Raw genomic sequence first — 67,156 nt, 5'->3', positions numbered from 1 at the left:
ATCCTGAGCAGCTCTTTGTCAGGTCCTCGATTTGCTGATCGATCCCCGGCCACCACACATAAGCCCTAGCAAGGCTTTTCATTTTCACCCCTCCCAGATGACCTTCGTGAAGCTCATTGAGCACTCTCTCCCTTAACTTGGATGGAATTACCACTCAGGATCCACACATCAAGGGCCCCTGGCATACTGACAGCTGTTCTCTTCACCGTCAAATCATATACCCGAGACAGTGTCGGGTCATTTCGGGTCTCCTTCTCTATACCAGCGTTAGTTACTAGCAAGCATTCAATTATAGTCGAATGAAATATTTCGACAGGATCCACTGCTGGTGCTTCCTCCGCAGTAGGCAGTGGCAGGCGTGATAGCCCATCAGCGTTTCCATGCTGTTTCGTGCCTATACTCTATTTCATATTGGTGCGCCCCTAGAAAAAGGGACCATCTTTGTAGCCGTTGCGCAGTCATCACCGGAACGCCCTTCTTTGGTTTAAAGATGGAGACAAGTGGTTGGTGGTCAGTCAGCAAGGTGAACGTCTGCCCGTGCAGATAGTGATTGAACTTTTTCACTCCCCACACTAGGCTGAGGGCCTCCCTGTCAATCTGGGCATAGTTACGCTCGGCTGAGGTTAGTGACCGAGATGCAAAGGCTACTGGCCGCTCCAAGCCATCCGGGAATTTGTGCGACAGCACCGCTCCAATGCCATAGGGTGATGCATCACACGCCAACCGAATGGGTAGTGCTGGGTTGAAATGAGCCAACACCTCTTTTGATGTGATCAATGCTTTGCTCTTCTGGAAAGCTCGTTTACATTCATCACTCCACTTCCATGGTACCTCTGTTTGCAGTAGGGTGTTCAGTGGGTGTAGTACGGTAGACAAATTCGGCAAGAACTTATGGTAGTAGTTCACCAGCCCGAGGAACGACCTCAGTTGTGACACATTTTCCGGTGCTGGAGCCTTGACTACTGCCTCAATCTTTTCAGGGGACTTATGTAACCCCTCTTTATCAATAACGTGGCCACAATATGAGATCTGCTTCTGGAAAAACTCGCATTTGTGGCGATTAGCTCGGAGCCCATATTCCTTCAATCTAGTGAGCACCTGCTCCAGGTTGGCGAGGTGATCTCTGTCATTTTCGCCCGTGACCAGGATGTCGTCCAAATAACACTGGGTCCCTGGAATCCCTTGCAGGACTTGTTCCATTGCCCTTTGCCAAATAGCCGGAGCTGATGCTACCCCGAACACCAGCCGGTTGTATTGGTAGAGACCTTTATGAGTGTTGATCGTGAGGTACTGTTTCGAAGCTTCTTCTACCTCCATTTGCAGGTACACCTGGGCCAGATCAATCTTAGTGAAGCGTTTCCCTCCAGATAGCGAGGCGAAAATATCTTCAATCCGCGGAAGCGGATATTGTACAGTGTGAAGGACTGGGTTCACTGTCACCTTAAAGTCCCCACAGATGCGAACCTTCTTTGGTTCCCCAGGCGTATTACTCAACGACCTCTTCATTACAGGAATGATGGGTGTAGCCCACTCGCTCCAGTCCACTTTGGACAGTACTCCTGAATGTTCCAAACCTTCCAGCTCTGCTTCGACGGCTGGGCGGATCGCATAAGGTACCGGTCTGGCCTTAAAAAACTTTGTGCTTGCATTTTCCTCTATTTTGATCGTTGCTGTTATGCCTTTTAGTGTTCCGAGTCCCTGCTGGAACACTTCTTGTGCGTCAGTTAGCATTTTTGACAGTCGTCCAGGTGTGACGTCGTCATCCTTTTTGGCATCTACAGTCAGTGCTTGTATGGAATGCCAATCTAGCTGTATCTTCCGGATCCATTCACGTCCTAGTAGTGGTGGTCCTCCATCTGGCAATACATATAGGTCCATTTTTGGTGTTTCCTTGCCGTTATATATAACATTCGCCCTTATTTTTCCTTTGGGGTAGACTTTTTGCCCTGTGTACATCTTCAAGACAATCTTTGTATCTCTCAAGGGTATATGTGAGAATAGCCGCTTGTAGTCCCTTCGGTTTATGACTGTTAGGGCTGATCCTGTGTCCAATTCCATTTTCACTTGGACTCCTGCTATCTTGAGCGTGACCCAGATAGTTTGGTGATCCTCCGTTTTGATCACATTATGTAGTTTCAGACAACCCAGCTCCTTGCTTCCGGAGTCTGTATCACTCTTCTGTTCGTCTGAACTACTCTCCGTCACCTTATGTACCTTCTTGTACTTCTCCTGTGGAGATTTCTTGCTGCTGGTTTTCTTTCCCGACCTGCAGACTCTTGCTATGTGTCCTACTTTTCCACACTGTCTGCACACTTTGTCCTTGAACCAGCAATCATTATGGCCGTGTGTTGTTCTGCCGCAGCGATAGCACTTCACTGCCCCGTATGACATTTCTGTAGTGTATGTACTTTGCAGAAGGAACTATATTCTGCAGCCCCTGTATACTGCAGTACCAGTAGTGACCACCCCTGTATATAAGCCTGTGTTGTAACTTTTGCATAGTAGTTCCAGTTTGTCGCCACTCAGTAAAGACCTGTTATAACCAACTCCTGCAGTCCGTGTCTCAATTACACACGGACATAATACTGGCGACGAGCAGATCCGAACTTACCTACAGTCTGCACCACCTCATGGGGATCCATCCCTGAAGCGAAGTTGTCAGAGGTCGAGGCCAGAAGGAAGAAAGAAGAAAAAAAAAATTAAAACAAACAGAAGAAACGGGCATCGACTGTGGGCAACCACCTCTGATTCATCGGAGTTGAAGATTTGCAGCAGAGGCTGTCGAGAGCGGGGCTTAGTTATCCTTTCGATGGTGTTCCAGCTAATCGGGCTGGTGGCAGGTAGTACACTAATCCTTCCTGGGCTGCGGCGGGCTAGAGCTCGATCGAGTGGCTTTTCAACGGGGCCGAGCAGCGCTGTCAGGAAGAGGAGAGAGAGAGAGAGAGGGTGGAGCACACAGGGCGTGGCCGGTGCTATGAAGCCGGGCAGCGTACAGACCCGAGAAGAGGGAGGGAAGTGTCCCGCAGGGTTGCTCCGACGACGGGGAAATAAAAGGAATTAGAAGCGCAGAAAGCCGCGAGGAGCTGCAGTTTGCCACGGGAACCGCGGAGAGCGGCGTTAGCAGCAGCGCGGGGGGAAGTGCGCGAAGACCATAGGGCATCGCCATCAAGGCATAAAACGCCAGCAACAGTGCTAGCAGCAGCGTGAAAGACGGAAAGCGCGGGAGGCGCCATTTTGTTAAATCAGGGAAGAAGGCAAAGCGCGGGAGGTGCCATCTTAGATTTCCAAGATGCCGAAGACTGGCACTATCACTGCCTTCGATAATGCAATAGAAGACTGGACCACGTATGTGGAAAGAGTCGAAGTATATTGCGAGGCAAACGAAGTAGCCGATGAGAAAAAGGCATCGGTAGTACTAAACTTAATGGGTGCAAGAACGTACGGCTTTTGCGGAACCTGATTACTCCAGCCAAACCGATGGCGAAGAGTTTTAATGAAATTGTTGATATCCTACAGGGACACCTAAATCCTACACCGCTGCTGAAAGCAGAACGATTTAAATTCCACAGGAGAAATCAGCATAAAGATGAGAGCAATGCTGATTACCTTACGGAACTACGCAAGCTATCAAAGCACTGCCAGTTCGGAGCAGGACTGGCAGATACCCTACGGGACAAATTTGTCTGTGGACTCCTGAGTGAAGGAACCCAGAAGAGGTTACTCTCAGAGAAAGAGCTGACGCTAGATAAGGCTTTCAGCGTGGCAGTGTCGTACGAAGCAGCAGCAAGGGGAGCTGCGGAAATACAGCAAAAGCCACAGGAATACGGCACCCATGAAATGACATGGGGATTTGAAAAATGTTATCGCTGCGGCAGAACAACCCATGACCAGAAGGACTGCTGGTCCAAGGACAAAATATGCAGGCAATGCGGAAAGATGGGACACATTGCACGAGTTTGCAGGTCTGGGAAGAAGGCTAACGACAACAAAAAGGCTACTAAGGAACAGTACAGGAAAGTACAAAAGATGACGGACAGTAGTTCCGAAGACCAGTTGAGCGATAATGAATCCGGGAACAAGAGACTAAGCTGTCTCAAACTTCACAACGTAATCGCAAAAGAGGATCACCGAACCATTTGGGTCACCCTCACGATAGCAGGGTCCCAAGTCAAAATGGAATTGGATACAGGATCAGCCCTGACCGTCATGAATCGACGAGACTACGAGCGGCTATTCTCACACATACCCTTGAAAGAGACATCCATTGTCTTGAAGACGTATACAGGGCAAAAAGTATACCCCAGAGGGAAAATAAGGGTGCCTGTCGAATACAACGGGAAGGAAATACAGAAATTGTATCTGTACATACTGCAAGATGGTGGACCACCGTTATTGGGACGTGAATGGATCAGAAAGATAAGTTTAGACTGGCACTCCATTCAGGCACTGACGGTGGCTGGTAAAAAGGATGACGACGTCACACCTGGACGATTGTCAAAAATCTTAGCTAACGCCAAAGAGGTATTTCAACAAGAACTGGGAACTCTTAAAGGCGTAACCGCCTCGATAAAAATAGAAGAGAATGCAATTCCCAAGTTTTTCAAAGCAAGACCGGTACCATATGCAATTCGCCCAGCCGTCGAGGCAGAGCTGGAGAATCTGGAGAATGCAGGCGTGTTATCTAAGGTAGACTGGAGCGAGTGGGCGACACCCATCGTTCCTGTCATCAAGAAAACGTTAAACAATAAGTCTGAGGAGCCAAGGAAGGTTCGCATCTGTGGGGACTTCAAGGTGACGGTGAACCCAGTCCTTCACACAGTACAATATCCTCTCCCGAGGATAGAAGATATTTTCGCCTCACTATCTGGAGGGAAGCGTTTTACAAAAATTGACCTAGCACAAGCATATTTGCAGATGGAGGTTGAAGAATCCTCTAGGAAGTACCTCACGATAAACACTCACAAAGGTCTTTACCAGTATAATCGACTGGTATTCGGAGTAGCATCAGCTCCGGCGATATGGCAAAGAGCGATGGAACAAGTCCTGCAAGGGATTCCGGGGACTCAGTGTTACTTGGACGACATCCTAGTGACAGGTGAAGATGATAGTGAACACCTTGCCAACCTAGAGCAGGTGCTCACTAGACTAAGAGAACATGGGCTACGAGCCAATCGCCCCAAGTGCGAGTTTTTTAAGAAACAAATATCGTATTGTGGCCACGTGATTGATGAAGAGGGGTTACATAAGTCCCCTGACAAAATTGAAGCGGTAGTTAAGGCTCCAGCGCCTGAAAATATGTCGCAACTGAGGTCATTCCTCGGATTGATGAATTACTACCATAAGTTTTTGCCGAATTTGTCCACAATTCTGCACCCACTGAACGCCCTACTACAAACTGGAGTAGCATGGAAATGGAGCGATGAATGTAAGCGGGCCTTTCAGAAGAGTAAAGGCCTAATCACTTCAAGAGAAGTATTGGCTCACTACAACCCATCACTACCGATAAGACTGGCGTGTGATGCGTCTCCCTACGGCATTGGAGCGGTACTGTCACATAAATTCCTTGATGGTTCAGAGAGGCCGATAGCTTTTGCGTCACGCTCGTTAACTTCAGCCGAGCGTAACTACGCCCAGATTGACAGAGAGGCCCTCAGCCTGGTGTGGGGGATGAAGAAGTTCAATCACTACCTGCACGGTCAGAAATTTACTCTACTAACTGATCATCGACCTCTTGTCTCCATTTTCAACCCTCAGAAGGGCGTCCCGATAATGACAGCACAACGGCTACCGAGGTGGTCCCTTTTCCTAGGGGCACACCAATATGACATCGAGTACAAAGGAACTAAATAGCATGGGAATGCTAATGGATTGTCGCGCCTACCGTTGCCAACGGTGGAAGAAGCACCTGCAGTGGATCCAGTGGAGATATTCCACTCGACCATAGTCGAATGTCTACCTGTGACGAATGCAAACATAGAAAAGGAAACACAAAATGACCCGACACTCTCCTGGGTCTATGATTTAACGGTGAAGGGATGGCCAGCACATGGCGAACCACTGTTGCCAGCATTTTCGCCGAGAAGAGAACAGCTGTCAGTGTGCAGAGGAACCTTGATGTGTGGATCCAGAGTAGTAATTCCACCCAAATTGAAGGATAGAGTGCTCAATGAGCTTCATGAGGGTCATCTGGGAGGGGTAAAAATGAAGAACTTAGCCAGAGCGTTTGTGTGGTGGCCGGGAATCGATAGAGAAATCGAAGAGATGACCAAGAGCTGTACAGGATGCCAGAAGGTCCAAAACGCCCCACCACAAACCCCTCTACATCCATGGGAGTGGCCCTCATCTCCATGGCAAAGGGTGCACATTGATTTTGCTGGTCCATTTATGGACTCGATGTTTTTAATTGCGGTGGATGCACATTCAAAGTGGCCAGAGGTAATAAAAATGTCCTCAACCACCACAGAAAAACTATCACAGTCTTACGAACCATATTCGCCAGAAATGGGCTGCCTGAACAGATTTGCTCCGACAATGGACCACAGTTTGTGTCTGAAGAGTTCCGGAGGTTCTTAAAGAACAATGGTGTTAAGCATTACACATCCGCCCCATATCATCCAGCCACCAATGGATTGGCCGAGAGGTTCGTGCAAACATTCAAGAAGGCTATCAAGGCAATGTGTAATGAAGACATGCCCCTACAACACAAGGTGGATAACTTCTTGTTTGCCTACCGGAATGCGACACATGTGGTTACCAACCAAACTCCAGTCATGATGTTCTTCAATCGAAGACTACGATGCCGCTTGGATTTGGTTAAGCCAAACATCAGAAGAGATGTGGAGAACAGGCAGTTTCAGAATATGAATGAAAGGCCGGCCAGGAGTTTTAAGATAGGTCAACCAGTTTTGGCCCGGGACTACCGCACAGAGAAATGGCAGCCAGGAACGATCTGTACATGGCAAGGACCTCTAATGTATACCGTGGACATTGGAGAGAGCATTGTAAGACGCCATGCTGACCAGATTCTAGAGTCACTGGAAAACGTCAACTCCACACCACGATTTGATACACCTGGCGATGAAACCGAAGTACCAATTGCATCTACTGCAGAATCGGTGATATTGGAAGCAGACAAACCAAACAACGACATTGCTCCCGACTCAACCATGCCAGAAGAACCTGATATCCCAAAGAGGCGTTATCCAGACAGAATCAGGAAGCCTCCTCAAAGACTGAACTTATAATTGCTTAACTTCAACCAATGTATCTAGCAACCGTAATTGTAATTAGTTATTATTTCGTTGTTAAATGAATGTTATGTGCTGTTTATCTAAAAGGGGAATTGTTGTGTATGTACCTTTAAGGGAATAACTGGTCTCAGACTGCAGTACCGGCAGTCACCACCCCTGTATAAAAGGCCCTAGCAGGCTTCTGTAGTTTCAGTTTCCAGGTTGTCTCCATTCAGTAAAGACTTGTTATAATCAACTCCTGCAGTCCGTGTCTCAATTATACACGGACATAATACTATCCTTTCGTTTTAAGCAAATATATATATATATATTAAATATTAGAGGAAACTTGTTCCCATTCTAAGAGAAGGGCGTCCCATTTTCTTTGCAGATGTAGTTTTTGCCACGGTGAGTAATCTTGATGCAAAATAAGTCGTTTTACCACATGATTGGCAAAAGAAAAAAGAACAGGAGAAAAGGATTGCCAGGTACATTTCCAATGACAACAATTCTCTCTTTAATTATAACTCTTTCTAAGCGGTCGATTTGAATGTGAGGCGCTGCTAATTGAAAGATGCCAAGAGTGGGAGAAGCCAGAGTGCGCCTTGCCTTCACCGGCAGATGGTGCTGCTTTGAATTACAGCCTAGCTTGGGGTTTTTAAGGTGTTTTATTGAAAGAGACTGTTTACGTCCAGGCGCGCTGGTGAGCAAGATCTCCTTGTTGGAGGCGCCATGGCCGTGTTGTCTCTGCTTTCACTTGTTTTGTTGGGTTGGGTGGTGCACTGCAGCAGCGGCTACGTGATCGTCAACTCGGTGTCCTGGGCAGTCACCAACCAGGAGGAAGCGGTGTCCACCGAGGAGGAGGTGGATGTGCTGCCCAACCGCCTCTTCGAGAGCAGCAGCATCTGGAAAGCGTCCTACCCCGCCGCCGTCTACCAAGAGGAGGATGGAGACGGCAGGACCATGGCCGAGCTGCCGAGTCCGAAAGAGGTCCTCAGCTTCCCCTCCAGGATGTTTTCTTACCGGAGAGAAGGGTTGAGTGTGAAGGGTTCCGAGCAGATCCCCTCTGAGCCGCCTCACCAGGAGAAGGCGCGAATCGCCCGCTGCATGGTCCATTCCACCAACTGGGGCTTCTTGGCCACACTCTCCACTCTGGACAAGGTACTGCAGGCAGCATCCAGGGCTTTGCACCCTTTACTACTGAGGCAGTTTTATTGCTGTATGAATAGGTTTCAAATAGTAAGACCATGCTGCTAGGTGTAGCAGTGACCACGCTGTGTCGAAATGACTGTAATAACTTTTAAGGAATGTTTCCCCCTTTTTATAATGTTGAGTAGTGTGATCAGTACTGTTTGAGTACTGTAACTCAGTACTCAGCTTGCACTGCAACAAAACCAGGTATTGGTTTCCAACAGTGTAAGGTTCCCAGGAGAATTATACACCACACCTTGAAGGAAATATCATTAAAGAAAAACAGTGGTCACTTCTACCAAGTTTTCAAGCTAGGTATTCAGTGATGTGATCCATGGTGGGCCGACATTACCCCAACCAGAAGCAGATATAGAGGCTGATTTTTCTGGCACGTGCCCCAGGTACAAGTATATTGTGGGCGCAACACTGGGGGAGGCGGGGGGGATTTCAGCATGGCGAATTGCACTGTTTTTATGCCTTGGAAAAATATTTGATCTTGCTGATGGTCTGGAGAGTAATTATGCAAGAGTTTTCCTGGGCCAGCTCATTTGTATATCGATTGGAGTAATGATTTGCATAAACCCTGTATAAAACGAGTGTAATCTGCTGGGGTGTATAAAATGAAGAGTGCAGCTTTTAAAAAGCCAGTTCTGGCTGAAGATTGCAAGAGCAGTGTGGGCATGCAGCAGGTAAGTAAACAACAGTGTTTGACTCACTTATTTGACTGTCAGCTAGCTTGACTGCATATCTCATGAATCTTTTTGTGCCACTTTTCAAGAATGTCTAACACAGGATCAGTTGGCACAGAAAGCCAAACAAGGGACCAGGGCATGGCACACAGGCAGAGAAGAAGATGCCACAATTTCACAGTCTGACCTGCAAACACTCCTGAGGAAATTGAGATCAGGAGACACAGACTGCTGGGTGTCTGTGGCAGCAAACCTGCTAGAAATATTGCTTGTGCTGCCTGGACAGAGTTGCCAGTGCCACTGATGCCAACTCTCACTCTCCGGGCTGCAGAATAGTGCTGCAAAAAGTTCAGTGACCTGTCCAGGGCAGGCAATGTAACACACGGCCATTCTCCCTTTTCTTTCTTGAGCACCCTGGGTGCCAGTACACACTTCACCCTCTAAAAGTAACAACTGTACAACTCTTCACAATGAACTCTGGTTAAGGAAGGGGAGGCACTAACTCGTGATCTAACAGTATGGTTACCCATCTCCTCTAACAGCAAATAGTTGCATGCACAACTTTAAAATTCCTTCCTCTCCTTCAAAAGGCTGATGCCACCACATTTCTTACATCAACTCTCCCATGGCACTTGGCACAAATTCCTCAGCTACTAGCCTTCAATTTACTCAATGTTGTTGCAGGAGAAATTGGTGCACAATGCCCGTGACAAGAAGGGTACCAGTGGCGGCATCCCTAAACTTAAATACCTCACGCGCTACGAAGAGAAGGCCATGGAACTCATGCAGAGGCACTCTGCTTTTGCTGTGGGAGATGGTGAGGTCGGGGGTATATTGCTCGTGCCAGGCTAGTAACTGAGCATTTATGCTATCACCCTGGCATCGCTGTGAAGCACTGCACAGACACAAGCTTCCACACCTTCTCTGTTCCCTTAATCCCAAGGGGGTAATTCAATTTTTAGCTTCTATTCTCCTTTCCTGCAGCCGGGGAAGGGGGAGGGGGGCACACAGAAGGAGGAAGATGATCATGAGGAGGAGGAAGAACAGAGACACTACTATCTCCATGTGAACTATGTTGATGAGGAGGGAGATGAAGGAGATGGATTCAGATTCGAGTCCACCCATGAGATCCTACAGAGAGCTCCTGCCCCATGTTCCTCTGCCAAGAGCACTGTATTGTCTGATCATGGTTTATATACTGACTTGTATTCTACAGTTTTGGCTATGTAACATGCTGTTGGCTTTGTTGATTGCATTGGTTGGATATGCTGAACATTGATCCTGCCAGAACTCCTAGGTCTCTTTCAACTTCATCTGTAGATTTTCAACCATTCTGGAGTATGCATGTTGTCTAGTTTTTGTTCCTATGTGTAGCACTTTACATTTGTCTGCGTTAAATTTCATCTGCCATTGTTCTGACCACTTACGTACAGTATCTTAATCCACTCATTCTACAATTTCTGCGCTTCCTCTTCCGATTTCACTGGCCCTCCTTAGTTTGGTATTATGCAAATTTATCCACGTTTCATTGAGTTTCTGAATCCAGGTCATTTATATAAATGATGACCCAGCACCTAGCCCTGGGACACCCAACTCCAACCTTGACCCCTCCCCCTGACATAACTCCTCTAATGAGTACTCATTGTTTCCTACCATTCAACCAGTCCATTCACAGCATGGACCCTGAATCCCCACAGCTTTGAGCTGAACTAGTAGCCTTTTGTGTGGAACTTTATCAAAGTGTTTTTTTAAGTCTTACTACACAACATGGTAAGATTTACCACAGTCCACTTGGGTTGTAACTTCCGCAGAAAGAAATCATGATGTAGATTGTTAAAAGATAAATAACTGCAGTTAGGCATCAATTTGTTTAATGAAAACAAAATAGTGGAAGTACACAGCAGGTTAGTCACCATGGGAAAGGAAAAACAAGGTAAGGTTTTGGCCGAGATCCTTTATCAGAACTTTTATTGTCATTTCTTATCCTGGTTCTAGGCATTCATAAAGTTTATATTTTTCAAAATAAACTTAGTGACTGTTATGAATAAAATATAATTATTTAAAAATTTTTTTAAATGTTTTTAGATTTTTCTATGCTTTGAGCCTCTCCATGTTGTATATATTATCCAACCTACTGAATAAAACAAAAAACTGCCAAGTCTCCAATTATGCTTTATGTCTGGCCACACGGAGGAGCACAAGAGCCCTTTCATGTGTTTTTTCCCTGTCTCTTCATGGGAAAAGTGAATAGCACAGTTGAGCTCACAACATGGAGTAGCACAGGCTCAAACTTATGTTCCATTACTTTGTGATGCAATATGTTGGGACCACAGTGGTGTTCGATAATGGATAATTAAGAAAAATGGGGGGGCGGTGCGCAGATCTAATATGTGCAGATTCCAGCTTCATTATGCACCAGATATTAATCCATAGTCGTGCAATGAGGGAAAATGCATATTTAAACTAGCAGGTAAGCACTAAAATTGTAGAAATATATTTTACAGAAAAAGAAAAATCATGACCTTTTGGCTTACAGTGATATTTGGCTATCTGCTTGTGCTTTCTCCTTGTGGTATTTTGAGTGATTTCTGCACCAATAATTTTCACAAGAGTTTTTGTGAGCATTGCTTACATTTCAGGTTAAATATTACACAAGGATAAGAGCATTGGTATGTCCAGTTATATTTGAATTCTTGCTTCAGTGTTTGTTCAACTCTAGTTGCTATTTATTTTATTGTAACCTTGGGCAACTTATTGCTGTGGCACATGATTCAGGTAACAGTGGGATACAGTGCTGAGACAACACCTACTTGTAGACAACAATCTGGACTCTGTGCAGAGAGCAACAATCCTTTTTTGAACATTTCTCTGTTAAGTGCTGCTTTGTGAAGCATCATAATTATGATGCGCTATCAATTACTCATAAAAGACCGAGAGTTAGAAGAGTAACTAAAGGCTTTTATTAACAACAGAATGGAGGTCTGCCTCGAGTGGTCGACAGGCCCAGGATACAAGGGCTGGGGAGCAGTCACCTTTATACTAGGACCTGTGGGAGGAGTCAGCCGAGGCATGTCCAGGCATGTACACAGTGGAATACAAACAGGACAAACAGGAATACAAACAGTGGTTTACCACATTCACCCCTTGTTTAAAATTGAGTCCGGCGGGGTGAAGTGTATTAAAAGTTAGTGTATTGGAGTCTCTCCGGAGGTCTTGTCTGCCGCTGTGATCGGCGTGGCGACGGCAGGGGTAGTGAAGCTTCCAGCGTCGAGTCCAGCGTAGGCTGTGGCACAGGCGTGTCGTCCTCGTAGATGTCGAGCGGGTCGCGGGGCCCAGGCCTGCCGTCTGCTGGGGCTGGATATCGGATCGTGGGGGGGGGTGGTAGTGGGTAGTGGGTTACTGCGGTCCCCGAGGGTGCAAGGTCTCTTATGGAGACTGTGTCCTCCCGCCCGTCCGGGTATGCGATGTAAGCATACTGGGGGTTGGCGTGGAGGAGGTCGACCCTCTCGACCAGGGGGTCCGTTTTATGGGTCTTCACGTGTCTTCTCAGTAGGACCGGCCCTGGGGACGTCAGCCATGGCGGTAGCGATGTCCCCGATGTGGACTTCCTTGGGAAGACAAACATTTTCTCATGAGGGGTGGCGTTAGTGGCAGTGCAGAGCAGTGACCGAATAGAGTGGAGCGCATCGGGGAGCACATCCTGCCAGCGGGGGGTTGGAAGGCCCCTAGACTTTAAGGCTAGCAGGACGGCCTTCCAAACTGTCGCATTTTCTCTTTCCACCTGTCCGTTCCCCCGGGGGTTGTAACTGGTGGTCCTGCTTGTGGCAATACCCCTAGTTAGCAGGTACTGACGGAGTTCGTCGCTCATAAACGATGAGCCCCGGTCGGTATGGATATAGCTGGGGAAGCCGAACAGGGTGAAGAGGTTGTTCAGACATTTAATGACCGTGGCACTGGTCATGTCCGGGCAGGGGAAGGCGAACGGGAAACGGGAGTACTCATCAATAATATTGAGGAAGTACACATTGCGGTCGGAGGAGGGGAGAGGCCCTTTAAAATCAACGCTCAGGCGCTCGAAGGGGCGAGTGGCTTTTATCAGGTGGGCCCTGTCTGGTCTATAAAAGTGCGGTTTGCACTCAGCGCAGACTTGGCAGTTCCTGGTCATGGTCCTGACCTCCTCAATAGAGTAAGGCAGGTTGCGGGCCTTGATGAGGTGGAAGAACCTGGTGACCCCCGGGTGGCAGAGGTCATTGTGGAGGACCCGTAGTCTATCGATCTGCGCGCTGGCGCAGGTGCCACGCGATAGCGCATCCGGGGGTTCATTTAGCTTCCCGGGCCGGTACAAGATCTCGTAGTTGTAGGTGGAAAGTTCGATTCTCCACCTCAAGATCTTGTCATTTTTGATTTTGCCCCTCTGCTTGTTGTTAAACATAAAAGCAACTGAACGCTGGTCAGTGAGCAGGGTAAATCGTTTTCCGGCCAGGTAGTGCCTCCAATGACGCACAGCCTCCACAATCGCCTGGGCCTCCTTCTCAACAGCGGAGTGTCTGGTCTCCGGGCCTTGGAGGGTTCGTGAAAAGAAGGCCACGGGTCTCCCCGCCTGATTGAGGGTAGCGGCCAGGGCAAAGTCGGACGCGTCGCTTTCCACCTGGAAGGGGATGGATTCGTCCACTGCGTGCATGGTGGCTTTGGCAATGTCCTCCTTGATACGGTGGAAGGCTAAGCGGGCCTCTGCCGTCAAGGGAAAAGAGGTGGACTTGATCAGCGGACGGGCCTTGTCCGCATAGTAGGGGACCCACTGGGCGTAATAGGAGAAAAACCCTAGGCACCTCTTCAGGGCCTTGAGGCAGTGGGGCAGTGGAAGTTCCATAAGGGGACGCATCCGGTCGGGGTCGGGGCCGATGACTCCGTGTTCCACAACACAGCCAAGGATGGCGAGGCGGTTTGTGCGGAATATGCACTTCTCCTTGTTATATGTCAGGTTTAGGAGTTGGGCGGTGCGGAGGAATTTTTCGAGGTTTGCGTCATGGTCCTGCAAGTCACGGCCGCAGATGGTCACATTGTCCAGATATGGGAAAGTGGCCTGCAACGCATTTTGATCTACCATCCGGTCCATCTCCCTTTGGAAGACGGAGACCCCGTTGGTGACGCCAAAGGGAACCCTAAGGAAGTGATAGAGGCGGCCGTTTGCCTCAAAGGCAGTGTACTGGCGGTCCTCAGGGCGGATGGGGAGCTGGTGGTACGCTGATTTCAGGTCAATGGTCGAGAAGACGCGGTACTGCGCGATCTGGTTGACCATATCAGCTATACGGGGGAGTGGGTAGGCGTCCAGCAGGGTGTAGCGATTTATTGTCTGGCTGTAGTCGATGACCAGGCGCTGCTTCTCGCCGGTCTTAACGACCACAACCTGGGCTCGCCAGGGGCTGGTGCTGCCCTCAATAATCCCTTCTTTCAGGAGCCGCTCCACTTCGGTTTTAATGAAAACCCTGTCCCCGGCACTGTATCGCCTGCTCTTTGTGGCGATGGGCTTACAGTCGGGGGTGAGGTTAGCAAACAGTGGTGGGGGGGTGACTCTGAGTGTGGAGAGGTTGCACCTGGTGCGCGGCGGGCAATTTGGAAGCTGCTGGCTGCGGACTGTGAGTGGGGGTAGGGGTCCACCGTACGCCATCGTAACACTTTTAAGGTGGCACTGAAAATCTAACCCCAGCAGGACGGCAGCGCAGAGGTCAGGCAGGACCAGAAGTTTAAAATGATCGTACACGGTCCCGTCTACTACGAGTGTCACCACGCAGTAGCCGCCGATGTCCGCCGACTGGGACTCGGAGGCCATAGAAATCCGCTGTTGTGCAGGCAGGACTGGGAGAGAGCAACGCCGCACCGTGTCGGGGTGGATGAAGCTCTCCGTGCTCCCAGAGTCAAAAAGGCAGATTGTATCGTGACCATTTACCTTAATGTCCATTGTGGAACTGGCCAGTTGGTGCGGTCTCGCTTGGTCCAGTGTAACGGATGCCAGCATAGGGGTCGGTGTGTCGCTGCGGGTATCAGATGAGGCGGTGTCGGGGGCCTGCTGCGTCCCGGCTGTCGTCCAAGATGGCGGCGTCCATGATCCCCATGTGGCTGGAGGCGTCCAAAATGGCTGCTGTACCGGTGATTCGCACATGGCCGGGGAGGTCCAAGATGGCGGCCCGCATGGCCCACACGCGGCGCTGCTGGGGTTCGGGGTGGCTTTGGCCCTGCAGACGCTAGCGTAGTGTCCCTTCTTCCCGCAGCCCGAGCAGATCGCGTTTTTCGCCGGGCAGCGCGCTCTGGGGTGTTTTGCCTGGCCACAGAAGTAGCATTTCTGGCCTTGGGGCACTGCTGTCTGGCCTTGGGACACTGCTGCGGTAGTTGGGCCGTTGTTGGGGTGTGGCTGGGGTGGCACGGCGCTATGAGGCGGTCCTACCGTGTCCCAGGCTGTCATTCCCCACGGCGTCCACGGTGCAGAGGAGTAGGCATCCATGCCCTGGTAGGCTGCATCCAACGATAGTGCGAGTTCAGAGGCCTTGTTGAGGTCGAGGTTACTCTGCTCCAACAGTCGCTGTCGGGTGTAATTGGATCTGTGGCCCGCTACAAAAGCGTCCCGGATAAGTTCCTCTGTGTACACGGCGGCTTTTACATCCTTACAACCACAGGCCCGGCCAAGCACAGACAGTGCCTGAAGGTATTCCACGGTCGATTCCCCAGGTTGTTGTTTACGACTCCCCAGAAGGTGCCTGGCGTACACTTCGTTCACTGGGCGCGTGTACTGGTCCTTGAGGAGCTTGATAGCGTCCGCGTACGAGGTCGCGTCTTGGATGACCGAGTACACTCGGTGGTTCACTTTGGAGGTCAGGACATCCAGTTTGTCCTCGTCCGATTTGATTGCTTCGGAGGCGGTCAGGAATTTTTCGAAACACTTAAGCCAGTGAGTAAACTTGGTGGATGAGTCCGCCTCCCGATGATCTAAGTCCAGGCATGCTGGTGTGAGGATCTTCTCCATTATAAAAATGTTGTTAATAAAATTGATGCGCTATCAATTACTCATAAAAGACCGAGAGTTAGAAGAGTAACTAAAGGCTTTTATTAACAACAGAATGGAGGTCTGCCTCGAGTGGTCGACAGGCCCAGGATACAAGGGCTGGGGAGCAGTCACCTTTATACTAGGACCTGTGGGAGGAGTCAGCCGAGGCATGTACACAGTGGAATACAAACAGGAATACAAACAGTGGTTCACCACAAATTAGTTATGCAAATTATTACCTTTCAGCTCCAGTCTCACATACAACTGACTAATATCCATTTTGAAAACTAGTTTGTCCCCAGTATTTCATAGTTTTCAATGATTGGTAGCAGAAAATAATTGAATTATTAGAGAATAAAACAATATTGCCCAGTTATATTACACAATTGATTATTGTCCTCAAACATAATGGAAATATCGGATAGTACTATCTAATTTGCTTACATTTCTATTAAATTTATGTTTTGCTGGTAAGTTATTAAATATATTTTATGTTGGTCAAAGCCTTGGATACTAAACAAGTCCACATGTAGGAAGGAACACTACCATTAATTACCCACATAGATAATAATGGCATTAACCTGTTTAAAAACAAAATTACATCCTATTGCACAAAAGCATGATGCACAACTAGTTATCACAATAACGTAAAATGAAATGGCTTAAAAGGTCACTGTTGAGCAGAACTGTGTGGTGACTAACTCAGAGTTGCTGAATATCATCTATAACAGGTTCTATCTGTGTAAGAAAATAGGATTGACCCCCCAGTGAATGCAAATAAGGAAATGCTTTTCCGTTCCAAAATCTTTGTCTGTATTCATAGGCTGGCACTGTCAGTACACAGTCCACTTTTGTTCCCTGATTATCATCATATCTCATGCACATTAGTTCTTAATTGTGAATCCAATCCTCATATTCCTATTGTGGATCCCAATTTCAGTGGAACTGACCCATTTGCCTTACAAAATGTTTCTGGGGTGTTTCTACTGATCTACACACTTTCACTTTATCATGTGATCGCACATGATCCATGTTGTCTTTGGAAGGTGGCAGAATAACACTGCGCTAGACTTTGACTTTGCTTTTAACTACGAAGCAAATTTATTAAACACTAACCAAACAAGGGAATAGTGGCAGTAACAATACATATATTTTGCAGTAGTTATTAAAGCCCCGATGTTAACTTGGGAGGACGGTGCAGGGTGAGCAAGAAGCTTGCACAGCCGGTGGCGGCAAGAGGCCCAGGCCATTCTAACCCTCGGGCCTCAACACCATTGTACTCCTGCCCAAAACCGGTGGGAATGATGCCACGGCTACCAGCGGGAGGAAGCAGGAAATTTTGCGGCCGGGGTCCCAAGGAAATGGTCTCTGGCAAGGGAAGTGACGGGGAGAGGTTCCAGGTGATTGCAGGAATGGGAAGGGAAGCCCAGGGCAGGGGAGGCCCAAGAATCCCTGCTCCTCCTGGACCACAAGGAAATCTTTAAAAAATATAAAACATAAGTTATGTGGGCCTCTTCTGGCCCTGGTTTCAATCCGCGGCAGCTTTCCTGGGTATAGACGGCACTGTGATCGCATCATCGGTCCCCGACTTTTGAATATTTATGAAGCCCTGACCGCCATGTAGCGAGATCCGGCAGCAAAAATGGCGGCGAGTTGCCGCAATTTTAGTCCCTCACATATTCCATGTTTGTCGGGTGCAGGGGGGGGGGGTTAAAATTGGGGCTAACTGGCAATGTTCTTACACAGCAGCTCCTTTTTATTGCCATCTACAGAAGCTATCTGGCCTGACGTCCTCTCTTCAGAGGCTTTAGACCGTCTGCAATTTGAGCCAAGCAGGCTTTTTTATATTTGTTCTCAGGATGTTGTTGATGCTGGCATGAATGCATTTATTATCCATCCCTAGTTGCCATGAGAAGGTGGTACTGGGCCCTCTTGAATGACTGCAGTCCTTGTGATGGTGATGGATAAGGAATTCCAAGATATTGACCCAGCGATGATGAATGGTGATATATGTCCAAGTCAGGATGGTGTGTGACTTGGAGTGGACCTTGCAGGTGATGGTGTTCCCAGGACATTGCTGCTCTTATGCTTCTCGGTGGTAGAGGTCACAGGGAAGGGAGGTGCTATTGAAGTAACCTTGGTGAGTTGCTGCAGTGCAACCTGTAGATCATACATACTGCAGCCACGGTGCACTGGTGGTGAATATTGAGTCCAGTGGCAGAGGACAAGCAAACTGCTCTGCCCTTCTTGGGTGTTATTACAGCTGTGCCCATACAGGCTGGTGGTGAGTTTTCTGTGACACTTAGAACTTGAGACTTGCAGATGATGGTCAGTGATGTTCCATCTAATTTTTTTTGTGTGTGTGGCCCATTCAAATTTCCGCGCATGCGCGGTTTGTCCATTGAAAAGCCAGTGACCGGCCAGCGCGGGACCTCCAGACCGCTGCGTGGCTGCACAGCTTAACGGGAATATTGATGGACAGGCTTTGATGGGTCAGGAGGTGAGCCACTCATCATAGAGTACCCAGCCTCTGTCTTGTTATTGTAGTCATGGTGTTGATATGGCTAATCTAATTAAGCTTTTGGCCGATGGTGACCCCCCACCCCCCCGCCTTCTCCCAGGTGTTGATGGTGGAGAACTTGGCAGTGGTGGTGCTGTTGAATGTCAAATGAAGATGCTGGGCTTTCTCCTGATCCAGATGGTTATTACCTGACTCTCGTGCGAATATTGCCTGACACTTGTCAGCCATTGTCATGGGCTGCTTCATTATTGGAGGAGTTGTCAGATAGTCAGTGCCATAGCTGCACAGCTTGGTTAAGGGAGTAGCTAGTTCTGGTGCACAGGTCTTCACTGCTGCCAGGATGTTGTCAAGACGTGTGGCCTTTTCTAGTCCAGTGCACTCGGCTGTTTCTTAATGTCACATGGAGTGAACTGAATTGGCTGGACACTGGTATCTATGATGTAGTGACCTCAGGAGGAGGCTGAGTATGATTGTCCACTTGGCACTTTTAGCCTGAAGACACCAGCAAACACTTCAGACTTGTTTCTTGCACCATGGTTGAGGATGGGAATGTGCATGGAGCCGCCTCCTCATGTAATTGCCTGGTTGTCCACCACCATTCCCGACTGGATTTGGTAGGGCTACAGAGCTTTGCTGTAATATGTTGGTTGTTGGATCGCTTAGCTCTGCCATTAGCCTACTGTTTTTGGCATTTAGAATGCAGGTAGCCTATGTAGTAGCTTCACTAGGTTTGTACCTCATTCTAAGGTGCTGCTCCAAGCACACCCTTGTGCACTTTGCATTGAACCAGGGTTGATCCTGTGGCTTGGTGGTGATCATGGAGTGATGGATATGCTGGGCCTGATGTTCCCTGTAAGCTGTGCAGTCGTGCAGCTCTCTGGACCTCCTGCGCTGCCAGCTCGCCGACTTTTCAATGGGGAAGAACCGTGCATGCGCGGTATTGTGAATGGGCCAGCAGCCCCTTAAAGGGGCCGTGCACACAAAAGAAATTATTGGGAGCATTGGCTGGGCCATAAGGTTCCAGATTGTGGTGGCATATAATTCAGCTGCTCATGATGATGCACAATTCCTAGATGCCTAGTATTAGCCTGCCAGATCTGTCATTAATCTGATCTACTTAGCACATTGGTAATGTCACACAGACTGTCCAATTTCAGCCAGCCATGCTGAGAAATACTTTCCACAAAATTATAGAGGCCAAACAGATCTAAATAACAGTCTGTTAAACCCAAAAGAGGTTACTAATTGAATGGCTTGACCCCCACCCTCGGATGCCTGCTTAAACCAAAGTGTGAGTGAAGCTGGATTTTAATTGTGAAACAATTGAAGCAGCCAATACCATGCTAAATCTTAGATACAAATGCTTCATTTTTATCATAATTGGGAGTTGAATATTTTAATCCTATCTGCAATATTTCCATTTGTTGATATGCGGATTGTGATTCTGGTTTAGCTCATTTACTCAGGCATTGCTGTTTTTATGCAGCTTGCATCTGGACAGACTCGACCATATGCTTTGTCCACCTGTCTGATCTGTGCTTCATAAATTTATACTGACCACCCAAAGCTCTAGTAATAGGAACAGGAAAGGAAATGTTCACTCCCTTCCACTCACAATCTGTTCATAGCTGAAATGTAGAGTTAATTCAAAAATCTTCATTATGACCTGAATATTCTGTTATGCTTCATTAACATTGGCTAGGTCTAGTCAGTTGTCTGAAATGCAATCGCAACACTTCAAGGCCTGGTATTACTATGCTCTTGAGCAGAATGGCACAGTGCCACAGTGCTACTGAAAATGTTCCTTGGCACAATATTTTTCTCTCAATTTTCACCCCTTCTCTTCTCTCCTGAGGTGATGAATTGTGGATCGACAGTTCATGTGTGAGCCTAGACAGTATCAGCAAGATTTTCCACTCGAGGACATCACACCTGCGCCTGATTATATCCTCAATCCACTTTACTCATGTATTTTCCCAACCCAGCCTCAGTCTTCAAATTGATCTTTAATTTTCGTTGTATTCAGACTCTCAAGTTCTCCCACTCCTTTTATTCCCTACTCCCATGCCGTGCGCTATTTCTCAACCTGAAGAATAACCAGATATCTTATTCTGAGGCCTAATACTAATGTTGCTGTGTAATCAGCTGCTAGAAAGTGCAGGTAAACACCTATGCCATGGCTCAGAATTTACTGAAACTAACCCATAAAACTGGCACTGAAACTGGCTACTGCATCGATTTGTTGTACAATTTATTTATTGCTTTTTCCTCCATGGTTTCTACTGACTGCTTTACTAAGACATGGGGCCGCCGGGGGGGCGGATGGGCAATAATTTTAACCCAAGAACGGATGGGTTGGTGGCAGGTGGGGAGTTAAAATAATAGATTTTTTGATTGCGACTCCAACGTGCCCACTTCTGGGTTTAACAAAGGCGCGTTTGGATGCCTGTAATTAACCTACTCGCCAAAGTCAGGGCTTTAATTAGTGCAGGCGGGTAGTTATTGGTGCAATTAGCGTCCTTAGGAGACGTTAATGAGGTGTTTTTAAATTGAATTTAACTTGGACTTAGTTTTAACGTCTCCAGCATGGGCTTCCTGGGGATAAGGAAACTGACCAGTGAAATTGAGCCGCAGTTCAGGTGGGTATTTAAACTTGTGACTGTCCCATCTGAATAAAAGCTCACTTAGTACAGCTGGTGTCTCATTTCCCTCTGGCAAATGTTTGGCAGAGAGTTCTTGTGTTCATACAGTTTTTTCTGAACTTTGGAGGCTTTCAAACTGACAACTTCAGGATGGGAGGCGCATTGGATGTGTTTGACAGCACATCGGAAGAGGAGGACCATCACTATCCACATCAGCGACGATGTGCTGTGGTGAGATCAGCAGATACACTTGAGAGACAGGAGAAAGGTGCACAGCAGGGAAGTGCATAGGAGAGGTGCCGAGGTCGCAGAAGGCACTACCCATGTCACAGGGTTTACAGACAGACGCTCAGCTTCCTTGACCTCTCGGAAGAGCAGCGCTTCCACAGGCTGAGGTTGTCATGTCAGGTGCTGACAGACATCTGTAGCCTCCTAGAGGAGGACCTGCTCCCTGCTGGACGTAGCGGACATGCATTACCAGTGACTGTGAAGGTCACCACCGCCCTCAACTTTTTTACCTCTGGGTCCTTCCAGGGCGCTACCAGAGACATTCCAGTATTTCGCAGTCCACTGCACATAAATGCATAAGGCAGGTGACGGATGGATTGTTTCCTCTCTGGCAAGATTCCACCAGGTACAGATTGCTATCGACAGGACACACATGACAATCTGAGCACCACCACAACAACCAGGAGTTTTTATAAACCACAAGGAATATTCATCCATTGATAAGCAGCTGATGTGCAACCACAAGAAGAGGTTCATGCAGGTCTGCGCCAGATTCCCTAAGAGCTGTCATGATGCATTCATACTGCAGCAGTCCAACATTCCAGACTTTTCATTCCAGGAAGCAGACTTGAGGGCTGGCTCAAAGACAACAGGGGATACCCCCTTCAAACTTGCCTCATGACACCTGTGAGGAACCCCACAATGAGGTGCAGGAGAGCTATGAGAGCTACGTGACCATCAGGTGTGCCATAGAGCAAGCCATTGGCATGTTAAAGATGCGCTTCAGGTACCTAGATAGGTCTGGTGGCGCCCTTCAGTACTTACCAGTGAGGGGGCCCAGAATCATAGTGGTGTGCTGCGTCCTGCACAACATTGCTCAGCAGGGAGGATTGCAGGTGGAGGCGGACGAAGGGGCTCATCTTCGGATGAGGAGAACATAGAGGAGAAGCAGAGGATGGATTGGACACTTATCGCCAGACCTGTCGCTTACATTGCTGCCGGGATGCGCTAATATCATGAAGGTTCACCGAATGTAAAACATAAGAAATGAAATCCTACGGTCTGCGCCGACCATTAGGACCAAATCCCCACCCACTCCTGCACTAAACAGTCCTTCAACCGCTCATCCACCCATTGCAAATCCGCCAATGGATCCTGTCATCTATTGGCATTCATCATGAAACAAATGAAAGGACGAGTTGGCCCTCGAGACGCAATAATGGGCAAGACATGGAAGTGGTGCTAATCAATAAATTGTATGTGACATTATAAAACACCCATGTGCGTACACTTGGTGATTTACAATTTCTTGAACATAAGCTTCCCACTGCTTCTACTTGGTGCATCCTGTGTGGTTTCAGTTGGCTGCTCAGATCCCTGCCCTGCCCTGACTGCTGAGATGCTTTTGGCAAACCCCCTCTGGGTTTCTTAGCCCCTGAGGGACCCACCAAAGACTGCTCCACCTGCACTTATGCAGTGGCAGACTGCAATTGGGAGTTTTTTTTTAATTTGTTTATGGGATGTGGGCATCGCTGGCAAGGTCAGCATTTATTGCCCATCCTTAATTGCCCTTGAGAAGGTGGTGGTAAGCCGCCTTCTTGAACCGCTGCAGTCCGTGTGGTGAAGGTACTCCCACAGTGCTGTTAGGGAGGGAGTTCCAGGATTTTGACCCAGCGATTGTGAAAGAATGTGTGGCATGTAAATTCAGTACCTGGCTAAGTTGCATCTAAGTCAGGATGGTGTGTGACTTGATGGGGAACTTGTAGGTGGTGGTGTTCCCATGTGCCTGCTGCCCTTGTCCTTCTAGGTGATAGAGGTCGCGGGTTTGGGAGGTGCTGCCGAAGACGCCTTGGCGAATTGCTGCAGTGCATCTTGTAGATGGTACACACTGTAGCCACGGTACGCCGGTGGTGGAGGGAGTGAATGTTTAAGGCAGCTTGTTGGGTACTTGCTGAGGGGGAGGCAATGGGTGAGAAGCAGGAGCACTTTGAGTGGAGTTCCCACTTCCATGACCCCTTTCGCCAACATCCCTCTCCTGGGCCAGCACCACATCACCCCTACCATTCTGCTGCACTCCAGCTTGGTGGAGATCAGTGACGCGTTGTAAGGCCACGGTTAAGGTATCTGTCATTCTGTCTAACGCAGCAGACATCTCCTGGTCATGGCCTGCATGGGCTCATTTGACAGCCTTGCTTAAACCTCCAAGAAGGCCGCCAGTCTCTCCATGGCAGACATTCTCGCAATTCCCTGCACCACCAATCCACTGGTGATCGAGTTGGTCTCCTCTATCCTCACCGCATTTGTGGAGAGTGTGTGTGGCACGTAAATTCAGTACCTGGTTAAGTTGCTGATGTACTTCTATCATTCTCCTTCTCAACGACAGCCCCCTGGGGTTCAGCATCTGTGTCCAGATGAGCAGAGCTTGGAGAGGATTACACCCCTCGACGTGGACTCTCCACAGCTGTCCTTGCCACCAGTGTCTGCTCGTGCGCACTTGTGAGGTCTGAATCACCAGGTGAAAACCCAACTAACTGTCTAAGTGGGCCAATCGAAATGCGAGTATCTGCGCTGGTACATGGCTGTACGTCCTGTGATAGTGCACTCTTAGAAGGAATGAGGTCCTCTGAGGAATCCTCATGGATATCCTGCAACATTTGCTGCATGCGTGAAGGCCCTAGAAGACAAAAGAAAGGGATATGATTTAGTTGTGGCAAAGTCACAATCTTGACTATCACCATACTCAGTCTTCGCTTCAGGCTCATTCCAAGCTGCGACAGGAGACATCACCCACATCTCCCAGTCTGCAGTGCACAGCTGCATTAAGCAGGTCACTAAAGCACTCTTAACCAGAGTTTTTGTCAGGGCCGCCTGGCCCAGCTGGCTTTCAGGCACCACACTGGGGATTGGTTGAGGGAGTGGCAAAGGAACATATGTGCTGACATCCTGAGAGAGATCAATATATCCCACTCCCTCTGTGACACTGCCACTCCCATGGGTCTGGGGCTCATCACTTTTCATTAATCTGTGGAAGGACAGTGCAGAAGATGAGTAATTCCTCTATCTACTTGCTCCACCAGTCTGTCCAAGGTCAACGTCTGCCTCTCCAAGGTGGAGCAGAGGTTTGAGCCCAGAGCCTGCATTGCAACCATTTGAGCTTCCACCAAAGCTGAAAAGTGTGCACAAACATGGACTCCTGTTGTAAAGGCCTGGTTCACATGTCCCTGGAGGTGGCCAACTGTCTAAGGTACATTGCAGAATGATGATGCCATGCAAGATGTGGACTGCACAGAATGGCATTAAACAGAGTGCACTTAAACAGAGTGTTGTATGTGGGAATTCGGGGAAGAGGGGGAAGGAGTTGCTGCTTTTTGCCTCCACTACTTGTGCTTTGTGTTACAGGGAGATATTTAATTTCATTTACCCATAACTTAATCTAGATCAAATAAGTAGTCAAGAAACTAAACTGTAAACTAAGTTACTTAAATACACATTTAATTAAATAAAACAAGGTCATATAGTGATAGCAGTGCAGGTGGTGTGCAGCAACTGCAGCATGTGGGAGTTTGTGGAGAGCATTGTGATCCCGGACAACCACGTTTGCAGTAATGCCTGCATCTTGAGGAACTTCAGCTCAGAGTTGTTGGGCTGGAGTCTGAGGTGCAGATATTGCAGGGCATCAGGGAGGGGGAGAGTTACCTGGACACTTTAATCCAGGATGCCTTCACACCCCTTAGGCTAAGTAGTGGTACAGGTCTGGTTAGTGGTCAGGGACAGGAGGGTCTGACTGCAACTCAGGCAGGTAAGGGGACCCCAGGTGCAGTGCTGGAGGAGCCTCAGCCTTTGCCCTTATCCAACAGCTATGAGGTTCTTGCTGCCTGTGTGGATGAGGGAAAAGCCTGCAGGATGGATGAGCAAGCTGACCATGGTGCAGGAGGCCATTCAAGTGGGAGGAGTGAAAGGGAATGTATAGTCAGAGGGATAGATATTGTTCTCTGCGGCTGTGACCGGGAGTTCTGAAGGTTGTGTTGCCTGTGGGGGTTAAAGACATCTTCTCGCGGCTGGAGAGGAACTTGGAGTGGGAAGGGGAAGATCCAGTTGTCGTGGTCCACATAGGAACCAATAGGTAGAAATAGGAATGAGGTTCTGCTGAGAGAGTTTGAGGAGTTGGAGTCCAAATTAAAAAGCAGAACCTCAAAGATAATAATCTCTGGATTGTTACCTGAGTCATGCGCCAGTTGGCATAGGGATAAGCAGATTAGAAGGTTAAATGCGTGGCTCAAAGAGTGGTGTGGGAGGCAGGGGTTTCGCTTCATGGGCCACTGGCACCAGTACTGGGGAAAGAGGGAGCTGTTCTGTTGGGACGGGCTCCACTTAAACCGTGCTAGAACCAGTGTCCTGGCGAATCGAATAACTAGGGCAGTAGACGGGGCTTTAAACTAATGAAGGGTGAGGGGGGGAGGATTCAGGAAAGAGTAAATTTAAAAGCAGCAAGAGAAATGTCAAGGCTCAAGAGCAGAGTTTTTGATAAAAATAAGCAGCATGGGTCAGGAATGGACAGAGAGAGTAACAAAGGTAATAGGACATCAGTGAAAAATAGAAAAAAGTCAAAGTTAAAAGCATTATATCTGAATGCGTGAAGCATTCACAACAAATAGATGAATTAATAGCGCAGATAGAAATTAATAGGTTTGATCCAATAGCCATTACGGAGACGTGGTTGCAAGGTTGGGAACTAAATATTCCAAGATACTTAACTTTTAGACGAGATAGGCAAAATGGGAAAGGAGGAGGGGTGGCCCTGATAATAAAGGATGGGATAAAGACAGTTGAGAGAAAGGATCTTAGCTCTGAAAATCAAGAAGTAGAATCAGTTTGGGTGGAGCTAAGAAACAGCAAGGGGCAGAAAACATTGGTGGCAGAATATAAATCAGGAAATTAGAGGCGTATGTAACAAGGGTAATACAGTAATCATGGGGGGACTTTAACCTACATATAGACTGGGCAAACCAACTTTGCAGTAATAGTGTGGAGGACGAATTCATGGAATGTATATAAGATAGTTTTCTAGATCAGTATGTTGAGGAACCAACGAGGGAACAGGCTATTTTAGATCTAGTATTGTGCAATGGGAAAGGGTTAATTAATAACCTTGTAGTAAAGGGACCTTTAGGGAAGAGTGACCATAATATGATAGAATTTTATATTGAGTTTGAAAGTCATTTAGTTAAGTCTGAAACTAGGGTCTTAAATCTAAACAAAGCAAACTACATAGGTATGAGGGGCAAGTTGGCTACGGTAGATTGGTAAACTGCATTAAAAGATATGACGGTAGACAATCAATGGCTAGCATTTAAAGAATTAATACATAATTTACAACAAATATACATTCCTTTAAGGCACAAAAACCCCACAGGAAAAGTGGTCCAACTGTGGTTAACAAGAGAAGTTAAAGATAGTATTAGATCAAAGGAAGAGGCTTATAATGTTGCCTAAAAGAGTAGTGAGCCTGAGGATTGGGAGGATTTTAGAATTCAGCAAAGGAGGACCAAGAAATTGATAAGGAAAGAGAAAAAAGTATGTGTTAATTTGCAGCACCTAAAGCTCTGATTGGACCCCCTTGATGACAAGTCCTGATTGCCGATTGGTCCCCTTGGAGGATAAGACACACCCAGCAGTTACATAGAAACATAGAAGATAGGAGCAGGAGTAGGCCATTCGGCCCCTCGAGCCTGCTCCGCCATTCAATGCGATCATGGCTGATCATCCAAATTCAGTACCCTGTCCCTGCTTTCTCCCCATATCCTTTGATCCCCTTAGCCTTAAGAAATATATCCAACTCCTTCTTGAATATATTTAATGAATTGGCCTCTACTGCCTTCTGTGGTAGAGAATTCCACAGGTTCACCACTCTCTAGGTGAATAAATTCCTCCTCATTTCTGTCCTAAATGGCTTACCCCTTATCCTTAGACTGTGACCCCTGGTTCTGGACTCCCTGACCATCGGGAACATCCTTCCTGCATCTAGTCTGTCCAGTCCTGTCAGAATTTTATAAATTTCAATGAGATCCCCTCTCATTCTTCTAAACTCCGGCGAGTATAAGCCCAATCGACCCAATCTCTCCTCATACGTCATTCCTGCCATCCCAGGTATCAGCCTGGTGAATCTTCGCTGAACTCCCTCCATGGCAAGAACATCCTGCCTCAGATAAAGCGACCAAAACTGCACACAATACTCAAGATGTGGTCTCACCAAGGCCCTGTACAACTGCAGCAAGACATCCTTGTTCCTGTACTCAAACCCTCTCGCTACGAAGGCCAACATACCATTTGCCTTCTTAACCGCCTGCTGCACCTGCATGCTTACCTTCAGCGACTGGTGCACAAGGACACCCAGGTCTCGTTGCACTTCCCCTTCTCCCAATCTATTGCAATTCAGATAATAATCTGCCTTCCTGTTTTTGACACCAAAGTGGATAACCTCGCAGTTATCCACAATATATTGCATCTGCCATGCTTCTGCCCAATCACCCAACCTGTCCAAATCATCCTGGAGTTTCTCGGCATCTTCCTCACAGCACACACGCCCACCCAGCTTTGTGTCGTCTGCAAACTTGGAGATATTACATCTTGTTCCCTTGTCTAGATCATTAATATATCGTGAATAGCTGGGGTCCAAGGACCGATCCCTGCGGTAGCCCACTAGTCACTGCCTGCCACTCGGAAAAAGAGCCGTTTATTCCAACTCTTTGCTTTCTGTCTGCCAACCAGTTCTCTATCCAAGTCAATACCTTGCCCCCAATCCCATGTGCCTTAACTTTACACACTAAACTCTTATGCTGGACCTTATCGAAAGCCTTTTGAAAGTCCAAATACACCACATCCATTGGTTCTCCCTTATCTATTTTACCAGTTACATCCTCAAAAAATTCCAGTAGATTAGTCAAGCACGATTTACCTTTTGTAAATCTATGTTGACTTTGTCCGATCTTGTCACTGTTTTCCAAGTGCTCTGCTATTACATCTTTTATAGCGGACTCTAGCATTTTCCCCACTACCGATGTCAGGCTTACCGGTCTGTAATTCCCCGTTTTCTCTCTATCACCTTTTTTGAACAGTGGGGTAACATTAGCTATCCTCCAATCCATGGGTACTGTTCCAGATTCCATTGAATGTTGCAAGATGATCAGCAATGCATCTACTATTTCTAGGGTCACTTCCTTAAGTACCCTAGGATGTAGATTATCAGGCCCTGGGGATTTATCGGCCTTCAATCCCGTCAATTTCCCTAACACCATTTCCCTACAAACACTGATTTCTTTCAGTTCCTCCCTTTCATCAGACCCTATGTTCCCTGACATCTCTGGGAGGTTATTTGTGTCCTCCTTTGTGAAGACAGAACCAAAATATGTATTGAATTGGTCTGCCAGTTCTTTGTTCCCCATTATAACTTCCCCTGATTCTGACTGCAAGGGACCTATGCTTGACTTCACCAATCTTTTTCTCTTCACATATCTATAAAAGCGTTTACAGTCAGTTTTTATGTTCCCTGCAAGCTTACTCTCATATTCTATTTTCCCCCTCTTAATTAATCCCTTTGTCCTCCTTTGTTGAATCTTAAACTGCTCCCAATCCTCAGGTTTACTGCTTTTTCTGGCCAATTTATATGTCCTCTCCTTGGATCTTATGCTATCCCTAATTTCCCTTGTTAGCCATGGTTGAGTCACCTTTTTTGTTTTATTTTTATGCCAAACTGGGATGAACAAATTCTGTAGTTCATCCATGTGGTCTTTGAATGTTTGCCATTGCCTATCCACCGTCAACCCTTTGAGTGACATTCCCCAATCAATCCTACCCAACTCGTGCCTCATACCATCGTAGTTTCCTTTATTTAAATTCAGGACCCTAGTCTCTGAGTCAACTACTTCACTCTCCATCTTAATGAAGAATTCTATCATATTATGATTGCTCCGACCCAAGGGGCCTCGTACAACAAGATTGCTAATTAATCCTTTCTCATTACATAATACCCAGTCTAAGATGGCCTGATCTCTAGTTGGTTCCTCAACATATTGGCCCAGGAAACCATCCTGTAAGCATTCCAGGAATTCCTCCTCCACAGTATTGTTACTAATTTGGTTAGCCCAATCTATATGTAGATGAAAGTCACCCATGATGACTGCTGTGCCCTTATTGCATGCTTCTTTAATTTCCCTTTTAATGCCATCCCCAACCTCCGCATTACTGTTTGGAGGTCTATATACCACTCCCACTAACGTTTTCTGCCCCTTGGTATTTCTCAGTTCTACCCATACAGATTCCACATCATCAAAGCTAATATCCGTCCTTACAATTGTGTTAATCCCCTCGTTAACCAGCAATGCTACCCCACCTCCCTTTCCTTTTTGCCTATCTTTCCTGAATATTGAATACCCCTGGATGTTGAGTTCCCAGCCTTGGCCACCCTGGAGCCATGTTTCCGTAATCCCAATCAAATCATATTCGTTTACCTCTATTTGCGCAGCTAATTCATCCACCTTATTACGAATGCTCCTCGCATTAAGACACAAAGCCTTCAGGCTTGTTTTTTTAACGCTCTTAGACCTATTAGAATTATTATTTACTGTGGCCATGTTTGATTTAAACCGTTGATTTCTCTGACTGCCACTTTTGTTCTTCTCCTTCCTATCTTTTGCTTTTATCCTTGTTTCCCTTTCCTCTGTCTCCCTGCTCAGGTTCCCGTCTCCCTGCTTGGGTTTTCAACCCCTGCCATTTTAGTTTAAACCCTCCCCCAGAGCACTAGCAAACACTCCCCCTAGGACATTGGTCCCGGCCCTGCCCAGGTGCAAACCATCCGGTTTGTACTGGTCCTACCTCCCCCAGAACCGGTTCCAATGTCCCAGGAATTTGAATCCCTCCCCCTTGCACCATTCCTCTAGCCACATATTCATCTGAAATATCCTTCTATTTCTACTCTGACTAGCACGTGGCACTGGTAGAAATCCTGAGATTACTACCTTTGAGGTCCTATTTTTTAATTTACCTCCTAACTCCCTATATTCAGCTTTTAGGACCTCATCCCATTTTTAACGATATCGTTGGTACCTATATGCACCACGACAACTGGCTGTTCACCCTCCCCTTCCAAAATGTTCTGCAGCCGCTCGGAGACATCCTTGACCCTTGCACCAGGGGGGCAACACACCATTTTGGAGTCTCGTTTGCGGCCGCAGAAACGCCTATCTATTCCCCTTATAATAGAATCCCCTATTACTGTAGCTCTACCCCTCTTTTTCCTCCCGTCCTGTGCAGCAGAGCCACCCCTGGTGCCAGGAAGTTGGCTGCTGCTGCTTTCCCCTGATAAGGCATCCCCCTCAACAGTATTCAAAGTGGTATATCTGTTTGAGAGGGGGATGTCCACAGGGGACTCCTGCACTACCTGCCTGCGCCTACTACTCTGCCTGTTGGTCACCCATTCCCTTTCTGCCTGTGCAACCTTTGCCTGCGGTGTGACCAGCTGCTTAAACGTGATATCCACGACGTCCTCAGCATCGCGAATGGTCCAGTATGTATCCAATCGCAGCTCCAGCGCCGCAATGCAGTCTGCCAGTAGCTGCAGCTGGATACACTTCCTGCACACATGGTCGTCAGGGATACAGGAAGTGTCCCTGAGTTCCCACATAGCGCAGGAGGAGCATACCACGGGGCCGAGCTCTCCTGTCATGACTTACCCTTTAATTAATTCAAATTAAATTAAATCAAATCAATCCCACCAATTACACTACAATTAAATGATATACTTAAGGGCCCTGGTTTACCAACAGTCCCCGCTACACCACAGAGTGCTTAGAAACTATAAACCACAGAGTTTCAGTTTAAAAAAGAGAGAAATACTCACCAACCAATCACTTACCTGCTTTCTGGTGACATCACACTTTGATTACTTTTTACTTCTCTCCCTCCCTCTGAGCTCGGAGCTTGGAGATTGGTAAGCCTACCTGAGCCTCGCCGCCGCTCTGAGGCCTACCTGAGCCTCGCCGCCGCTCTGAGGCCTACCTGAGCCTCGCCGCCGCTCTGAGGCCTACCTGAGCCTCGCCGCCGCTCTGAGGCCTACCTGAGCCTCGCCGCCGCTTTTAAACCTCACCGCCGCTGCCTTGTTCCTCGCAGGTCCGCCGCCGCTCTGAGGCTTACCTGAGCCTCGCCGCCGCTGCCTCGTTCCTCGCAGGTCCGCCGCCGCCGCTCTGAGTTTCTCTGGAATGTGTAATTAGATCCTCCCTGCCTACGTAATCAGTGACTTTGCAAAGTGTAATTCGAGCCTTTCTGACTGCTGACTGCAGACAGAGCAGAGCTCACTCTCGTGGGTTAAGACCTTCTCCCACTCCCCAAACAAGTTCCTGGCCCCACCCCCCATGGCCCAAGTTCCTGACCTCCTTCCCCCAGCCCAAATTTCTAACCTCCCCCCAAGTCTCTGACATTCTCCCCCCAAGTTCCTGACCCCACCCCCTCCCGCTCAAGTTCCTGACCTCCTGCCCCCAGCCCAGGTTCCTAACCTCCTGCCCTCAGCCCAAGTACCTGCCCTGCTCCCCACCCCACCACGGCCATAGATGGGGCATTGTGTGTGGCTCACAGATTGTTAACAGGTATATTGGGTATGAAGTGAATAGTGACATTATCGTGACTTCTGGATTTTCTCCAGTCAAATGATGTCACTTGCCACACATGCACCGAGCTTTCCGAGAAATCAACCAGGTGTAGGGGGAAGAGAGGGAGAACATGGTGTGGGTGTAATGAGGGTGGGTTGGAAGAACGTGATCCATCTTACCATCTGGATCATGTTCTCGCTCTCATTCCCCCTCCCCCCCCCCCTTTAGACCTGGATCACGTTCTTCCCCCATCCCCATTATGCTCTCTGTGCTCTTTACCCCCCCAAAATGAGTTCCTGACCTCCTTTCTCCCCCCTCCGATTCCCCCTCTCTCTCCCTCCGATCTCCTCTCTCTCGCCCCCCCCTCTCTCTCTCCCATTCTCTCTCTGATCCACTCTCTCTCTCTCTCTCTCCCCCTTTCTCTCCCTCTTTCTCCCCCTTTCTCTCTCTCCCCCTTTCTCTCCCCTCTCCAATTCTCTCTCTCCCCTCTCCCACCTCTCTCCCCTCTCTTTCTCCCCCTCCTCTCTCTCTCTCTCTCTCTCCCTCCTCTCCGATCCTCTCTCCCCCCTCAGTCTCTCTCTCCCCTCAGTCTCTCTCTCCCCCTCTCTCTCTCTCGCCGCCTCGCGCTCTCCGATCCTCTCGCTCTCCCCCTCTCTTTCTCTCCCCCCTCTCTATCCCCTCTCTCTCCCCTCTCCGATTCCTCCTCTCTCTCTCTCCCCCCTCTCTCTCTCTCCCCCCTCACCTCTCTTCCCCTCTCCCTTGTCTCTCTCTCTCTCCCCGTCTCTCCCTCCCTCTCCCCGTCTCTCCCCCTCTCTCTCTCCCCCCTCTCTCCGATCCTCTCGACCTTTCACCCTTCTCTCTCTCTCTCCCCCTCTCTCTGCCCTCATTCTCTCTCCATCTCCCCTCTCTCTCTCCCCTCCCTCTCTCTCCCCCCTCTCTCGCTCCCCTCTCTCTCTCCCCCTCTCTCCGATCCTCTCTCCTCCTCTCCCTCTCTCCCCTCTCGCTCTCCCCATCTCTCTCTCTCACCCCTCTCCCTTCTCTCTCTCTCTCCCTTCTCTCTCCCCTCTCTCTCCTCTCTCTCCTTTCTCTCTCTCTCCCCTCTCTCTCCGATCCTCTCTCTCTCTCTGATCCTCTCCTCTCTCTCCCCTGTCTCTCTCTCTCTCTCTCTCTCTCTGATCCCCTCTCCGATCCTCTCTCTCTCTCTGATCCTCTCTCTCCTCTTTCTCTCCCCCTCCCTCTCTCTCGACCCTCTCTCCCCCACTCTCTCTCCAATCCTCTCTCTCCCCCCTCTCTCACCAATTCTCTCTCTCCCCTCTCTCTTTCTCTCCCCCTCTCTCTCCCCCTCCCCCTCTCTCCCCTCTCTCTATCTCTCCCCCTCCCTCTCACTCCGATCCTCTCTCTCTCTCCGGTCTTCTCTCCAATCCTCTCTCTCCCCCCTCTCTCACCGATCCCCTCTCTCTCTCTCCACTTTCGATCCTCTCTTCTCCCCAAGGAACAAGTGAGGGGCCTTGACCCACAGAGCTGAACAAAGCGTGGCCCATGCTGCACTACAGCCACAACTGTGGGGTACTGCGCATGCGCAGCCGGACCTCGGTGACAGTGCACATGCCAGATGGTGATTGGAGGCACAAAAAAGGGCCGGGCCGACCGCGTGCATGCGCAGAAGGATACAAAAATGTTCGTGCAGATAATCACTTTGAAAAAAGAATATGAGAGTAAATTAGCAAGAGACATAAAAACCGATTGTAAATGTTTCTATAGGTATATAAATAGGAAGAGATTAATGAAAGTAAATGAGGGCCCATTAGAGGCAGAGTCAGGAGAAATTATATTAGGCAATAAGGAAACGGTAGAGACATTAAACAAATACTTTGTATCTGTCTTCACAGTAGAAGACACAAAAAACATTCTGGAAATAATGGGGAACCAAGTGTCTAGAGAGAATGAGGAACTTAAAGAAATCAGTATAAGTAAAGACATAGTACTGGAGAAATTAATGGAACTAAGTGGCAACAAATCCCCTGGACCTGACGACCTGCATCCTAGGGTTTTAAAAGAGGTGGCTGCAGAGATAATGGATGTACTGGTATTAATCTTCCAGAATTCCCTAGATTATAGAATAGTCCCCAAGGATTGGAAGGTAGCAAACAGAACTCCGCTATTTAAGAAAAATGGGGAACTATAGGCCGGTTAGCCTGACATCAGTAGTAGGCAAAATGCTAGAATCTATACCTGCCTTAGAAGGAGTGCAATGAAGGTTCACCAGACTGATTCCTGGGATGAGGGGATTGCCCTATGAGGAGAGATTGAGTAGACTAGGCCTATTTTAGAGTTTAGAAGAATAAGAGGTGATCTAATTGAAACATATAAAATTCTTAAGGGGCTTGACAGGGTTATTGCTGGGAAAATGTTTCCCCTGGCTGGGAATCTAGAACATAGGGTCCACAGTCTCAGAATATGGGGTCGGCCATTTCTTCACTCAAAGGGTTGTGAATCTTTGGAATTCTCTACCCCAGGGAGCTGTGGATGCTCAGTCGTTGAGTATATTCAAGACAGAGGTCGATAAATTTTTGGGAACTAAGGGAATGAAGGGATATGGGGATAGTGCGGGAAGGTGGAGTTGAGGTAGAAGATCTTGTTGAATGGCGGAGCAGGCTCGAAGGGCAAATAGCCTACTCCTGCTCCTATTTCTTATGTTCTTAAGATGACACCACTCAAGCTAGTACCAGACTCCTCCATACTTTCAGCAATGGTGGTGAAACTCCTTAGCAGGCCTCCCAATAGCTCGTACAGCTGCTTGTGCGAGGCATGAGTTTTCTTTTCATTGCTGGGCCTCTGAAGTCCTCATCCCTGTCCTCCTCAGCACTTTGGTGGCAAAAACAGGAAGGCAGATTATTATCTGAACGGCAATAGATTGGGAGAAGGGGAAGTGCAACGAGACCTGGGTGCCCTTGTGCACCAGTCGCTGAAGGTAAGCATGCAGGCGCAGCAGGCGGTTAAGAAGACAAATGGTATGTTGGCCTTCGTAGCAAGAGGGTTCGAGTACAGGAACAAGGATGTCTTGCTGCAGTTGTACAGGGCCTTGGTGAGACCACACCTTGAGTATTGTATGCAGTTTTGGTCGCCTTATCTGAGGAAGGATGTTCTTGCCATGGAGGGAGTGCAGCGAAGATTCACCAGACTGATACCTGGGATGGCAGGAATGACGTATGAGGAGAGATTGGGCCGATTGGGCTTATACTCGCTGGAGTTTAGAAGAATGAGAGGGGATCTCATTGAAACTTATAAAATTCTAACAGGACTAGGCAGACTAGATGCAGGAAGGATGTTCCCGATGGCCGGGGAATCCAGAACCAGGAGTCACAGTCTAAGGATAAGGTGTAAGCCATTTAGGACAGAGATGAGGAGGAATTTCTTCACCCAGAGAGTGGTGAACCTGTGGAATTCTCTACCACAGAAGGCAGTGGAGGCCAATTCATTAAATATATTCAAGAAGGAGTTAGATATATTTCTTAAGGCTAAAGGGATCAAGGGATATGGGGAGAAGGCAGGGACAGGGTACTGAATTTGGATGATCAGCCATGATCTCATTGAATGGCGGAGCAGGCTCGAGGGGCCGAATGGCCTACTCCTGCTCCTATCTTCTATGTTTCTATGGATTGGATGAGGACCTTGACCTCCGGCGATGTGTCTCCTGAGCTATCCCTGCCACCAATACCTGCTCTTACTCACTAGTGCTAGGTGCATTACCACAAGCAGACGCATCTACCTCACTCCTTAACCCAGCCATGGTGCCAATCTCTGTGTTGGAGCTTGGGAGTGATGAAGTGCGTGAGAGTGCCTCCTCAAAAGGACTCTTCTCCCCTGAGGTGTCTTCCTCAGGGAGCCTTTGGCAGATGAGAGGTCCTGGAGGAAAGAGAAAACAGTGAAGAGTTAGAATGGCATTGAGAGGCTACACAGTTGCAGAAGACATGTATCACAATGTAATTTGATGTAGTAAAGCTGGCTGAATGTGCATTCTTCCAGTACTTAATGAAGGAGTAAAAGTAATTGCCAGAGATCCTGTTCAGTGGCGCCCTTAGTCTCGAAGTAGCCAATACACGCAACTCTTGCAGGCCCATAAATTACCATGGCTTGCTGCTCTCAGCAGGAGGCCCTATCCACGCAGGGTATTCAGAGAGCACTGCTACATTCGCATGACCCAAGACCAGTGCATGAGGAGGTTGCGCTTTACCAAGGAGGTCATTACAGAGATCTGTGGCCTCGTTGAAGAAAGTCTCAGACGTGCAGCACAGCCAGGACTGCATCGCCTGTGGCAGTCTCGCTCACGGTCTCGCTCACAGTCTCGCTCACAGTAGCACTTAACTTTTATGCTACTGGAACCTTCCAGGCTGCCACAGGTGATACATGTCACATCACACAATCTGCATAAGGGAGGTATCTGCGTCTATACACTCTGAGGAATGGCTATATATCATTCCCTATTTCCAGAGAAGACCAGAGGCAGAGAGCACTAGGATTCGACAGGATTGCGGGATTCCCCATAGTCCAGGGAGCCATTGACTGTGCACATGTGACCATGTGAGCTCCTCATTTAAACTCGCAGGTGTTCAGGAACAGGAAGGGATTCCATTCCCTCAATGTACAGCTTGTCTGTGACTACCGGCAGCGGATCACGCACGTTAATGCCTGCCGTCCAGGGAGCTACCACGATGCATTTATAATGAGACAGTCACCTGTCCCACAGATCTTTGAGCCACAATGCAATATGCACAGCTGGCTAGGGATACCCTCTGATGCCATGACTCATGACTCCCCTGGGAAACCCCCAGACACCAGCTGAGCACTTATACAATGAGAGCCACTCAGCCACTAAGAATATCATTGAGCAGACCATTGGGGTCCTCAAGCAGAGGTTTACATACCTTGACCAGTCAGGAGGAGCGCAGCAGTACTCGGCTGAGAAGGTGTCCACATTCGTGGTGCACAAACTGGTGGTCTTGAAAGACCAGTCGTTACCACCAGAGGGTCAAGCTCAGGAGCCACAAGAGGAGGAGGAAGAGGAGGAGGAGGACTAGAGGGGCTTCCAGGTAGACGGGTCTCACCTGGGAGGGACGCTCGCTGCCATCTAATTGAACAGCGCTTTTGAGAGACATGCTCCACCATCAGACTCTGGAGCACTGCTGCCACATGATGTATCTTCCACGACTTAGGATCCATCAGGCAGTCCATCATCTGCACTCAGTCCTTTCAACCCCTTCCCCATGAAGATCACAATAAAAAAGACCACCTATTCCACCACTATCCAGTTACCATAATCACTGTTTATATACATCAAAAACAAAGACCTAGAAATTCATCTCGGATGGTGGCACAAAACGTGCGGTAACGGATCGGCTGCCCATTGTACGCAGCACCTGATACTCAGTTCCATCGCAGTTCCACGCTGGAGAGGATGGGTTCCAGGCTCTGTGTCCAGTCACGGACCAAGGTGGACATGGACTCACCATCCCCCTAACATGACCCATAGGCTTTCAGGCAGTCTCTCCTTTGCACCAAGCATTTGGTTTGTCGCACCCATTAGCCTTCTTCTGAAGCTTGGCTCTACGAGGCCCTCATCTGACCCCTCTGCAGTAGAACTAGTATGTGACCTTGCCCCCCCGGAAAGGTGGCACCCGTGGTTCCCATTCCACCCTGCATGGCTGCTGCCAGGTAGTGCCCGGTGCGCCCACTGTGAGGATCCCTCCTCTATGCTAGTGTCTAAGTTGCGCGTGGTGCCGGTCTCTGAGCTGGTGCCTGCGGCAGTGGTAGCCATTGACGCAGTGCATTCGTCCTCGCTCTCCTCCTCCTCCTCCTGTTCCTCCGGAGGGCGAGGTGGCTGCTGCTGATCCTGAACCTGCTCCACGGGGCGAGGTGGATCTTGCTCCTGGGAGCCTGCAATGATAACGCTGGAAGGATTAGGGTGCAGCATGTGTGGCCACTATAGGAGGATGTGTGTGATGAGGCCATATAGAGCTTGGGAGTGAGGATAGCTTTGGATGATTAGGGATCAGGAATAGTTATGCATCTGCAAGGAAGCTGCAGTGGCCACATACCCCTAGGCAAGATGCCTCCTGCTCTGCCTCTGGTGATGGCATCTCCCACTCCGCTCCTGATCATGGTCAGCACTGCCTCCTCAAGGGGAGTGATATCATGAAGTCGTGCTTCCCCTCCCCTGGTCAGGTCCTGCTACTGCCTGTTATGTGCTATTTTTTCCTGGAAGAGAAAGAGTGGTGATTGTGAATGAGTGTATTGGCAGGTGTATTTATGTGTGTGTGTGTGTGTGATGTCTCACATGATTGAAGAGCTGTGAGATGCGAGTAGTGCCTGTGAATGTAGTAGTGTGGGGTGTGTGAATGTCAGCGTGTAGTTAGATGGCGGATGCAGAGTGTTGAGGTTGTGATGCTGCTGGTGGTGGTGGTGCCTTTTGTATTTCCTCCGTTCACACCATTATTGGCAGCTGTGCTATCAGCTGTTTATACCCCATGCTCTGGAATTTCCTCCCTAAACACCTCTGCCTCTCCACATCGCTCTCCTCCGTTGATCTGACGTTTTGATCAAGCTACCTAATATATCCTCTTTTAGCTTCCATTTTTTTCCTTACAACTCTGTAAAGTGCTTTGGGACTTGTTTCTACATTAAAGGTACTACATGAATGCAAGTTATTGTTGGTCATTGTTGTTGATAATGACCAATACTGATGAAGATCAGTCTTGGGATACCTCTTGCACTAGACACTAGGCTATCCAAAAAAATGGTTACAGCGGTTTTCATTTAAACTTGAATCTTTTCTATGAATTTAACATGGATGTAAACTTGTTTCTAGATCAAAGGTATGCCATTCGGAAACATTTTTTCAATCAGTGATGGCCTCCTGGACAACAGTACTGGTATTCCATTCTTCTATGTCACTCCAATGGACAGCACAGTTGCAGATCTGATGAACAACCCCAGTGCTTCTTTAACGTTGTCAGAGGCTGAGATAGATTACTGCAGGTGAGTTCATCCCAATAGCTTCATACCACACTATGCAATGTCACACACTGACCCCAAGCTAGTTCTCTGTTTTCGTACTGATCTGTTTTCCTCCTCCTTATGAAGTTGCAGTGCATTGCATTGTAGCAGGAAAGAAATCAAACAGATTTTGAGCATCGATGATAAGATCTGTTGCATTAATGTTCAAGATGTGTCAGGAAAAGGACTTGGTGATCATTGCAGAAAAATCCTTGAAACCATCGGCCTACTGTACGGCTGTAGTGAAAAGGTCAAAGTAAGCACTGTATTAACAGAGTACAAGTTAAAATAGACTACTGTTTCTACATAAAGCACTTCTTGTGTGGAGGGTAAACAGATGTGGACTGGTTGGGCTGACTGGCCTGTTTCCATGTAGTAACTTCCATGTTTTCTAGTTGGACCACATCTGGAGTACTGCATGCTGTACTGGTCATTAACATAGGAAGGATAATATTGTCCTGGAGAAGGAGCAGCAAAAATGATACCAGATTTTAGGAGTTTCATATATGAGGAAAAGTGGAGGTCACTGGACTTGTTTTCATTAGGAAGGAGTATTTGAAGTAACAAAAAGTTTTCAAAATTATGAAGAGGGTTGATACAAGTTGATAACAGACAAATTATTCACACTGACAAAGGGATCAAAGACTAAGGGACAAAATTTAAAAATTAGTTCAGGAGTAAATAGGAAATTTGGGCTGAATTATTTCACATAATTGGCCATAGACAAATGGATTGAGTTACCAAAGCAAGCCATTCAAGCAAATAATGTAATTGGGTTCAAGAGACAGCCTGATGGAGGTGAAATTCCTCATGTCAGAATGTTTTCACATAGTAGAACAACACCCTAAACTGCAGAGATACAAGAGTTGATATGTTTATTTGTTGGGGTTAGAGGTCACAAGTTTCCAACACCTGTCTCCAATATCAAACAGGTTGGTTAACTAGTTGGAGAAAAACTACAATTAAACTCATTAACTATGGACACGTTACAATTACCAAATATTTAAGAATCCTGCAGACCTGTTCTGGGTGATATTAAACTGCTGGCTGACTGTTTCTCACCTGAAAAACAGGCAGCTAGCAGTTGAAAGTTGGGGGAGGGGGCACCTTGCTTGCCCCATTGATGCACAAGGACAGCCTTTGCAATTTTCAGGCGGGCCTGTAAATGGACAATCTGCATGCCTGCCTGTTTTATCTAGGAGGTTGCTTAAAACAGAGACAAGATGGAATTTCTTCTCTCAGAGGGTCCTGAATCTTTGGAATTGTCTACCCCAGAGACCTATGGAGGTGCAGTCATTGAATGTATTCAAGGCAGAGATAGACAGATATTTGAGCTACAGGCGAGTCAAGGGTTATGGGGAGCAGGTGGGAAAGTGGAGTTGAGGCCAAGATCAGATCAGCCATGATCTTACTGAATGGCGGAGCAGGCTCGAGGGGCCAAATGGCCTACTCCTGCTCCTATTTCTTATGTTCTTATGTTATGTTCTTTTAAATATGCAAGTCAGGATCCTGTGCAATTGTAGGACCCCATTTGCAATTTTCAGGTAAAATTGGGTGGGGTGTGCGCCGCACACATTCACCCATTTGTACCAGGCAGTGAGCGGCCTAACCAGTGGTCTTTGAAGGCCCAGAAATCTTTGGGAGGAGAATTTTTTGTGGGGCCAGGAGCAATGTTCCCTCTAATTTTTATTTTAGGTACACGGTCCCTTTAAATTTGTGGCCGCGCATGTGTGATATCTTTTCCAGCCCTACAGCTGGTGAGCGGCCTGCGCGGGACCTCCCGGTCGCTGCGCGGCCACGCAGCTTATTGGGAACGTTGGCCAGGAGTAACAGGATTGCTCCTTCTGGTTCCACAAAAATACTGTGGCCCACTGCCAGCTTGTGCTTGACCTTCTCTAGGATTGGCTCCCTCTCCTGGCCCAACCTGCCAGCCAGCTCAGCGTGAGAGTTTGCTGGCAGGCGATGCGTCTGCTCCGCCAGCTTTGTGCCTGTTTCGGGCAAAGTCCAAAATCACCCCCCTCCCTCCCCGCGCTGCAATGCTGGACTTTATCTTGTGACTGCTGCTGTCGCTCTTCAAATTGCAGAGTGGGGAACAGACAGTTCAGGAAAATCTGATTGCCACCAATTTCATTTAACTGGAATCTTCCATAGTGGGAGAATATACTGATTTGGCAAATACCAGGTCACGCATATTCACCCCATCAAAACAACACATAGGAAATATTCCATAAACCTGCACATTAGAATTAAAGGATACAATACATCAGCAACAATAACTTGCATTTTTATAGTTCCTTTAACATAGAAAAACACCTCAAGCCACTTCACAACGCGAGTAGGAGGTTGATCAAAGACATGTGTTTTAAGGATGGTCTTAAAGGAAGAGGTGGAGAGGAGATCCCAGAGAATAGGACCTAGTCAGCTGAAGATACAGCCTCTAAAAGGTAAAAGGATGGGGTGCACAAGAGGCTGAGTCAGAGGAACGGATAGTTCAGGAGAGAAGGGATTGTAGGGCTGGAGGAGGTTACAGAAATAAGGAGGGATGATGCAACGGAGGGATTTAAACACAAGAACAAGACTTTTAAATGTAAGATGTTGGACTGTGAAACAAAGTGGATGGACGTGATATGCAAGTGTCATTTGGTGCAGGAAAGATACATAAGCAGGAGGTTTAGATGCAGTTTGTGGAGGATGAGAGACCTTCAAGGAGAGTATTAGAATAATTGAATCTAGATGTAACAAAGGCATATCTGAAGGGTTCAGTGGGAGCTGGCTGAGGTAGGGGTGGAGGCGCACATGTTCTGGAGTTGGAAGTATGTGGTCAATATGATGGAGAGGATGTGGGGTTGGAAACTTAACTCAGAGTCGAACAGAGCAACAAGGTTGTGAACAATCTGAGGCAGTGGCTGAGGAGGGGTTTGGAGTCATTGGTGAGGAAGCTTACTGTTTGGGGCCAAAGGTGATGACTTCGATGTTTAGGTGGAGGAAGTTAAGACTCACCCAAGACTGTATGTTGGATAAACAGTTTTACAGAACAGAGAGGTGGTGGAGAGGTAAAGCTGGATGTCATTGGTATACATGTGGAAGCTGACCCCACATCTGCAGATGATATTGCCAAGGGTCAGCATTTAGGTGAGGAAGAGGAGGAGGCCAAGAATGAATTCTTGGTAGACTCTGGAGGTGAACTGGGGAGTGGGAAGAGAGGTCATTGCTAGAGATGCTGCGGCTATAATTGAATGCATAAACGTGGAATCAAATGAGGGCAGTCCCACATGAGTTGAACAGTAGAGGTGAGACTTTGGAGGAGGATGGGATGGTCAACCAAGTCAAAGGTGTGCAGACAGGTTGATAAGCAGAGATGGGATAATACACCATGGTCCCAGTAACAAAGAATGTCATCTGTGACTTTGGTTCGGGTCATTCTGGTGCTTTTGGCGGGGCGGAAGCTCGATTGGAGGTATTGAAAACGGGAGTTGCGGGAGAGTGGGAACAATGTGTTCAAGGACCTTGGAGTAAAAGGGAAGTTGGAAATGAGGCATTAGTTAATGGGAACACTAGGGTTGAGGGTGGGTTTTTTGAGGAATGTTTTGAAAGGAAGAGGGACCGTGCTTGAGGAGAGGAAACCATTTACAATGCCAGCTAACATGGAGGCCCGAAAGAGAGTTTGGCTGGGCAGGGGTTTAGTGGGAATAGGGTCAAGGGAGTAGGAAGTGGGTATCAGGGACGAGATGATCTCGGAGAGACATGGGTAGAGAGAGAGATAGAGAGAGAAAAGGTTCAGGGCTAGGGTATGGGGAGGATGGAGGGAAGTTTGGCTTAGTGGTCCAAGAATTTAGAGCAGGATGAGAACTGGCAGAACAGATCAAAACTAGTTCAAAGTAGTGAAAAAATCCCAGTTTGCTGTGTTATTTATGTTGCTTAATTCTAATTATTGGACAAATATCTTTTAGGACAAAATTGACTAAATTATCAGGAGTGGACTGTGGGTATAGGTATAGTTTGTGGATTGAGTGAAAATGCTGAAGGGAGAAATGCTGGAAAGCCAATTCATACCAAGCTGGATGTGCCATGAAGATCTCTTCCACCTAGAAGGACAAGGGCAGCAGGCGCATGGGAAGACCACCACCTCCAAGTTCCCCTCCAAGTCACACACCATCCTGACTTAGAAGTATATCGTCGATCCTTCATCATCGCTGGGTCAAAATCCTGGAACTCCCTACCTAACAGCACTGTGGGAGTACCTTCACCACACGGACTGCAGCGGTTCAAGAAGGCGGCTCACCACCACCTTCTCAAGGACAGTTAGGGATGGGCAATAAATGCTGGCTTTGCCAGCGATGCCCACATCCCATAAACTAATGTAAAAAAAAGTGGCATTTGGGCAATGGATGAATTGGTGGAAAAAATTGAAGAAGCCCAAAGTTTACTGGCTTATAATGCAATCTGAATGATAATCTCATGAAGCAAGATGACCTCGTCCCATTGCACGCAGTTTATCTCAGTTAATCAGCTGGTTATTTCAAACTGTGTTTAGTTTGTTGTACATTTACTTTCTGTATTTTGTTTACGTACAGACAAAATCTCATTGACCCTGAAGACCCAAGGTGTGCCAGGCTGACACTTACAGGCCAAATGGTGACTGTGCCCACTGATGAAATTGAATTTGCAAAGCAAGCTATGTTTTCAAGGTTTGTCTTTTTAAGCATACAGACTATAATGATTCAGCTGTAAAATAGTGACTAATTAGCACTTTGCGCAGGTAAAATGCCTGAGAGCCATGACTGTGTACACAGTTAAAGTTATGCCATTATCTTTGTTCAGAGTGCTGCAGTAACATTATGTTGTGGCAGAGCCACCAAGGGTCTCAGAACAATTAGTAATAATCCCTTTAACTACAGTGTAGTGCAGCCGCGGACTGCACCTTTAAACTGCCTGTTAACTGTACTGTATTGTGTTTTCCTGCACTCCACGTGATGACGTCATGACGCCGATCACGTGACCACCAGTGGCGCGAAGAACGCGATGACGTCATGACGTCAGCTTCCAGAATCTTCCAGTAGTCGTCGAGTGCCCAGCAAGCTGATTAGACCTGTGTACCGTTTCTCCTGTAGTTTCCCTGTTAACTTCGTTGTTCATTAAAACCTGTTGATTTGATTCATCGAGTCGAATACCTTATTCAGATAGGAACCTCTGTTCCTACATTGGTGACCCCGATCTCGTCGGACAACTTTCGTCGAGGATGAACACGAACGCCGTCGCCCTAAAACTGCCGCAGTTCTGGGAACAGCAGCCAGCAGCATGGTTTTTCCAGGCAGAAGCACAGTTCGCTCTCCGGGAGGTCACAGCGGATTCGACCCGTTATTATTATGTGGTTGCCGCTCTCGACAGTGCCACGGCCTCGCGGGTCGTCAGCATCCTTGGCAGCCCACCGGAGGAGGGCAAGTACGAAGCGCTTAAAGCCCGTTTGCTACAGGTATTTGATCTTAATAAGTCGGAGCGGGCACGCAAGCTTATTTCCATGCCCGGCCTCGGGGACTCCAAACCGTCAGAGCTGATGAGTCAAATGCTCACGCTGTTGGGCGCGGAACCCCAATGTTTTTTATTCCGTTAGCTTTTCTTCTGCCAGCTACCCGAACCGGTTCAGGCGGCCTTGGCCAACACTGCCATCACAGACGGTGCTGAACTCGCTGCAGAGGCAGACAAGATATTTACTGTTACTCAGCAATGTTGTGCAGCCACGAGGCGCCTTTCCCCCACGCGAGCGAAGCCCAGCCCTCCCCCAGCAGGATGGTGCGCGTACCACGCCCGTTTTGGCGCCAAAGCTCGATGCTGCCGGCCTCCTTGCAGTTTCCCTCAAGAAAAAAAAAACTCCAACAAGCCCGCGTCCTCCCGGACGGACGACAAGGTCTGAAAAGCACGGCAAGTTAGCTATGGCAGCGGGCTCAGCGGGCAAACTCATTTACTTTACGGATTCCGTTACGGGCCGACGATTCCTGTGCGACACTGGTTCACAGTGCAGCATCCTGCCAGCTTCAAAGCTGGACCTACTTTCCGGCGGCCAGGGGCCTTCCCTCGTGGCAATAAACGGCGCTGCCATGCGTACGTTCGGTAAACGGACGGTAAACTTAACCTTCGCCGGTCAGCGTTTTGTCTGCGACTTTATTACAGCTAAGGTCTCACAGGCCATCCTGGGGGCTGATTTTTTCTGTGCCAACTGTCTGCTGGTCGACGTCCAACACTGCCGACTCATTAATGCGTCTACTTTCCACGCAGTGCCCTGCCACCGCAGCACCGCCGTGTCCTGGTCGGTGGCCTGTGTGGTTCTGTCGCAAGACGGGTTTACGCGCCTGCTCGGCGAATTCCCGGAGCTCACCAGGCCTACTTTTTCGGCTGCAGGCACACGGCACGGGGTGGAGCACCATATCTCCACGACCGGAGCACCCGTTTACGCTCGGGCGCGGCGATTAGAAGCCGGCAAGCTGGCAGCCGCAAAGGCTGAGTTCCAGACCATGGAGCGCCTCGGGATCATCCGGCGTTCGGACAGCCCTTGGTCCTCCCCACTGCATATAGTACCCAAACCAGGCGGCGGATGGCGACCTTGCGGGGATTACAGACGTTTAAACGACGCCACAACACCGGACAAGTATTGTGGTGAAATAAGTCTTATAAGTATATACCTTATTCTACCTGTGTATAGTTTCCTATTGTAATCTATTGTAACCCTGCGTTTTCTTGGTTGGCCAGGAACGCTGATGTACTGTATACCACTCTGCTGTGCCATTGATTGTCCTGATCTGTTACTTCGCCCCTGGCTCCGCCTCCTAGTTCACTTCTGAGAAGCTGGTCAGAAGGCTAACATGTGTGTTCTGTTCTGTCCAGTTCTAAGCTATTAAAAGCCAACTGTTTGAGTTATAACTACCAGTCTCTGTAGCTATTTAAGGTATATCAATTTTAATAGCTTATTACTTCCAGGGATGGACAGACTCCTGAAGCCGGAGTGTCTAGACAGTGATCCACATTCGGCGGACGCATCGAAGAAATTCGCACATTGGCTCCGGTGTTTCGAACATTTCATTGCCTCGCTCGATGATGGGGCCAACAAACTGGGCCTACTGACTAACCTAGTAAGTCATCAGACTTACTCGCTAATCGAGGACGCTTCTACATACGAGGATGCACTCGCGACTCTCAAGGCCCAATACCTGAAGCCTGTTAACGAGGTGTATGCCAGGCATCTCTTGGCTACCCGCAGGCAACTACCGGAGGAATCGCTGGATGATTTTCTACAGAATCTAAAGGCCCTGGCGAAGGACTGCAACTACAAGGCCGTGACGGCCATTTTGTACCAGGAAGAAGCGGTTCGCAATTCGTTTATATCGGGCCTTCGATCGAATTACATTAGGCAGAGGTTGCTTGAAAGGGACACTCTGGATCTAAAGACGGCCGTGGCTACAGCTCGATCGGTGGATGTGGCGCAGAAGAACTCCGAGACCTATGCGTCAGGCCATGCGGCCCTCTCAGCCTCGTGCGCGCCGAGCGAGGAGGCGCCATCCTCTCCGCCTGGGCCTCGGACCAGCCCTACACCACGGGAGTCTCCACCCAGCCCCACCACTGCAGCGATGTCCCGCGGACCAAGATGCTACTTCTGCGGCCAGCTCAAGCACCCCAGACACCGATGTCCTGCGAGAGACGCCAAATGTTTCAAGTGCAAGAAACGGGGATATTTCAGCAAGGTATGTAAGGGGAATCCCGTACCTGATACAGTCTCCGCGGCCCTACACGTGGTCCCAGAATTTGATACCGTCTCAGCGGCCGCCTACGGATCTACGATAGCCTCAGTCACGGTTGACCAGTCCAGACCGCATCCACTATCAAAGTCTATGATGGACGTTAAGGTAAACGGACACCCGACGAAGTGTTTAATCGATTGCGGGAGTACTGAGAGTTTTATTCACCCTAGCCTCATCAAACCTTACTCTCTAAAGTTGTACCCTACCCGGAGCAAAATCACGATGGCATCTAAGTCCCTCACTTCGGAGGTAATCGGTTTCTGTAAAGTAACACTGACTGTTAAGGGCACAGAGTATAAAGATTTTAAACTCCTTGTGTTGCCGCAGCTCTGCGTGAAACTAATTCTAGGCCTCGATTTCCAGTGCCACCACGAGAGCGTCACACTTGCATATGGCGGATTCCAGCCCCCGCTCACAGTTTGCGGCCTCTCCACTTTAAAGATAAGCCCGCCATCCCTGTTTGCGAACCTCGCCCCAAACTGTAGACCTATCGCGACCAAAAGTCGACGGTACAGTTCGGAAGATAAAAAAATTTATAAAAGAAGAAGTAGGAAGGCTACAGCGGGAGGGTATCATCGAAAATAGTAATAGCCCGTGGCGTGCTCAGGTAGTGGTGGTTAAAACTAACGAAAAGAAACGGCTCGTGGTCGACTACAGCCAGACCATCAACATATATATGCAACTAGACGCTTATCCCTTGCCTCGCATCTCCGAGATGGTGAACCAGATTGCCCAGTATCGTGTGTTTTCCACTATTGACTTAAAGTCTGCCTATCACCAGCTCCCCATAAAAGTAGACGACCGTCCTTATACGGCTTTTGAAGCAAATGGACGCCTGTACCAATTCCTTAGGGTACCCTTCGGGGTCACGAATGGAGTTTCCGTTTTCCAACGGGAAATGGACCGTATGGTAGATGAGAATGCGTTGGAGGCAACATTTCCGTACCTGGACAATGTTACTATCTGTGGACGCGACCAACAGGAGCATGACCGGAATCTCGCTAAATTTCTAGAGACTGCCCAAAAGCTAAACCTGACCTATAACGAGCACAAATGTACTTTCAACACTACTCGTCTGTGTATTCTCGGCTGTGTGGTAGAGAATGGGGTAATCGGGCCAGACCCTGAACGATTACGCCCGCTTAAAGAACTACCACTGCCACATAACCCTAAGGCCTTAAGAAGGTGTCTGGGATTCTTCTCTTATTATGCTCAGTGGGTGGCCAACTATTCGGACAAAGCCCGAGCCCTTATCAAGTCGACATCCTTCCCTCTATCAGTAGAAGCGCAGGAGGCATTCACCAACATCAAACGGGACATTGAAAAGGCCGTGGTATGTGCTATAGATGAGAGAATACCTTTCCAGGTAGAGAGCGATGCTTCTGATTTCGCGTTGGCTGCAACCCTCAACCAGGCCGGGAGACCAGTAGCCTTCTTTTCCCGTACACTACAGGGTCCTGAAGTCAGGCATTCTTCCGTTGAGAAGGAAGCACAAGCAATTATCGAGGCGGTCAGACATTGGAGACATTATCTCGCCGGCAAACGTTTCACACTCCTCACTGACCAGCGGTCTGTGGCCTTCATGTTTAACACGAAGCAGAGCGGCAAGATAAAAAATGACAAGATCCTAAGATGGCGGATAGAACTGTCCACTTACGACTACGATATTATGTACAGGCCAGGAGCACTCAACGAGCCACCCGATGCCCTATCTCGAGGGGTATGTGCCAGCCTTAGTACTGACAAGCTCCAAAGTCTCCACGACGCACTCTGCCACCCAGGAATCACCCGATTGAATCACTTCATCAAGTCTCGCAACTTACCCTACTCAATTGAGGAGGTCCGAACGATGACCAGAGCCTGCCGCGTTTGTGCGGAATGCAAACCCCGCTTCTACAGGCCCGAACAAGCTCACCTCATCAAGGCAACTCGGCCATTCGAGCGCCTAAGCCTTGATTTCAAAGGTCCTCTCCCATCGGTTGATCGTAATGTCTATTTCCTCAACGTTATAGACGAATACTCTCGTTTCCCCTTTGCCATTCCCTGCCCGGACAAGACCAGTGCTACGGTAATCAAAAGCCTCTGCAACTTATTCTGTCTGTTCGGTATGCCCAACTATATCCATAGCGACAGAGGGACGTCGTTTATGAGTGATGAGTTACGCCGGTTCTTACTATCAAAAGGGATTGCTACTAGTAGAACCACTAGCTACAACCCCCGGGGCAATGGGCAGGTTGAGAGGGAGAATGCGACAGTGTGGAAGGCAGTCGTTCTGTCTTTAAAATCGAAAGGCCTACCGACCTCTCGCTGGCAGGAAGTTCTTCCCGATGTACTGCATTCCATAAGGTCTCTGCTGTGCACCGCAACAAATGCTACTCCTCATGAGAGGATGTTCGGTTTCCCCAGGAAATCTTCCTCAGGTATTTCACTACCCGGGTGGTTGATGTCCCCGGGCACTGTACTGCTATGAAAACATGTGAGAGGTCGTAAGACTGATCCCCTAGTGGAGGAAGTACAGCTCCTCCACGCCAATCCTCAGTACGCATATATTCAATACCCTGATGGACGTGAGGATACTGTTTCAATAAAGGACCTGGCTCCGGCAGGAGAAGAGAGAGGGAGCGATGCTGCTAGCGAAGATGCGGGTGTGGAGCACCGTGATGCGCCACCTGTGGGGGTGGGATGCCCGGAGGTACAAGACGTACAAAACGTCGTTTTGGAAAACCCAGCAGACGCCGGGACGGCGGAGGAACCTGAGCAAGTCCCCCAAGAGGTTCCTCGGCCGACGCTACGTCGCTCACTACGAACTGTAAAACCCCCGGTCAAACTTAACTTATAGGAGGGGTGAATGTGGTGAAATAAGTCTTATAAGTATATACCTTATTCTACCTGTGTATAGTTTCCTATTGTAATCTATTGTAACCCTGCTGTTTTCTTGGTTGGCCAGGAATGCTGATGTACTGTATACCACTCTGCTGTGCCATTGATTGTCCTGATCTGTTACTTCGACCCTGGCTCCGCCTCCTAGTTCACTTCTGAGAAGCTGGTCAGAAGGCTAACATGTGTGTTCTGTTCTGTCCAGTTCTAAGCTATTAAAAGCCAACTGTTTGAGTTATAACTACCAGTCTCTGTAGCTATTTAAGGTATATCAGGTACCCTATTCCCCACATCCAAGATTTTTCGGCACATCTGGCTGGCAACTCTATATTTTCTAAAGTGGATCTCGTTCGTGGATATCACCAAGTTCCGGTGCACCCTCCAGACGTCCCCAAAATGGCAGTCATCACTCTGTTCGGCCTTTTTGAGTTCCTCCGCATGCCATTCGGTCTGAAAAACACAGCTCAAGCATTCCAGTGGTTGATGGACTCTGTCTTACGGGACCTGCCCTTCATTTTTGGATATTTGGACGACATCCTAATAGCCAGCAAGGATACGACAGCTCACATGGCCCATTTACGTACACTTTTCGTCCGGCTCAGCCAACACGGCCTTATTGTCAATCCGGCCAAATGCACGTTTGGAGTATCCAGTATTGATTTCCTGGGACACAGGATTACCCCAAAAGGCGCCGTCCCGCTAGCCACCAAGGTAGAGGCAGTTACCGCATTCCCGTGGCCTCACACAGTCAAACCCCTGCAAGAGTTCTTGGGGATGGTAAATTTTTATCATCGTTTCGTCCCCAAGGCAACCTCTGTACGAAGTGTGGCGTTACCACATTGGGGAAACACTGTGTGTATGTAGATAAACCTGTATAATCCCCTTTTAACTGCTGTATTCCCCTCCCCCCGCAAGACAGTTGCAAGCTGAGAGGAATAAGGCATGTTCAGACTTGCCTGCTGCTGAGAGAAGGAAAACCAATCAGGTTCCAGCAGGTGACCAATCCGTGAGTCATCACAGGCTCGCGGGCTTTACGAAGTCAGTACTGTATTGTGAGAGTTGGAGTAAAGACCTATTTCTTGTAGCTCGCTGTGTTGCCTATTTCTTTATGCGGGAGACCGTAGTCCCCCACATTGGTGACCCCGAATGTCGGCGGCCGAAGCCCCCGACTCACGCAGCCCTACAGAGGCCAGCAACGACCTGACGGCAACCAGCAGCAGCCCGATGTCGGCCGGCGCCGCGTCCTTGAAGCTCCCCACCTTCTGGGAGCACCAAGCACCAGCTTGGTTCGCGCACACGGAGGCCCAATTCACCCTTCGCAGGGTTCAAGACGATGAAGAAAGGTACCTCCACGTAGTCTCAGCACTAGCAAGCTCCACCGCCGCCGAAATTCTCGACCTGCTGGGGAACCCACCACAGACCGGCAAGTACTCAACCATTAAGGGCCGCTTGCTGCAGGCTTACGGCCTGTCCGGGGAGGAGAGGGCCCGCAGGCTTCTTTCACTACCAGGCCTCGGCGACTCTACCCCGACCCAGTTGATGAGCCGGATGCTTGCGCTCCTGGGCTCTGAACCGCAGTGCTTCTTGTTTCGGGCCCTTTTCCTCAGCCTGCTTCCTCAGCAGGTACAGACTGCCCTCGCGGGGTCCCCGATCACGGACTGCGTACAACTGGCAGCCGCCGCGGACAAAGTCTTCACCGTCGCCCAACTCGGCTGTGCAGCCGCGAGGCTCCCCGACACCACCGAGCGCGCGCCGCCACGCCAGGCCGCAGAACTATGCTACTACCACGGGCGTTTCGGCCACAAGGCCCAACGCTGCAGAGCACCCTGCTCTTTCGATCAAACCAAGATGGCCACCCGGCCCAACGCACCAGCCCTGCGCTGCCGTCTAGGCCCACTCGACCGCACCCCCGTCGCCATGATGGCCATCGGCACCGCAGGTAAACTGCTGTACATAACCAACTCCCTTTCAGGGCGCAGATTCCTTTGCGACACCGGAGCCCAATGCAGCATAATTCCTGCCTCCCAGCTCGACATCCAGGCAGGCCGCAGCGGCCCACCCCTCGTGGCGGCAAATGGCGCAGCCATCGCTACTTTTGGAAAGCGACAGGTCGAGGTTTGTTTCAACGGCCAGCGATTTACGTGGGATTTCGTGGCGGCCTCGGTGGCACATCCCTTGCTGGGCGCCGATTTTCTTTGCGCCCACGGACTCCTGGTCGACGTCCGCGACAGGCGCCTGATCGATGCAGCAACTTTCGCTTCACTGGCCTGCCAGCAGAGCAACAGCCCGGCCCTCGTCGGGTCCTGCTCTGCCCCGGCGGATGACGACTACGCCCGCCTACTCGCAGATTTCCCGAGGCTCACACAACCGACATTCTCAGCTGCGGCAGCCAAGCATGGTGTCGAGCACCACATCGCCACTACGGGACCACCAGTGTTCGCCCGAGCCAGACGCCTAGACCCAGCCAAGACGGCGGTGGCCAAGGAAGAATTCGCCACGATGGAGAAACTGGGCATCATCCGCCGCTCGAACAGCCCCTGGTCGTCCCCCCTCCACATTGTGCCCAAGCCGGGCGGTGGCTGGCGCCCCTGCGGCGACTACAGACGGCTCAACGACGCCACCACGCCCGATAGATACCCCATTCCGCACATCCAAGACTTCTCGGCACACCTAGCAGGAAAGCCCGTCTTTTCCAAGGTCGACCTGATTCGCGGCTACCATCAGGTCCCCGTCCACCACGCAGACGTCCAGAAGACGGCGGTCATCACCCCCTTCGGACTGTTCGAGTTCCTGCGCATGCCCTTCGGGCTCAAGAACGCCACACAGGCCTTCCAACGGCTCATGGACTCCGTCCTACGGGACCTGAGCTTCCTGTTCGTCTATCTGGATGATATCCTCGTGGCCAGCACCAGCAAGGCCGAGCACATCGCACATTTGCGCTCTCTTTTCCAGCGCCTCAGCCAACACGGGCTAATCGTCAACCCGGCCAAATGCCAGTTCGGAGCAGCCCAAATTGACTTTCTCGGCCACAGAATCTCGCCAAGGGGAGCCATTCCCCTACCTTCCAAGGTGCAGGCGGTGGCGGACTTTCCCCAGCCCACCTCGGTCAAGACGCTGCAGGAATTTTTGGGGATGGTCAATTTCTATCACCGTTTCGTGCCCAAAGCCGCCTCACTCATGCGCCCCCTCTACGAAGCCACCAGGGGCAAAACGGGCCAAGAGCAACTCACCTGGTCCAGCGAGATGGCGACAGCCTTCCACCAGACCAAAAGCGCCTTGGCCAACGCCACACTACTGGCCCACCCCATCCCGGGCGCCAAGACCGCCCTCACCACGGACGCCTCGGATTACGCCGTCGGCGCTGTCCAGCAACAGTGGGTCGAAGGCGCGCGGCAGCCACTGGCATTTTTCAGCCGACAGCTGCGCAAGAACGAGCAGGCCTATAGCACGTTCGACAGAGAGCTCCTGGCCCTGTTCCTGGCAATCCGGCACTTCCGTTTCCTCCTGGAAGGCCGGCCGTTCACCGCATTCGTGGACCACAAGCCGCTCACTTTCGCCATGGCCAAAGTAACCGAACCCTGGTCCGCGCGCCAACAGCGCCAACTCAACTTCATCTCGGAGTTCACCACGGACATCCGCCACGTCGCCGGCAAGGACAATTTGGTGGCCGACTGCCTCTCAAGACCCTCGCTCCACGCAGTGCACCTGGGCGTCGACTACGCCAGCATGGCGAGAGACCAGGCCGCCGACGCGGAGATCCAGGCCCTCAGGACGTCAACCACCAGCCTCACTCTGGCCGACATCCACTTCCACGCAGCCGGCACAACCCTCCTGTGCGACGTCTCAGTCCCCTCGCCTAGGCCGGTCGTCCCATCCGCCTGGCGCAAGCGAGTTTTCGACATCATCCACGGCCTCTCACATCCAGGGATGCGTGCGTCTCAGAAACTCATGTCCGCCAAGTTCGTCTGGCCTGGACTCCACAAGGATGTGAGAGACTGGACCAACACATGCGTGGCGTGTCGGCGCGCTAAGGTCCAGCAGCACACCAAGGCGCCATTGGAGTGTTTCCCGGTGCCCGAGAGGCGTTTCGACCACGTCCACGTCGATCTGGTAGGCCCCTTGCCGCCGTTGCACGGTTTCACACACCTGCTCACGATCGGCGACCGCACCACCAGATGGCCCGAGGCGGTTCCCCTCGCCTCCACCACCACGACCGACGTCGCGCGAGCACTCGTCTCGACATGGGTGGCCTGGTTCGGCGTGCCGACCGACATATCCTCGGACAGAGGCCCCCAGTTCACCTCCCACTTGTGGAATGCCATCACCGCCGGCCTCGGCACCAAGTTGCACAGGACAACAGCCTACCACCCGCAGGCCAACAGGCTCTGCGAGCGCTTTCATCGTTCCTTGAAAGCCTCCCTCCGCGCCAGCCTGGCCGACATCAGCTGGATCGACAAACTACCCTGGGTCCTCCTGGGATTGCGCACCGCGCCCAAAGAGGACCTCCGCGCCTCCGCGGCCGAGATGGTCTATGGCCAACCGCTCAGAGTACCAGGCGACTTCCTCCCCCTGACAACGGAGCCGTGGTCGGCCGCCAGACAGCTTTCCCTGCACCAGGACGCGGCCCAGCAATTCCGTCCAGTGCCCACTTCGCAACACGGCCCGCAGCCGTCCTACGTGCCTCGAGACTTACGACATGCGGAGTTCGTCTTCGTGCGCCGGGACGCGCACAGAGGCCCGCTGCAGGCACCATACACTGGCCCCTTCTCAGTATTGGAGACGGGGGACAAAGCTTTTCTTATCGACGTCGGCGGGAAGCCGGACCTTATTTCAGTAGACCGCCTCAAACCGGCGCACCTGGACCTCAGCTTCCCGTTTCGTCCGGCTCTTCCCCCACGGCGGGGCAGACCTCCCGCGTTGGTGGCGGCCCCACAAGAGGACCAAGACACGCCAGAACCTTACTTCCCGGCCGCCACCCCACCTTCGCCGGCAGCCCGTCCAGCCAGCCCACCGGCAGACCAGCCGCCAGACCAGCCGACGAACCAACTGGCCGACCTTCCAGATAGCCCTCCTCACACGCCAGATGGCTACTACAGCCGCTACGGCCGCTTGGTCAAACCTCCGCAGAGACTGACTTTTACAGTTAACGAGGATTCTGCGGGGGCGTACGTGGCGTTACCACATTGGGGAAACACTGTGTGTATGTAGATAAACCTGTATAATCCCCTTTTAACTGCTGTATTCCCCTCCCCCCGCAAGACAGTTGCAAGCTGAGAGGAATAAGGCATGTTCAGACTTGCCTGCTGCTGAGAGAAGGAAAACCAATCAGGTTCCAGCAGGTGACCAATCCGTGAGTCATCACAGGCTCGCAGGCTTTATGAAGTCAGTACTGTATTTTGAGAGTTGGAGTAAAGACCTATTTCTTGTAGCTCGCTGTGTTGCCTATTTCTTTATGCGGGAGACCGTAGTCCCCCACAGAAGCACTAAAAGGAAAGTCGGGCAAGGATGTTCTCACTTGGACACCGCAAATGGACCAGGCGTTCCGCGATACCAAGGCGGCGTTGGCGGATGCAACTATGCTAGCACACCCACGCCCGGGCGCGACTGTTGCCCTCACTACGGATGCCTCCGACTACGCCATCGGAGCAGTTCAAGAGCAGTGGGTCGACGGGGGTTGGCAGCCGTTAGCCTTTTTCAGCCGCCAACTGCGCAAGAACGAGCAAAAGTATAGCACTTTTGACAGAGAGTTGCTAGCCCTGTTTTTGACCATCCGGCATTTCCGTTTCCTTCTAGAAGGCCGCCCGTTCACTGCATTCGTGGACCACAAGCCACTCACCTTCGCCATGGCCAAAACGGCGGAACCTTGGTCAGCTCGGCAGCAGCGCCACCTCACGTTTATATCCGAATTCACAACGGATTTGTGGCACGTGTCAGGCAAGGATAATCTCGTGGCGGATTGCCTTTCCCAGGTTCCAGTCCAGGCAGTCCATCTGGGCATCGATTTCGTTGGACTGGCAGAGGATCAACTGGCAGACCCAGAGGTACAAGCGTTTAGGACCACGCCTTCCAGTTGGCAGGTTGCCGTTTCAAGCGGCAGGAACCACGCTCTTGTGCGACACATCCATGGGAGTGCCCCGGCCCATTGTGCCGGTCGAATGGCGCAAGAAAGTATTCCAGGCAATCCACGGGTTATCTCACCCGGGGATGCGGGCTTCTCAACGGCTAATGTCCCGCAAATTTGTTTGGAAAGGCATGCATTTGGATGTCCGGGACTGGACAAACAATTGCCTCGATTGTCAAAAATCCAAAGTCCACCGTCACGTCAAGGCTCCGGTGGCCAACTTCCTGGTGCCTGAGCGCCGTTTCGACCACGTTCACGTGGATTTAGTAGGTCCCCTTCCCGGGTCACGTGGATTCACACACCTCCTGACGGCGGTAGACCGGACCACCAGGTGGCCAGAGGCGATTCCCTTGGCCGCTACCACCGCAGCAGACGTCGCCAGGGCGTTTCTTTCGTCGTGGGTGGCTCGGTTCGGGGTGCCATCGGACATCTCCTCGGACCGCGGTCCGCAATTCACATCAGAGCTGTGGAATGCAGTGGCACAAGGCCTGGGTACCAAGCTGCACCGTACCACCGCGTACCATCCGCAGGCGAATGGTCTGTGCGAAAGGTTCCATCGGTCTCTCAAAGCGTCCCTCCATGCCAGCTTGAGGGGACCCAACTGGGTGGATAGGCTCCCATGGGTGATGCTGGGCCTCCGGACAGCCCCAAAGGAGGATCTTCAGTCTTCATCGGCTGAGCTGGTTTATGGCCAGACACTTAGAGTGCCAGGTGACTTTCTCCCTCCACACACCGAACCATGGTCTGCAGCTCAACAGCTCCTGCTACATCAGGAGGCGGCTAGGAATTTCCTGCCCATCCCAACCTCGCAGCATGACCTGCAGAGGCCTCACGTCCTGACAGAGCTCATGAGTTCGGACTATGTCTTTATTAGACAGGACGGTCACAGAGACCCGCTCAAGCCGCCGTATACTGGACCTTTTCGTGTCATCTCATCAGGGGAAAAGTTTTTCCACAGTCGAAGTCGGTGGAAAGTCCGATACCATCTCTATCGACCGGCTCAAACCAGCCCACCTAGATCGGAGTGAGCCTGTCGTGGCTGCCCAACCGCCTCGCCACGGCTGACCGCCGTTGGCCGCCAGACCAGCCGTGCACCAGCCCACCGTCGAACAGCCCGATTCGGCCTCAGACACGCCTGCACCTCTGACTACCGTTTCTGCCTCGCCCGAGACGCCGCTTCTGCCGCAATCCGGCACTGGTTCGTCTACTAACGCCCCATTTCCGCTGCCTGAGTTTCATCGCCGTTCGGCCAGGATCATTAAACCTCCTACTCGGTTGACAATGTCCGTTAAAGTGGATTCTGGGGGGGCGCCTGTGGTGGAGCCACCAAGGGTCTCAGAACAATTAGTAATAATCCCTTTAACTACAGTGTAGTGCAGCCGCGGACTGCACCTTTAAACTGCCTGTTAGCTGTACTGTATTGTGTTTTCCTGCACTCCACGTGATGACGTCATGACGCCGATCACGTGACCACCAGTGGCGCGAAGAACGCCATGACGTCAGCTTCCAGAATCTTCCAGTAGTCGTCGAGTGCCCAGCAAGCTGATTAGACCTGTGTACCGTTTCTCCTGTAGTTTCCCTGTTAACTTCATTGTTCATTAAAACCTGTTGATTTGATTCATCGAGTCGAATACCTTATTCAGATAGGAACCTCCGTTCCTACAATGTACCACTTCCAACAATAATGCGGGACTGAAATTGTGATGTGCTTTGTAATTGCAGACCTGGTCTAGGGCTTATATATTTTATTCCAGTTGAGTTAATTTTATATTCTTGTAGAATTAAGTAATGGGCCCGCCTCAATGTCTTAAAACAAAAAAATCAGTCTGGATTCTTCTCTCCATTATAATTTTGTAGAATTTGTCCCAGTGAAGAAATGGACAATTACCAACTAGACCAATTATTGAGCAAGGCTTTGTTGAGTTTTAACACTCAGTCTTGTTCACAATTCCACACTAATTGAGAGTTGTCTGGTCTTTAATGCAGGGATAGATTTTAAAATTATGAAATTCCCAGAAGGACCCCCATGATGGAAAAAGTGCATTGGCAGAAGCCTCTTAACAGTTCAGAACATTGTACAGGCACTACAAGCACTTGTAAGTGGTATAAGTAGCCAAAAACCACTATTCAATACAAGCAAAAGGACCACTAAAACTTTCCAGTATTTCACCTGACTGCAGCTAAGGATGCCTTTAAATATTGCTGAAAATTATATCCCAAGGTTTGAGGGGTGTGTGTGGGGGGGGTGGGGGGGCGGGGTTGGGAATGTCAACAGCAATGCGGGTTGTAAGCAAAATGACGTCCCGATCCTAAAAGCAGTGTACGATTCAAATTTGCATATGTTTATTAGGCTCCTATCTGCATCGAGTGGGAGCACTGGACGCCTAAATTGAGTTCTACTCAAAAATTGCATTGGGTGTGCCTTGGTTGCAAAATCAGCAGAAAGTTTTGTTTTTAAAAATGTCATCCCACTAGCTGAAAAAGAAGGCAATATAGAGATAAAAGTCCCCCCCCCCCCCCCCATTATATCTCAGAGCACTTTATGGTGCAGTGGTTAGTGAGTGAACACTAAGGTGGTTGGGGGGGAAAGAGGATAAAGAGGGGCAAAAGAGGAGCAGCCGAAGGCAAGGAGAGAGATGGTTAAGAGGAAATGATGACGGAAGGGAGTTCCAGTGGGCAGGGGCAAAGTGGATAAAGGAGTGCAGAGAGTGGAAAACAAGTAGTCGGCCAGTGTTGGGACGAACAAAGGATGTGAGCAGTGACTTAGGGCTCGAGAAGATCACAGAGCCAGGGAGGAGAGGATAAGAATTAGTCGGTCAATTCCCAGGGATACAGGAAGCTCATATTTGAAAACCTTCTGTCTGTGCACACCCTCCAGCCCTCCACATTGGCCTAGTTCTTATTCCGTGCTCCCTTCTGCTGTCATTGATGACCACTTCTTTAAGGAGGTTTTATCACTTCCTAAAACCTCCTTAAGATCCTCCTCTCTGACTGTGCCTTTGTCTCTGCCTGGCTCTCTGGCCTCCTTCTGTGCTGTATGATTCATTCAGCCCATCCTGTCCATGTCTGCTTCCCTCCCCCCACAGCTTGATATTCACTCACTACCTTGAGACATCTCTTTATACATAATGACCACTATAGAAATATAAGTAGTTGTCGTAAACCAGGAGAACCAAAATAAGGCAAAAAGCAGAATGTATATTTTGAATCATAGTTTAATCTACTTTTTATTTATATTTACATGCTGTTTTGTTGGCAGATTAGAAACGTTATCACAATTTATAGCATGCACTCAATTTAATTAATCACCTCATCATTTACAATTGCATCATCTGAGGAAACCTTAGCCACCAAAACTGTCAGGACAAATGTAAACTGTCTTAATGTAAGTGGAACCAGGCATAAATGTGCAATTGTGTTTACAGTCCAGATGCAGAAGCGAGAACCCTCTGTATTGAACATAGTATTTGCTGAACCATTTAACTGTTTGTGCCAGCAGACATCCAGTAATGAAGAAGTGGCCTCCAGACCACAATTGGTTCTTTATGAAAATGGATATTCAACAGGTGTGGCTCCAGAACTGGTTTGGAGGGGTCGCCATAATCCCGCTGGAAGATTATTTCAAAGCAAACCCAATGAATATTGAATAGTTTCTAAAAGAATACTTTTGTTAAAAATAAAATAAAAACATTGTTTACAGTTTTTGTGGGTGCCCATTTTGTATCTTCAGGCTGGAAAAGTTTTGTTCCCCATATAGATATATTATCTGGGTATAGCAGGAATTCTTTTTATTATTAATTCTTGGGATGTGTGCACTGCTAGGAAGGCCAGCAATTATTGCCCACCACTAATTGAGAAGCTGGTGTTGAGCCTTCTTCTTGAACTACTGCAGTTCATGTGGTGAAGGTACTCCCACAATGCTGTTAAGAAAGGAGTTCCAGGATTTTGACCCGGCGACGATGAAGGATGTAATATGGGAACTTTGCCTCTTCTCCTTGCCAATATTTTTTGCCTACACATGCCATATGTAACCACATTAGTGTGCAAGCCCCCTCTGCAAGAAATGTGAGGTGTCCAGCAAATTTACTAATCCTCAATGCTGTATCCTGCTAATGTACAATATGAGATTGCGCTTTGAAACTACAGGATATTTTGATAAAATTCTGCTAACTTTGTTCAGAATCCTTTTCATCTACAAGATTTCAAGTGTCATTGTTATTTTACCCTGAGCCTAACCCACTGGCATGCAACTTTCAGTAATTACAGAATGTTGTAACTTGAATTATTCTGAGTTAGCTATTGTACTGCTTGCTTCTAAATCATCTTTTGTAAGCGCCAAAATATGAAAAAGTCCATGGCAGGACATTTGTTGGTAGCAGCAATTTATGAATGTTTGGTTGTGATCAAATGTAATCTTGATTATTGATCGAATGTTGTAATACCGTGTTGAGCCATATGATCTAAGCAATCTGTTGCCTGTCTGTGATACACAAGCTGTGTTCAGCTCCTCCTCAGCTATTGCATTGGTAGGTCTGTGGTATGTGTGATTTAATTAAAATTTGTAACAATAGAGCACGTTTCACTTTTTGCTGTCTGATATTAAAATGTACTATTTAAATTTACTGTGGGTGAATTTGCCTACAAAAAATGTTAAGAGAAAAGATGCACAGTTTGACTTCATGGGCATGTAATAGACAGATAAATAATTCTCTGAACCTAGATAATGGGTAAAGAGATATTATAAGGAATTATAATTTCCTCTCCCCATATTCTTCAATAGTCAACTGACCCATGCAAGTTAATTACTAATTATTAAAATTAACATTTTCAAGTAACAACAGTGGAATTTTTTAAGAATGTTGGAACATTTCTCTGGTGGTTATACACTGGTCTTCTGAAGCTGGTGGTTGCTGGTTTGGAGCTTCAACTTAGTCTGTTACTCTGTTTCGACTCCACCTCCCTCTTCTTTAAGATCCTTCTTAAAACCCAGCTCTTTGACCAAGCCATTGGTCACCCCTCCAAATCTCTGCTCCTTAGGTTTGCTTTCCATTTTCCCATGCCACTGTGAAACACCTTGGGACCTTTTGTTATTAAAGGCGCTACATAAACGCAAATTATTATAATATATAGCTTGTACTGGTACAGTTAATGGGCCGTATATTCCCATCTGGAAAAAATCTACGGACTTACTTGAGGGCTCCCAAGGTCCGGATACTTCTGCTCCTGGGCCTCTCCAACTCGAAATGCGCAGGGCCCACGTATCCTAGAGGCGCATATGGTTCGCAAGTGTCCCTGGGGTCACGTGGGCCATGGGGAGCCAATCAAAGAAGGGAATCTCCCTTCATACACTTGACAGATAGACCTGTCAAGTATATGAATGGGGATCACCCCAAAAACACTGTAAAATATTTTTTTTTAAATCACGAGTTGAAATTACAATAAATTAAATATTTTAAACAAAAATATAATTTTTTGAAAAAAATAATTCGTTTTTTACGGGGCTAAAAATAAACTTACCTTTTTTAAAGTATTTTTGAATAATGAATGAGTGAAAAAAAATTATTTTTTTATTTTTTTCGACTCTTATGCTGGTAAAAACAGGCCTTATGTCTGCTTTTACCAGGCGTAAGATTTCTAAGGGTTTTCTGCGGGCGGAGTTTCTCCTGAAAGCAGAACTATCCGCCCGCAGAGACCCTTCTCCAGGGCAGGCTTCCGATCTGTCAAGAGCAATCTTGACAGATTGGAAATGCCGGTTTTCAGCGCATGCGCTTGGCATGCCTGAAACCAGCATTTCCAATGTCTCTACGGGTGTGTACACAGCGCGTTCACACCTGTAGGCATCGGAATATACGGCCCAATATCAAAAAATTGTTGTGTCCATTTTTACACTACTTTCCTCAGAGCTGCCACCCCAAATGTTAAGAAGGATCTAAACAATTGATATTGAGGCATATAACAATGAGAAATGCATTCTGCATGCACATGACACATGCAAGTGTGATGTTGCTGGTTGTTTATTAAAGCAAGTGGGATACTGGCTGTTTTACACTGGCACATCTGAATAATTGAAAAAGGGATGCATTTTGTGCTGTTGTCAATTTGCCATTGTACATACTACCAGTGCAGATAGTAATTAATCTAGCAATGAAATTAAAAGTATAAACAGGACATGAGATTACTCGAGATGTTTTTTCATTTCTGTGCTGTATAGCTAAGTAAGACCTGATTTTTAAGGCGCATTTACATGTAGCACTGCTGTAACTCAGAACATGGGAAGCATTATTTGTGTCCTGATTCTTCATGCTTACATTGCTCAAACCAGCTCCGTTATCCTGATGTCAGAATCGTGGACCTATGAAAATGCTCCTACTGTCAGGATAAGGGGGCTGTTTTTAGTGATGTAAACACAAAGGGCCAATGCACAAACATCTATTTTTCCATGATCCAAACTACAGAAGTACCTTTAGCCCAAACTTTTAATGCTCGCTTATCAGAGTTCTACCTCACAAGATGGTAACTGCCAACATTGTCCAATTGTTTCTTATATTAGCATAAATAGCTATGCTGGAGGCCTAATTACAAGGGCAGTCAAAGAACAGCCTTGTGACAGAACCACCCAGCTCAAACAGCCTCAGAAGAAACAAATGCTTTGATATGAGAATGTTATCTGTACATTCATGATGTTTCTGAAGCCTTGTATCTCTGATACTGGGAGTTCAGCTAAACTACACTTCAGTGCCTCTGCAAAACTAGCACAAAATGCTTCAAGAGGACACAGTGTACATAATGACATTCTTGAACCCAGTATATAATAAACAGAGATTATCTTTATCGGTTATGAATTCATGGTTGAGTAAATGTAAAAAAAATTCTTGCCCAACAGTCATTGCTTCCTGGTAAAGACCTTCGGTTTGAAGAACAAATTCAAAATTATTAGTCGGCGCAAAAAGCAGAATAATAAAAGTAGCATCAACAGAAAGAAGCAGCATAAAAGTGTCAATCTCAAATAAATATAAAAAATAATTCTACCTTATGTAGGGGGTGGTGTGTGGGGTCAGCTTCACCTCTGACTTATGAGCGGTTCGAATCGCTCCCACTCCCTTGGTTCTAGACCTTGGACTTATTTGGGGGTTGTGATAAAAGTGCAGCAGATTGAATGGCAATAGATTGGGAGAAGGGGAAGTGCAAAGAGACCTTGGTGTTCTTGTGCACCAGTCACTGAAGGTAAGCATGCAGGTGCAGCAGACGGTTAAGAAGGCAAATGGTATGTTGGCCTTCGTAGCAAGAGGGTTCGAGTATAAGAACAAGGATGTCTTGCTGCAGTTGTACAGGGCCTTGGTGAGACCGCACCTTGAGTATTGTGTGCAGTTTTGGTCACCTTACCTGAGGAAGGACGTTCTTGCCATGGTGGGAGTGCAGCGAAGATTCACCAGGCTGATACCTGGGATGGCAGGAATGACGTATGAGGAGAGATTGTGTCAATTGGGCTTATACTCACTGGAGTTTAGAAGATTGAGAGGGGATCTCATCGAAACCTATAAAATTCTGTCAGGCCTGGACAGACTAGATGCAGGAAGGATGTTTCTGATGGCCGGGGAATCCAGAACCAGGGGTCATAGTCTAAGGATAAGGGATAAGCCATTTAGGACTGAAATGAGGAGGAATTTCTTCACCCAGAGAGTGGTGAACCTGTGGAATTCTCTGCCACAGAGGGCGGTGGAGGCCAGTTCATTAAATATATTCAAGAAAGAGTTGGATATATTTCTTGAGGCTAAAGGGATCAAGGGATATGGGGAGAAGGCAGGGACAGGGTACTGAATTTGGATGATCAGCCATGATCTCATTGAATGGCGGAGCAGGCTCGAAGGGCCGAATGGCCTACTCCTGCTCCTATCTTCTATGTTTCTACAACTGGTTTTGGTGCAAAAACTTTGAATTTTATTCAAGAGAGAAAATATAACACAACAATCTGAACACTTCGATACGAGGGAAATTATAGTAGAAAACTACTTCGCCCCTCCCAATCCCACCTTACTAGCTAAGTTGGACTCTAAAGGACCAGGGATAATGCTCACCAAATGAATCCTTGAATGCATGCTTTTGGATGGGTCCTGTAATTTGGGTGGAGACTGCTCTTCCGTGGGTCTATTGTTAGAATGTAAATTGTCTGATAGGGGCTGAGTGACATTTACAGTTCCCCCAGACAGTTTGATTAACTCCAATACTCAAACTGTCTATTACAGAGGTTGAGCCATTTCTTTGTTGCAGCCTTTTTCTTCCATTGCAGGCCTATACATGCCCCCTTTTAAAATGGCAAGTCTGTTTTTGGCCTTGAATCTCCCTGTTAGGCCCAACATGCTTTTTATCCTCCTGAAGTTTTTAGCAAGGGTCCTGATGCGCTATCAATAACTCAAAAGACTGAGATTAAGCGAGTAACTAACAGGCTTTTATTAACAAGAGAATGAAGGTGTGCCTCGAGTGGTCGACCAGTCCAGAATACAGAGGGACTGTGGAGCAGTCACCTTTATACCTGGACTCGTGGGAGGAGTCAGCCGAGGCATGTACAGGCATGTACACAGTGGAATACAAACAGTGGTTTACCACATTCACCCCTTGTTTAAAAATGAGTCCGGCGGGGTGAAGTGTATTAAAAGTTAGTGTATTGCAGTCTCTCCGGAGGTCTTGTCTGCCGCTGTGATCGACGTGGCGACGGCAGGGGTAGTGAAGTTTCCGGCGTCGAGTCCCGCGTAGGCTGGGGCACTGGTGTGTAGTCCTCGTGGGTGTCGAGTGGGTTGCGGGGACCAGGCCTGCTGTCTGCTGGGGCTGGATATTGGATCGTGGGGGGGGTGGTAGTGGGTTGTGGGTTACTGCGGCCCCCGAGGGTGCAAGGTCTCGTATGGAGACTGTGTCCTCCCGCCCGTCCGGGTACGCAATGTAACCATACTGGGGGTTGGCGTGGAGGAGGTCGACCCTCTCGACCAGGGGGTCCGTTTTATGGGTCCTCACGTGTCTTCTCAGTAGGACCGGCCCTGGGGACGTCAGCCATGGCGGTAGCGATGTCCCCGATGTGGACTTCCTTGGGAAGACAAACATTTTCTCATGAGGGGTGGTGTTAGTGGCAGTGCAGAGCAGTGACCGAATAGAGTGGAGCGCATCGGGGAGCACATCCTGCCAGCGGGAGGTCGGAAGGCCCCTAGACTTTAAGGCTAGCAGGGCGGCCTTCCAAACTGTCGCATTCTCTCTTTCCACCTATCCGTTCCCCCGGGGGTTGTAACTGGTGGTCCTGCTTGTGGCAATACCCCTAGCGAGCAGGTACTGGCGGAGTTCGTCGCTCATAAACGATGAGCCCCGGTCGCTATGGATATAGCTGGGGAAACCGAACAGGGTGAAGTGGTCGTTCAGACATTTAATGACCGTGGCACTGGTCATGTCCGGGCAGGGGATGGCGAACGGGAAACGGGAGTACTCATCAATAATGTTGAGGAAGTACACATTGCGGTCGGAGGAGGGGAGAGGCCCTTTAAAATCGACGCTCAGGCGCTCGAAGGGGCGAGTGGCTTTTATCAGGTGAGCCCTGTCTGGTCTATAAAAGTGCAGTTTGCACTCAGCGCAGACTTGGCAGTTCCTGGTCATGGTCCTGACCTCCTCAATGGAGTAAGGCAGGTTGCGGGCCTTGATGAAGCGGAAGAACCTGGTGACCCCCGGGTGGCAGAGGTCATTGTGGAGGGCCCACAGTCTATCGATCTGCGCGCTGGCGCAGGTGCCACGCGATAGAGCATCCGGGGGTTCATTTAGCTTCCCAGGTCGGTACAAGATCTCGTAATTGTAGGTGGAAAGTTCAATTCTCCACCTCAAGATCTTGTCATTTTTGATTTTGCCCCTCTGCTTGTTGTTAAACATAAAAGCAACTGAACGCTGGTCAGTGAGCAGCGTAAATCGTTTTCCGGCCAGATAGTGCCTCCAATGATGCACGGCCTCCACAATAGCCTGGGCCTCCTTCTCAACAGCGGAGTGTCTGGTCTCCGGGCCCTGGAGGGTTCGTGAAAAGAAGGCCACGGGTCTCCCCGCCTGATTAAGGGTAGCGGCCAGGGCAAAGTCGGACGCGTCGCTTTCCACCTGGAAGGGGATGGATTCGTCCACTGCGTGCATGGTGGCTTTGGCAATGTCTTCCTTGATACGGTGGAAGGCTAAGCGGGCCTCTGCCGTCACAGGAAAGGAGGTGGACTTGATCAGCGGACGGGCCTTGTCCGCATAGTAGGGGACCCACTGGATGTAATAGGAGAAAAACCCTAGGCACCTCTTCAGGGCCTTGAGGCAGTGGGGCAGTGGGAGTTCCATAAGGGGACGCATCCGGTCGGGGTCGGGACCGATGACTCCGTGTTCCACAACACAGCCAAGGATGGCGAGGCGGGTTGTGCGGAATATGCACTTCTCCTTGTTATACGTCAGGTTCAGGAGTTGGGCGGTGCGGAGGAATTTTTCGAGGTTTGCGTCATGGTCCTGCAAGTCATGGCCGCAGATGGTCACATTGTCCAGATATGGGAAAGTGGCCTGCAACGAATTTTGATCGACCATCCGGTCCATCTCCCTTTGGAAGACGGAGACCCCGTTGGTGACGCCAAAGGGAACCCTAAGGAAGTGATAGAGGCGGCCGTTTGCCTCAAAGGCAGTATACTGGTGGTCCTCAGGGCGGATAGGGAGCTGGTGGTACACTGATTTCAGGTCAATGGTCGAGAAGACGCGGTACTGCGCGATCTGGTTGACCATATCAGCTATGCGGGGGAGTGGGTAAGCGTCCAGCAGGGTGTAGCGATTTATTGTCTGGCTGTAGTCGATGACCAGGCGCTGCTTGTCGCCGGTCTTAACGACCACCACCTGGGCTCGCCAGGGGCTGGTGCTGCCCTCAATAATCCCCTCCTTCAGGAGCCGCTCCACTTCGGTTTTAATGAAAACCCTGTCCCCGGCACTGTATCGCCTGCTCTTTGTGACGATGGGCTTACAGTCGGGGGTGAGGTTAGCAAACAGTGGGGGGGGTGACTCTGAGTGTGGAGAGGTTGCACCTGGTGCGCGGCGGGCAATTTTGAAGCTGCTGGCTGCGGACTGTGAGTGGGGGGAGGGGTCCACCGTACGCCATCG

The 67,156-nt window shown here is 49.1% G+C and overlaps 1 protein-coding gene across 2 annotated transcripts; it reads left to right on the top strand.

Moving 5' to 3' along the window:
* The first annotated feature begins 7,871 nt into the window (after positions 1 to 7,871).
* Positions 7,872 to 60,590, top strand: creg2 (cellular repressor of E1A-stimulated genes 2). Of its 2 annotated transcripts, none has more exons than XM_085998943.1 (4): positions 7,872 to 8,390; positions 39,045 to 39,214; positions 43,807 to 43,920; positions 59,517 to 60,590. In XM_085998943.1, exons 1-4 carry the CDS (start codon positions 7,962 to 7,964, stop codon positions 59,668 to 59,670), a joined length of 867 nt encoding a protein of 288 aa, XP_085855069.1. In that variant the 5' UTR covers positions 7,872 to 7,961; the 3' UTR covers positions 59,671 to 60,590. The 2 variants fall into 2 exon arrangements, with proteins under 2 accessions (XP_085855069.1, XP_085855070.1); XM_085998944.1 differs by having other exon boundaries at positions 7,875 to 8,390; positions 59,520 to 60,590.
* The last annotated feature ends 6,566 nt before the right edge of the window (positions 60,591 to 67,156 follow it).

Source organism: Somniosus microcephalus, chromosome 10 (assembly GCF_052327205.1).
Source record: "Somniosus microcephalus isolate GS21.2 chromosome 10, FLI_Smic_1.0, whole genome shotgun sequence".
In the NCBI taxonomy this organism is placed as follows: domain Eukaryota; kingdom Metazoa; phylum Chordata; class Chondrichthyes; order Squaliformes; family Somniosidae; genus Somniosus; species Somniosus microcephalus.
This window is presented reverse-complemented; position numbering and strand designations above follow the sequence as displayed.

Excerpts from the sequence above, each read along its gene's own strand:
- creg2 (XM_085998943.1), top strand. The coding sequence starts at position 7,962 with ATGGCCGTGTTGTCTCTGCTTTCACTTGTTTTGTTGGGTTGGGTGGTG. Across the intron at positions 39,215-43,806 it reads GCTGAGATAGATTACTGCAG|ACAAAATCTCATTGACCCTG; the intron begins GTGAGTTCATCC and ends GTTTACGTACAG. Across the intron at positions 43,921-59,516 it reads AAGCAAGCTATGTTTTCAAG|CAGACATCCAGTAATGAAGA; the intron begins GTTTGTCTTTTT and ends TGTTTGTGCCAG.